Source organism: Lathyrus oleraceus, chromosome 3 (genome assembly GCF_024323335.1).
Source record: "Lathyrus oleraceus cultivar Zhongwan6 chromosome 3, CAAS_Psat_ZW6_1.0, whole genome shotgun sequence".
In the NCBI taxonomy this organism is placed as follows: Eukaryota; Viridiplantae; Streptophyta; class Magnoliopsida; order Fabales; family Fabaceae; genus Lathyrus; species Lathyrus oleraceus.
The window spans coordinates 262,753,071-262,825,159 of record NC_066581.1 but is presented as its reverse complement, the minus strand read 5'-3'; the positions used below and the strand labels follow the sequence as shown (position 1 = coordinate 262,825,159).

The 72,089-nt window shown below is 36.2% G+C and overlaps 3 protein-coding genes, 1 long non-coding RNA gene and 1 pseudogene across 4 annotated transcripts; all 5 read left to right on the top strand.

Annotated features, from left to right (window-relative positions):
- The first annotated feature begins 24,607 nt into the window (after window positions 1-24,607).
- Window positions 24,608-25,818, top strand: LOC127126818 (serine/threonine-protein kinase STY13). Its single transcript, XM_051055814.1, has 3 exons — window positions 24,608-24,859; window positions 25,403-25,535; window positions 25,672-25,818. Exons 1-3 carry the CDS (start codon window positions 24,729-24,731, stop codon window positions 25,765-25,767), a joined length of 360 nt encoding a protein of 119 aa, XP_050911771.1. The 5' UTR covers window positions 24,608-24,728; the 3' UTR covers window positions 25,768-25,818.
- Window positions 25,819-26,165: 347 nt separating this feature from the next.
- LOC127130749 (zinc finger BED domain-containing protein RICESLEEPER 2-like) lies at window positions 26,166-27,671 on the top strand. Its single transcript, XM_051059715.1, has 2 exons — window positions 26,166-26,784; window positions 26,881-27,671. Exons 1-2 carry the CDS (start codon window positions 26,166-26,168, stop codon window positions 27,669-27,671), a joined length of 1,410 nt encoding a protein of 469 aa, XP_050915672.1.
- Window positions 27,672-28,356: 685 nt separating this feature from the next.
- Window positions 28,357-29,066, top strand: LOC127129148 (uncharacterized). The gene is made up of 4 exons (XR_007806196.1): window positions 28,357-28,415; window positions 28,497-28,610; window positions 28,813-28,880; window positions 28,973-29,066. It is a non-coding gene; the product is annotated as an uncharacterized LOC127129148 (long non-coding RNA).
- Window positions 29,067-29,137: 71 nt separating this feature from the next.
- On the top strand, window positions 29,138-30,116 carry LOC127130748 (receptor-like cytoplasmic kinase 1; annotated as a pseudogene).
- A 1,144-nt stretch (window positions 30,117-31,260) lies between these two features.
- Window positions 31,261-37,470, top strand: LOC127126817 (uncharacterized). Its single transcript, XM_051055813.1, has 7 exons — window positions 31,261-31,719; window positions 32,267-32,392; window positions 33,869-34,069; window positions 35,157-35,253; window positions 36,402-36,505; window positions 36,654-36,705; window positions 36,995-37,470. The coding sequence occupies exons 1-7, from the start codon at window positions 31,496-31,498 to the stop codon at window positions 37,217-37,219; spliced, it is 1,029 nt and encodes a 342-aa protein (XP_050911770.1). The 5' UTR covers window positions 31,261-31,495; the 3' UTR covers window positions 37,220-37,470.
- The last annotated feature ends 34,619 nt before the right edge of the window (window positions 37,471-72,089 follow it).

Genomic DNA, 72,089 nt, shown 5'->3' with positions numbered 1-72,089 from the left:
CTACTGTCTCTATCCACTTGGACACATAATCTTTATTAACATGTATAGATTTCCAACGGGTTGGGGAAATGTTCACATGAAGTCAATGGATCATACATCAAATAATTAAATTTCTAAAATATTAGTGAGTTACATTTCTTACCTCATCGGAATATTCCATATTCTTTGACATCTATCACAAGTTTTAACCAATTTATTAACATATTTGAATAAGGAAAGCCATAAATAACCTTATTGCAGAACCTTGGCAGCAGTTTTGGTTCCTCCAAAATGTCCTCTATAGGGTGCATTTTGGCACGTTGATAAGATCTGGCGCGCCTCTTGATAGTCCACACATCTTCTTAGAAGTTGATCGACACACTTCTTGTATTTGACTAGTTCAACACAGTAGTAATTGTTTAAGTTATGAAATGATTGTTTCCTTTGTTGAGAGTTAAATTCTAGAGGGGTATATCCACTTACCAAATAGTTCACATTATCTGCATACTAGGGTGTTATGACATAAGTCATAAGAAGTCATCATTCATCAGGGAGTTCTTCTCTGATTCCTTCTCTATCATGCCTATGGACTTCATCACGAAGTCTTGATAAATGGTTAGCCACCAAGTTTACTCTCTTATTATCTCTAATTTCCAGGATAAATTCTAAAAGTAGCAGTACCCATATTATCAATCATGTCTTTGCATCCTTCTTGAAAATGAGGTACTTGATTGCTGCATGGTTTGTATACACTATCACCTTAGTGCCTACCAAGTAGGATCAGATATGATCAAAAGCAAATACAACAACCAACAACTCCATAAATAGATTTAGATAGGTCTTGAATTGATTCCAACAAATAAAATTGAATCCCCACCAGTTATGAATCAATTCAACCCTTGTTTGGTCTGCTTTAAACCTTCAGGGTCCTTCCCGATTCAATTCATACACTGCATGAATCGGTTCAAAGTTTGCATGATTCAATTCAGTCAAACAACAACCTAGAAAAATAACATTTTCATGGCAAAAGGCAATCTCCAACCTTCCAAAATCATCCCTAACTTTAACCACAATCCAAATACAATAGAATACCAATTGACATGTCTAAACACATCAATTTCTCAACATTTTAATCCATCAAATCTTAAACTCTAGCATATTTACATCATCAAGAGTTCAAGAGAAATACCCTACGACATGCAACATTATAATCATGGTTATTAGGCATAATCATACCATAAGGGAGAGTAAGACCACCTTATGAAATTGGGGATGATGGTGAATAACTTGCTTCCTCTCATTACATGCAGTCCCAAATTTATGCTCCCCATGCTTTTCTTTAATACTTAAGGCCAAATATCACATTCCAATTGATGAGTTGATCATGAAATGAAGTTAGAAATTATGGTTAAAAGAATGTGGCTTGGAGAAGAGGATGATTATAAACTAAAAGTGCTTACCTTCTTAAGCTAGAGGGTGAAATGAGATGGAACTCCGGTGCCACTTTTGCAAGAGTTAGTCTTGAGAATGGAAGAAGATGATGAATTTGAGAGCTTTCTCCTTACGTCAACTCTCCCTTCTAATTGATGTTTCGTTTGCTCTAACGGAAGAAGAATTATGAAATCTATTCTAAGAAAGAAAATATATATTAGAATTACTAATACATGAAAAGATCGTTATGCCATTCATTTGGTTTAGAACATTTCTACAATTGCCTTTAATTTTAAAACCTTGGCTTATCAACTTATTCACTTCTGAGTCCAATTGCATCTCAACTTGACTTAAAACACAACGGGACATCCTTAAGAATGACTAAAATTTCCTTTATGGTAAAATGACTATTTTACCTTTATCCTCAAAATTTCATTAATTATGAATAATTGGTCTCTTAACCAACGACTTAGGTTGGGATATCACACCAAAAGAGGTATGCATTAAATGAAAATATGGATTCTTATTTTGAAACGCTAGTTATTCAAAGGGGAAAATCACGAATTACATTTGGATTTGTATAGAATTTTGTAATGGAAGTTTTAAAAGGATATATATGATGAAGATGAAGAAGTCTCTTATTCTTGGGTGGAGCCTTCAACCTCAATCTTAAGAAGAAAAAGACTGGAAAATGATAGCAATTAAGCTTGGTTAAGAAGATAAAAAAGAGACTTCAACCAACTATCAACTTGGTCCTTTTGCTCATGTCTTTGCATACAAATATGGAAATTCCAAGATACTAAAGTGGAATAGGTCCACAATTGGGAGAGGCTAGCAATTGAACATGGCTCTCGGTACCAAAATTGAGGCAATTAAGTACTTAAATCTTTAGAACAACCATTAAAAACGTTTTTTTTTCAGTGCTTTAATGGACTAATTTTCTTTTGAAACTTGCTTATTAGTTTGGAGGATTTATTATAGGGTTAATACCTCTTTCCCCTTGCCATTTGATTCATTTAAAAAAAACTGTAAAAAAGTTTGGATTCCCCCTTAAACCTTTCAAGATTCCTCTATTTTCCTCCCTCGTTAAACCCATTCAGCTTAAAAGCTGATGTGTCATTGACATGTATGGCCTTTTTCATTTTAAATCATTTCCACGTGTGTAAATCAATATGCATACTTACCAAACTACCCCCAATTCATCTTCTAACCTAGCACGTGAAATTGAGAAAGGGAAATCAGAATCCCTAAATGTGTTCTCCTGTATTCTTCTCATCTTCTACTTCATTCTTCTTCGTTTTCAAAGTCAACCATCATCTTTATTCATCTTATCTCCTTCATTCTTCTTCGTAATGAAAAACTTCAAGAATTATCCATTTTCTCTTGCCGGCGGTGGAGGTTACTCTTTGACACTGAATATCCGACAGAGTATAAGAATCGAATGCAATAACAACAACAATAGTAATAAGAATGGGAGTTAATTTGGTTATGAAAATATTTGTGATACAATTGATTATTCTAATGGTGTGTGTGAACATGATCCAATTAGGTTTATGAAACCAATGTTAAGGGAGAATTTTTGTTTGTAACCACCAGGGGATACTCCGACTCGGATATCGATTTTTGATTCGATTCTTGTGGGTTGTATACTTGTGTCCTTCAAGGATTTATCTACAGAATTACAATATTCGTGGCATTTGCCGAAGAATGAATTTGAGGGTTTTTCTGTTACTATACCTAAGGAGGATGTTGTGTTTAAGGGAGATAGGATTCTTAATGTGTTGTAGAGAATAACTAGAGCTAAAGCTAGGAGAATGAGGGAGAGAGTGTTGGATTTGATTCCTAGGACTGTGTATAGGAAGCATAATAGTTCTCCTGGTCTGAGAACTAATAAGGATGCATTTGGTTTAACCATTGATGGTACATTGGATAGGATTCAAACGAGGCTTCAAGAACTTTATTTGACTGTGTAATATATATATATATATATATATATATATATATATATATATATATATATATATATATATATATATATATATATATATATTCCTTTTCTTACTTTAGGCTCATGTGTTAGGTTAGAAGATTAATTTGGGGTAATTTGGTAAGTATCTTTACTGACGTGGAAATGTTTTAAAATTAAAATTGTATACATGTCAATGACACATTAACTTTTTAGCTGAGTGAGTTTAATGAGGGGAGAGTAGAGAGGAATCTTGAAAGGTTAGGGGGGAGAGGAATCTAAACTTTCTTTTACATGGGGTTTTTGGAAAATGGTTAAAATGGAAGGGGAAAAGAGGTGTTAATCCTTTATTGTATAATGATAAATGAATAAGATACATATCTAACTAATGACATTAATCTTTATGCATGGACTGTTTTAATTTAGATCACATGTATCGTGTAAGATGAGCTAATTAGTTAACCCATTATCAATATTATGATTCAAATTATAATGACCAGAATATATCATAAACAAAAAGATTATAAATTACAATGACAAAACATGTACAACAACAACTTAGGAGTGACCTATAGTGATTTTTAATCAACTTTGAATCAAATGGAAGGATTTAATGTTAACATGTATACAAATGAAAAGAGTAATGGACTAATGGTGAGGAAAAGACTTATGGTTGTTTTTTTATGGTTCTTCACATTCTAAGCATGATATGATTTGGACACATAACCATGTTGTTAATAAGGTGATTTGTTCACTTTTGCTTAAATTGTTTTTTCCTAAGAGTTTGTATGGATGAAATATTTTAATGAGGGATACTAATTTTTTTTTTGACGGAATTTAAAATGACTTAACCAAAAAATATGGATAATTGTTAAAATGATGTAAATTTATGAAGTATTTCACTCAAGTTAAATTTAAGAAAATTTAAATGACACCAAAAAATGAAGAATTTGAAATTGTTTCGTCACTTTTTCAGAATGTTTGTACTTAATTTTTCAAATTTTATAAGATGGTCTTCATATTTTATAAAAATTCAAATTCACGCCTAAAATTTTCAAAAGAAATTGGAAATAAGTCCCTAATAATATGACTCTTTGATCTTGGCGAAAGCTTCCTCACACTCGGCTGTCCATTTGAACTTTTCCTTTTTCTTCAGGGCAAAGAAGAAAAGGAAAGATTTGTCGCCCGCGTAAGGATGACAGTGGGAAAGGACGATTAGGCATCTAGTGAGCTGTTGCACTTCCTTCACATTAACGGGGCTTCTCATATTGATGATTGTCTGACACTTGTTTGGATTTGCTTCAACCCCCTCCTCGCCAGCATGAATCCATAAATTTCCCCGTTTGTACTCCAAAAGAGCATTTGGCGGGGTTTATGTGCATGTTATATTTTCTCACCGATTACATGATATCCTTTAGGTCGTTGGTGTGCTTATGCCCATCTGCTGGCTTGATAATCATTTCGTCGACATATACCTCGAGGTTCCGTTTGATATGATGGGCGATCACAATGTCAATGAGTCACTGGTAGGTGGCGTCAATGCTTTTGAGGCCGAAAGGCATGACGTTGTAGTAGTAGTTTCTCTAGTTTGACATGAAGGCTATTTTGGGGGCATCTAATAGATCTATCTTGATTCAGTTGTATTCTAAGTAGGCATCCATGAAACTCATCACTTGGTAGCCTGAAGACCTATCAATTAGGCGGTTGATATATGGCAATAAGTATGGGTCCTTGAGATATGCAACATTTAGATCTGTGAAGTCTACGCACATGCGTCACTTGTGGTTGGCCTTTCTCACTAGGAATGCGTTGGCCGTTCAGGTGGAGTACTTCGTCTCAGTGATGAATCTAGTGTTGCATAGTTTTTCCACCTCTTCATTAATGCCAACCCTCTTTTCTTTGTCCATCTTCCATTTTCTTTGTACCACTGGTCTGGATGATGGGTGGATGGCAAGGCGATGACTTATGACTTTGGTGCCTATACCTGGCATGTCTGAGGGGGCCGAAGCGAACAAGTTAACATTTCTTCTGAGTTGGTCGACTGGCTCTCGCTCCTCCCATGCGGATAATAAAGTGCTCATCTTTGTGACTTGGTGTGTATGAGGTCCTATTTGGACGTTCTTCAAGTCTTCTATGGGAGTGAGCAATTCCTCCTCTGTGCCCAATCTGGGGTCCCAACCTTCAAAGTTAGTATTTGTAACTTATGAGGGATGAGCACCAACCAATGCGAGCTCTTCTCTAGCCGCCTCCAGGCTGCTCAGATAACATTCACGAGTTGCTTGTTGATATCCCCGAATGGTGCCCACTCTTCCATCTAGAAGCAGATATGTCAAGGTTAGTATATTAGATGAATATGATTGCTCATAGGGCGTTGATGGTTGGGCGCTCCAAGATGATATTATAGGAAAACACGATGTCTACGATGAGGTAGATAAAGTTGATGACTATGGATTTAGTTCCCTCTCCACATGTGGTTTATAAGGTCACGTAACACATTATTTGTATCCGCTCCCCTGATAAACCTGTCAGGGAGCATGTAAAACCGTGCACATCGTCTGTGACACCTAATTCCCAACTCAATATTTAATAAAATAATTTAACATATAGGATATTACACGTACTTCACCAAAACATAATCTTCAACAAACATAACTACTATTAGTGCAGCAGAATAAAAAGATAAAGTTCGACATGAAAGTCTCAACACCAAAAGATAGTGAACTAATTCAAAAAATCTCAAATGAGAACATAACATCAACATGACAGTTTGTCCTCAATGTTACATATAAGAGTGACCCCTCTAAAAAACCCGGAAAAAAACTAATAAAGTAACTAAAGAGACCAACATCGTCCTCTAGCTCAAAAGCAGTTACTCATCTACTTAAGTATATGTACTCCAGAGGAGCACATGCACCACAACAAAACAAACAAGGGCGAGAATACGTTCTATAAATGTTAATAGTTCATAAAATTGATAAAGGATAAGTATACACATCATGTCAACATATTCATATGATTCACCCTCATCACCTATTGCCAACTTGTTCATAACCCGAGTACAATCGTCACCAAACACAATCAGATACATCACCAATTATAATTATATTCATCACCAATTACAAATGCAGATGTTTATGCAATATACTCTTCACCTCATCATAATATGCATGTGGTACTAATCCTACTCACCAATTGTTGGGGTGTACATGGGTTGGATCAACCTACAAAACCCGGTCAAACTCATCCAAAAAAATCCAAAAAAGTGGGTTGGGTCTGGTATTTGGGTGGATATGGATTTAAAAGTTAAAAAATCCATTAAAGAATTATGTTTCGGATAAAACCGGACTCAAATCCAAAAAACCCATTGTCCCACTAATTAAATATTTATTATTACAATTTAAATAATTTTGACGTATATTAATTTAGTTATTGAAAATTTAGTCTCTTAACATATACTATTTTAGTTAGCCATGATTTTAACTAATTTTGAATGTTTCACTTTTTAGTTATTTTGATGCTAATACAATTTTCTGTCATACAACTTTAGTTTGTTGCTAGTATTTTATGATAACTTTTATTAGTTGGTAACATCATTTATTATTTTATGATGCTAAAAGATACTAAAAATAAGTTATCAATTTTTTTTAAGAAGATAAAAATGTTCAGTGATTTTTAAGAAAAGAATATGATGACTCATTATTCAGTAATTTAATATTAATAAAACAGAAAAATAATTTGCGCAACCCACTATGCAACCCAATCCAACCTGAAAATTAGTGGGTTTACCCAAACTTACCCATTGGTGTAAGGGATGATTATTTTACCTCACCCAAACCGGAGTGTCCTATATGGATTGGGTATTGGGTTTGGTCAAACCCAACTCAAACCGGCCCATGTACACCCCTAACCAATTGGATGTCAGAGTTATATTACTAAACAATCCCATCACCAATATTTGGACAATCAAAGTTATATTATTGATTAAGCCTCATCACCAATTCATCATCAATCCCTAACTCTGATATACATGACGCATGGAAATGCCACACAAAGAAATATTTAACTCATCAGTAATAATTCTTATCTTAACAACATGCTTCACCATTATACAACATAATAAAATAATTCACTAGTATATAAGAAACACCATATAAACTCACCAATAAGCATGCAACACCATATATTATCTCATCAATAATTAATAACATGCAAATAATACATCACCAATGGCTAATGCATCACAGTACATCGAATCGACTCACCACAAGAAGACATTACATTTAGGTTTTTATGGATATATTTAACCTTTCAATCCCTTACACATTCAAATCGCGCCTCAAACAGAGTCATGAAACTCAAGTTATGAGGAAAATAATATTTTGAACAAAATCTATCTTCATGATTCGAATCAAGTGTAATTTTTTATTCGAATCAAATCAGGCAGAGGCCACCAAGAGGCTATGATTCAAATCAAAATTCATAGTGCAACCCCATGATTCGAGTCAAATCAGTCTGCAACATTTTTATGCTAAATTTTCACAAGAATTCCACTTATAAGCTCAAGTTCTCCAACCTAGACCTATTCCAGTTCAATTTTGAACATGAATCATCACATCAACTCATCTGTATACAATATACCACTCATAAGACAATAATTAACATCATCATTAATCGTTAATTCGACATTATCTCATCAATTCATCATGTTTCTTCATCAACATATAACCTAAGCATATGAATTACATCATCTCTAATTTTATCATGACATTCAATCATACAAATTTCGCATTCAAAAACAATTGTTGACAAGTTACAACATTGAATCAACAATAACAACCTAAGGGTTTTGCATAAACCTCTTCAAGGTACAAAATTTTTAACAATGAAGGAAGAGGATTATGATCCCTCACAGGGCCGACCCCATAGGTGTGCAAGGTGTGCCACCGCACAGGGCCTCAAAAATTTGGGGCCCTTAAATATTAAAAATACATTAAATATTTATTATATATGTTATTTATTAAATATATGTAAGATGTTTATGTATTAGCCTGATGGTAGTGCAATAATATTTTTTGAATGGTCATGACCTGAGTTCGATTCTACCATAATCTTGTTCAAGACTAAAATATTATATTTTTATAATCATTTTTTATTATATCTTTTAATATTATTTACAATTTTAAAAAAATTATTATTTTTTTAATATTTTTTATTAGAGTTCAACATGAAAGATTAGATCAGGGCCTCAAAATGTTTTGGGTCGGCCCTGATCCCTCATATCCCTTATAATTACATACACACATTAGAGAATAATCCCTCTTACCTGAATTTTGCAGAAAATTGATGTTCTTGGATGAATCCTAGTGCTGCTTCTTTCACTCTCTAAACTCTTTTTTTTTTCTTTTTCAGTTTTGACGTTCTCTATTCTCACATATAACCTTTTCCTCTCCTTCTTTTTCTATTAAAAATAACCTCATTTTTCTATTCTTTCAATATTTCTATTTTCCTCCATTCTCTTTATGTTTTCCTTCACCCTGTCCCACCAAATTCCTCACTATCTCACTTCTTACCCCAAATCCCCTTATTTCCTTATATCTCTATTTAATTCAATTCTCTCTATTTTATTTTAATTAAGAAAATATTGAATAATAGTATAAATTCCATTCCATCTCCTAAAATCCCATCAAAATACTCAAAACACACAAATAGATCATATAATCATATAATGACTCGATAAAATAGCTAAAATAAATTAATTAAATAAACTAGGGCGTTACATCATCCAGATTCAATTGTAACTTCTGGAAGACGTCCCAAAACAAAACATCGGCTGAGTTACCCGAGCCTATCAAGACGCGCCCGATATCCCAGTTACCATGTTAGACGGCGATGCTAGGTTGCATGCAGGTGGTTATATTATCTATGTTAGGACTGCTGGGAGCAAAGTTCCATCCGAGCAATATCAGGTGGTATTGAGTGAATATTACTTGATCCCTTATTCCTTTGAAGGATAAGATATTTATAGGGATTCCTGATTCCTAGGGCTTTCTTGGAAAATATCGCTGCCCATCCAGTTAAAAGGTGGACTGTTGAATTCCTATTTCTAAGGGATACATGAGTCAATAGCTATCTTGAATTTTCCGTTATCCAAGACACTTTATATCTCACGTTTCTTCTTCCCAAGGGTGAGGGAGACATAAGGGCGATGCGGTACCTCCCTTCGGGCGAGTTTGCATCGTCACCCCTTTCTTAGGACGATCTGACGTTGTCACCCTAGGCCAGATATTTGCAAATATAACACTACAACACCATACCTATAAATAAATGAAAAATAAGACAATTTCAAACACACATTCACAGGTTCCAGATTTTACTCTCCAAACGTGTCTCAATAATACTCTTTAGATGATATTCATGATGAAGAAAAAAACCCAGAGTTATTCAATGATCATAAATGATAAACATGTACATAGCCTGTAATTTTAAACGATTATGATGTTTATGATGTCGAAATACAACTGATTTGTTGTTTGCAAACAAAATTAATGAATAAGAATCATAAAATTTTCAAGAGGGTTTAAGGAAAAATGTTATATGATTATGAGTGAAAGAGTTTAAGAAACAATTATGCAGAAATCACGACTATTCGAATTTCAGTCTCTGGATCAATTTAAAAGGTGAGTTTGAATATTGATATCCATATGAGGTACCCGAAGAACAATATCCAGCACACCTTTTCGTACATTATATGCATTTTTAGTGTATTGTCTACTGTAGTTTGCGGTGCGTTAGGATTTTAATCTTCACACACAGCAAGAGAGACATTTAACTACTTATTGTGTTTTCTTTTTATTACAAGTCTTTTTATTTATAACTTTTTTTTAAAATTATAAGTCGTTTTATAATATCATTCATAAGTAATATTAATTTTTTCATTACATCCTTAACTATTTATTTATCTTTTTTATTTCAATTGTTAAATTTAATTTTTTTAATATTGTTAATGAAATACAATTTTATAAATTCTTTTATAATTTTCTTTTTTTATACAATAATAATTATATTTTTTATCCAATATTGCATATGAAAATGTCAAAATAGCTTATAATAAAAAATAAATGTTGTTTTTTTTTCTTTTTTTTTTATTATGATTTGTTCTTCATTATTGATTTTTGATTTGTGAGTTTTATAAATAAAAAAGTAATTTTTGGAGGAAAAAAATCTCATAAAAACATCAACATAAAATAAAACATATTTTTATTTTTATTTATGATACCAATATCTCTTTATTATTATAACTTCACTTTGCAGGACCAATCCAATCAACTAAAAAATGGACTCAAGTTGTAAAAAATAAGTGCAGTTTTAATAATTAAAAATGACACATCAAAAATATAATTATATTTAAATCAAAAATAAATTTAATTATAATTATTTTAACTTTTGATTAATCAAATGTATTAAAATTTTAATATAATATTTTTTAATTTATTAATGTTGATGAAAAAATTTAAAATTTAGAATCTCCCAAAATTTATGTTCTTGTGCCGTAGAACCATAATCGTAATACATTTTGATGTAATTTTCACTTAATAGTATCATAATAATACTATATATAAAAATAATATAATATTTTTTTATTATATTTAAAATAATGTATTTTTATACTATATTTATAATAGATATTATGAGGTTTTTTTTAGTTTATTTATAAAAATAATAAAGAAACAATCTGTTTAGAGCCAGGTAGTCTGAAATTCACGTATGGCCGGGCTAGATTTTTTAAATAAAAATAACCAGTTTTTTCAAATTAAATCCTAAAATAATCACATTTTTTAACTGATGCGTCAGTTGAACTGACACATCAAATTAAGCTAGAGACGAGGTGCCCCGAGCTTTGGCACATGCATGCAAATGCAGTGTATGTAGGCGTCATGCTTCTTGGTGCATGCATGTGTGGTGCCACATGCATTGGCGCATGCATACACTACATAGTGTATGCGCCAATGCATGTGGCGCATGCACCTTTAATATTTTTTTAAATGTTAAACTTATAATTAATTAAAAAAAATATTGAAAATAAAAATTATATTGATATTATAATGAAAAATTACATGGAATTGACAAGAAACTAAATGATCCGCTCGATTGAAATGCCCCTTGTTCCACATCCAGATGCGTTAGTCTGTCTTCGAGGTCTCCCACGATTTTCCTGAGGTGTTTGGGGTCTTTGAGTGCTGACATGATCCAATGGTGGCTGGTGTGAAGGTCTGGTGGAATGTCCAATAATATTTGATAGATGTGTCATCATTTGTTCCCAATAGCTGAGGGATTCTCGCCAACAACGTTTTCGTAATTGAGTTTGGTGTCCATGTTGTCGTAGTTGGGTCATTGTGGTTGGGTGAATTATGGACGATATAGTTGCCCAAATTGGGACATTGAAGTTTGGAAACAAATCAATGGTTCCTGGGATGTACTATAGTCAAACAATGGTTGGGTGTTATGGCAATGAGATGTTTGGGTGGTCATTGGTGGGGGGCTCGATGGCATGAATTGTATGAATCATCTAGGCTATAGACTATTGTGGTGGTTGCGTATGGTTGTTGGTGGGTAGAGTTTGATTCTTGGTTTTGAGGTTGAATGTGTGGGATGAATGAGTTGTGAGGTTGGGTGTTTGGTTGTTGGGTGTATATGGTAGGGTGATGGTGTGAGGTTGGTCGTTGGGTTTGGGTGGGTTGGCATTATTGTTGGACGGGGATTTGTTGTTAGGCGTATGATAACGAAACTAGTTGGAGTTGATCAATCAAATACCTTGGCTCAGACACAAATTACGGCGTCGTAACTGACCTAAATCATGCCATATACTGTTGAGTTGGTCTAGCACCCTATATGACTGGTTCGTTTAAGATGTGTTATCGTCGATTCCTCCAATGACGACACATCTCTTTTGCAAAGTCCCTCTAGTCAGAATAATCCCATTGGACATCGACTATTTGTTGATGCCAATCTCCCAAACACGTAGGAGGTTCTAGAATTTGTTGTTTCATGCCGAACTGCAGTTTTACCCGGTCACTCTGGTGCATCTCCATAGTAGTGAATATGATAATTGGTGTTTTTGTTGTCCAAACTGCAGCATCGTCATGGTTAACCTGATGATCAAGATCCACATATGGTCTCTAGATAAATTGTACAATAATATGACATGATTAGATGATATATAATTTGATAATTATTTTAAAATTAAAATAGAGTTATGTAGGAGTATTACATCGTTTGGTCCAATGTGGTCCAATAGATTGCGATAGACTACTACATCGTGTTTTAAACACCTATTGTAGTTCATCCCTCTAACTGACCACCTAGATCAAAAACATTTGAAAAATATTATTTACATTTAGTTGTAATATAAAGTCTAATAAATTAGATGGTAAAGTTTTAAACTTACTTTGTTGCAAAGGGGGATATGAATGACTTCTCGTTTACCGGGGCGAGTGACGACATTCTTGACCAATCCCATGCTTGTAGCAAATATGCGCATAAATAAAACGTACAAGTATTTTTTTTTTTGACAATTTTACACAACACACTATATAGATGTGCCAAAATAGTTGAACCCCAACTATATGTGCTTACCTTATTTATGTTTCGTAACAACGATAAATACATAAAATTTACCGTATTACCAGTACTTTTGGGAAATAAAAAATTACTTAATAAAATCATAAAATAGCACCGAATTTTAATTATTTTTTCATACTCGGTAGATTCTTCGGTCAATGTTATACTCGCATAATATTATTTGAGATATTTTAAGTTAATACCTTGACCCCTAGCTTGACCAGAAGTCTCTCTCGTAGCTTTGTCGTCACACAAAGGGGCACCCAACAATTCATTACAAATAGAGTTATCCTGGTTAACTCTACCGTTTACGGTCTTACCATTGATACTTAGACCCAACAACATGTAGACGTCCTCAAGTGTGACAATACACTCACCGAAAGGAAGGTGAAATATGTGACTCTTTGTTGAGGAGATTACTAATACCACATCCTCGAATATATGATTCGACCAAAGGATCATGTATTACATATTCATGTACACGATATTAAAATTGTTTTGGGTCCTAATAAAATATAAGTAAGAAATAAAGTAAGAAGAAGTAATAAACAATAAAAACATAAGTAAGAAATATGTACGAAATAAGTAAGAAGTAATAACATACAAATGTCGTGATATTGTAGATTGTTCCTCGATGTTCATCACCCATAGTCAATAGAGACATAATGCTGCAGAGGTTGAGTGTTGTAAAGGTGGAGTGTTACAGAGGTTGAGTGTGGTTAGTGTTGCAGAGGTTGATTGTTAGCGTTACAGATGTTAAGTGTTGTGAGTAGCTTCCCTATTTGTAGATGAAATAATGTTGCAACATGTGATATGGCGCATGCATGCGAGGATAGGTGTAGGCGCCTAAGACTAAGGCACATGCTTTGTTTAAGACATGCTTGGTCATATGCGCAAAGACTATTCGGTTTTTGTTTTCGCGACACAGAAGTAACTCGATTTACAATAAATCGATGATCAAAATTTTTACATTTGAAACAAATAATAGAAAAAAAATTGCAGTGTATTAAGGTGGGCCAAATCATCTATAAAAATATGGTGTGGTTTTCTGACAACCAAGTAAAGTTTTATCAGTTGAAGATTCGAGATAATGATGATGTTCATCATATGTTTGTTGGTCATGAACAATCTGGGTACAACGATATAGAGTTATATATACTACCACTACAACAACAAGTGTCTCAGATCATTGATCAGTCACAAGTGTTTTGTGAAACTGATGACGACGAACAAGCTGAAGTCAATGTTGTTGATTAGGAAGAAGAAGAAGCTGAGTTATTGGTTGATTCAATGGTGAACGATGAAGAAGAAAGTGGTCCATTACCAGCTAGTCATGTATATTGTCCACCTTAACACATGACAAACTTGAATTTGGGTGCCGACGAACCTTCATCAGATATATTTTACAATCCTTACGTGCAAATTCAAGGATCATTGAAAGAAGGAGACACATTTCACACAAAAGAATATTGTGTAAAAGTTATTAAAAAGTATCACATGGAACTATCAACTGATTATAGAGTTGATCGAACTAATGCAATGAGGTACAAGATTTATTGTCAAAATGAGCGTTGTCTTTTCCGGTTGTCAGCGTCTTACCGGAAGAGGAGTGATTCTTGGAAGATTGGATCCATGGGTCCAGTTCACACATGCATGCTCACGAACCCAATGCAAGACCATCACAAACTTAGCTTTCAGTTAATATGCGATGAAATTTTGTTTGTCATTAGCGACAATCCATTGTTAAAGGTGAGTACAATAATCTCGCATATTGTAACACAATACAACTATACTCCATCATACAGGAAGGCTTGGATAGCTAGGAAAAAGGCGGTTGAAAAAGTGTATGGCAATTGGGAGGAGTCTTACAAAAAACTTCCAAAATACTTGGTGGCTCTTAAACAGTATGCTCCAGGGACTATTGTCAAGTTGGAAATGTTGAAGGCGTATACCCCAGACATGACTTATGCTATTGGAAATGGAATATTCCACCGTCTATTCTGGGCGTATCAACCATGCATCAAAGGCTTTGCTTTCTATAAACCTATTATGCAAATTGATGGTACATGGTTGTACGGGAAATATAAAGTAACACTACTGATGATAGTGGCACAAGATGACAACAACAACATTTTCAGTTGCCTTTTCCCTAGGTGAAGGGGAGACTGCTGAGAGATAGAGTTTTTCCCTAAAAAATCTCCGATTGAACGTTACTCCTCAACCTAACTTATGTTTGATCTTTGACTGACACCCTTTAATAGTGAGTGCCTACAAAAACACTGATAATGGCTGGCAGGATCCTCCGTCGATGCATGTCTATTGCATTAGAGATATCGCTCAAAATTTTATGCCGGAGATCAAAGACAAAACATTGCAGAAGAAGGTTGTCAACGCAGGTTATGCATTAACATAACCGTTTTTCAAACATTACCGTGAAGACATCAGATTGTCAAATCCAGATGCAGTACGGTGGATCAACAGTATTCCATGGAGAAGTGGACTAGGCCATACGACAACGGTCAATATTGAGGCCACATGACAAAAAATCTTGTGGAATCAATGAACTCTGTCTTCAAAGGCATCATAAACCTACCTATAACTGCTTTAGTGCAAGCAACATATTTCATTCTAGGGACGTTGTTTGAGACCAGACGTTCCAAATGGAGTTCAGTGTTGCAATCTGGGCAGTTGTTCAATGATGCTTTAATGAAATTCATTAGACACGAAGCTGCCAAAGCTAACACACACGTGGTCACAGTGTTTGACCGTACTAAAGGTTGGTACATTGTTGCTGAGTCCATGGATTATAATGAAGTCATGCCGATGGGATAATATAGAGTGGAACTAAATAGAGGTTGGTGCGACTACGGAAAGTTCCAAGCCTTTCGTATGCCCTGCTCCCATGTCATTGCGGCATGTTCAAAGGTTTGAAGGGATCCATCATACTTACTACCTGACGTTTACAAAGTCATAAGCCTATACAATATTTACAAAATTAGCTTTTCAGTTGTTGCAAAAGAGGATTATTAGCCTGAATATCAAGGGGACATTCTCTAGCACAATGAAGTTATGCGAAGAAAGAAAAAGGGTCGTCCAAACAGCACCCGTATTCGAACCGAAATGGATGCGGCGAACAAAATCGTTTGATTATGTAGTTCATGTTGCCAGCCCGAGCACAATCGTACTAACTGTTCCAGTGTTGGAACAAGCACAACAAGATAATTTTACATGTACCTCTTTTGCTTTATATTAAAAACAATATTTATTTCATATGATAAGTTTGTGAGGAAATACCATCACAAACAAATACAACACATTTAACACACAAGCAACACATAAACAACAACACAACAGGCTACAACAAATAAAATATCATTACTATAACTAAGCGATTACAACTATTAAAACAATTTTGAACATATTATACATCATCTCGTGAACGTCTCTGTCAGTCTTAATATCCACCCATTCACACACTTCTCCGTTTTGGTTGAACGTGAACTCAAGCCATTGAATTCTTCTAATCCTTTCACCATCTACAATTTCTCCATCTAACCAATGGTTCAACGTCCGATCAAGACGTTCAAACGAATCTATATTCCAAAGTCAAATCTTTATCGGAGGTGCGACTGCTGAAAAGATTAAATCAACATTTCTCTTGTGAATGTATTCAGGCATGAATAAAGAAAACAAAATTGAAGGAGATTGAGGAAATTGAAGAAAAATGGAAGGAGGATAAGAAGTTGTGTGAAAAAATATGGGAGATGTGCATGGTGGCATTTATAGAAGAAGCAAAGTATGCATACGCCAATGCATGTGGCACACACACACAGATGCACAGATGCATGCACTAATGCATGTGGCGCATACATGCATGCACTAATGCATGTGGCGCATACATGCATTGGTTTTGCATGCATGCATGCGCCAAGGCTCTGGACGCCTCATTTGATGTTTAGTTGGATGCGCCAGTTCAACTGACGCATAAGAAGGGAAAAGTGATTATTTTGATATTTTTTTTTTAAAAATTGATTATTTTGGAATTTAATTTGAAAAAAATGATTATTTAAAAAAAACGCCAGACTAGGAGTAAATTTTGAATCCATTTTACAACAGAACTTTTTTGACCCGATTATGTAAAACTTGAGGCCCGTTAGAGTCTATCTATTTAGATCCGATAAATCGTTTTGACAACTATAGTGTTATTGATATTGATTTGTATATCATTATTTTTGTTAATTAATATATAAAATTGAGATTAGTTGATATGCATGATTAATATAATTTTTTTTACACAATCAGTACATAATAACCATTCATATGTAATACTTTAAATATGATTAAAGTAAAAGTCAAATACTTATAAAAATTGACGTTTATAATTAACAATGTAAAACAATTTTACACTGGTATATACCAATTAAATTAAAAAAAAAATATAATTAAATTTATAACTATTTTTTTATTCAGTTAAAATGTTGGACTAAACAAACCATAACCGATAAGTCTTATCGATTGTCTCCAATTTAAGATTTAAAACATTTTCCAAAATTTAATTAATCCATTTTTTTTAATTATAAAACAAGGTTGCAACTAAACCAAAAAGAATCAAATAAAATGTTTAATACCATTTAACCCTCCTGTCATATATGTGAATTATGATTTATCCATGTAATTTTTTATTTTATAAAATTAATCTTGTCATAGAAAAATCTGTTTTAGATATTATAATTTTTTGTTGTTGTAAAACTAAACTTATATTATGTTGTTTTAGACTCTATTATTGTAAAATTAACCTTGCCATATGAAAATGCCTAGTTAGCGCGCCGAAATATTTTTTTTTTGTATTTTTATTTTTTTAATGACAGTTGTGGTGATGTGGATTTTCCTTATTTATAATTATTTTAAAATCCATTTCATATGTTATTTTAATTTTCACTATATTAAAGACGCAATAATTAAAATAATAACAAATTAAAATTATTGCAAAATCAATATTAAAAAACCTAGGTACTGATGGAAAATTAAGATACAATAATAGATCTATACGCAACAGATATAAAGTTCTTCAGACTTGTAGGAACCTTGAGGGTCAACAACAAATATAAGACGACAAATCGAACAAATAAAGACTCAAAAGAACACCGATATTTGTAACGTGGAAAACCTCTCAATATGAGAGTAAAAACCACGAATCATCCATACCAAAGAAATGACTCCACTATAATCAATTAAGGGTACAAGAGAGCCTTAAAGTGATTCACAAATTAGTGTTAACAACCGCAAATCACAAAACAAACTAACTTACAAATAAGAATAAAAAAGCTAAAAAATTTCCCAAATTTATAGCTTCAGTGAGAAGAATATAACTCTCATCTCAGACGTTACTTTGAAGTTATGAATGGTCAAAAGTTAGATATATATGTTACGAACTCGCCCTCCAAATTTGAGCTCGATCTGACGGTTAACGAATCAAGGATCGTCGATTTAGTGACACTAGTTACATAAAAACGGGAATGAATTTCTCTCTTCTTTTCTCTCTTTTGAAATCTTATTTTCTCTCTATCTACCTTAACCCTAATTTACTCCCCTCCATTTAAATAAATGAGATAAATGAGCTAATCATATTTAAGCCTTTATCCACATAGGAAGGAAGCTCAAACCCAACGAATCTCCCTCTCACAACTATCTGGAGGAAATTGCCAAACCAATAATATCATAACAAGCTTCAATTTTCTCTCTTGGTAATGCTTTAGTCATCATATCAGAATCATTATCATCTGTATGAACTTTAGCTAACTCCAACAACTTAGCATCCAAAATATCACATATCCAATGATACCTCACATCAATGTGTTTTGACCTATTATGAAAAGTCAGATTCTTACCAAGATGAATAACGCTTTGACTATCAACAAATAACACATATTTGTCTTGAACAAAATCAAGCTTCGACAATATTTTTTTTAACAATAGTAACACTTTGCATGATTTGGTAATTGCAATAAACTCAGCCTATGTAGTACACAGTACTACAGACTTTTGCAATCTGGATTGCCAAGCCACATCTCCCCATGAAAATTTAATCATATAGCCCGAAGTGGACTTTCCAGAATCAATGTCTTCAGCCATATCAGAGTCAGAGTACCCCACTAGAGTATGATTATCTTCTCCAAAACAAAGCCTCACAAAAGTAGTACCAGGAAGATACCTTAAAATCCATTTTAAAATATTACAATACTCTCTATCTGAATTTGACAAAAATCTACTGACTGTACCAACAACATATGTTATATCTGGTCTTCTACACACCATTACATACATCAAACTACCCACAACAGACGCATAAGGAACACATTTCATGTCAAATGCTTTATCTTCACTTGAAGGACTTTTATTAGAACTCAACTTGAAATGAGTAGCGAAAGGAGTGCTTATCGCCTTAGAACTCTCCATTTTGAATCTTTGCATCACTCTTTCGATATAATGTTCTTGTGACATCCAAAGTTTCTTCTCTTTTCTGTCACACATGATTCTAATGCCAAGAATCTGTTTAGCTGCTCCCATGTCTTTCATGGCAAATGAATCCCCCAATTGCTTCTTTAACCTGTTAATGTTAGAAATACTTTTCCCTACAAAAAGCATATCATCAACATATAATAACAGGATAACTAAGTTATTGTTAGAATTTTTTCTAACAAAGACACAATGATCTGAAGCAGTCTTCTAGTATCCTCGATCACACATAACAAACTCAAACTTTTTGTACCACTGCCTTTGAGCTTGCTTCAACCCATAGAAACTCTTTCTCAATCTACACACATGATCTTCTTTACCTTTAACTTGAAAACCATTGGGTTGTTTCATGTAGATCTCTTCCTCCAAATCACCATGAAGGAAAGTCGTTTTCACATCCATTTGCTCAACCTCTAAATCAAGAGTAGTAGCCAAACTCAACACGATTCTAATTGATGACATCTTTACAACAAGTGAGAAAGTATCATTAAAATCAATTCCCTTTCATTGACGAAAACCTTTCACTACTAATCTGACTTTATATCTTAGAGACTTAGAGTTGCTCTCATGTTTAACTCTATAAATCCATTTGTTTTCGAAATCCTTTTTCCCTTTAGGAAGCTTCACTAAATCATAAGTGTGATTATCATGCAATGATTTCATCTTATCATGCATTGCATCGATCCACTATTGATTTTCATCACTTTCCATGGCCCTTTGAAAACACCCGGGTTCACCCTCATCAGTCAAGGTCACATACTCATCAGAATTATACCTTATAGAAAGTTGTCTCTGCCTGTTAGACCGCCTAAGTTGAACTTGAGATGATTCTAGAGCTTCACCAAGATTATCATCCTGTGACATATCGCTCTCCCCTTCACCATCATTAGTTGGAATATTTACCTCATCTCCAAGTTGTTAATCATGAACATAATCATATGGCTCACCATTGTGATCATCACCACTAATAGCATCCAGATTATGACTAGGTAACCAAAATGGATCATCATTAGACATACTGATATCTTTCTTGGGTGTAGCCTTATCTACCTTATCAATGTCTTAAATAGTTTTGTCTACCATAAACACCACATCACGACTTCGAATAAGCTTCTTCCCTACAGGATCATATAACATGTAACCAAACTCACCTTGCCTATAGCCGATGAAGATACATTATTTTGACTTTGCATCCAACTTGGATCTTTCATCCTTTGGAATATGCACAAAAGCCTTACAACCAAAGACTCTCAAATGATCATACTTGACATTCTTTCCATACCAAATTTTGTTTGGAACTTCACTATTCAAAGCAACAATAAGAGTGAGATTAAGAACATGCTTTGTCGTGTAAAGTGTCTCGCCCTAATAATGATTAGGCAACTTAGCTTCAGAGAAAATACACCTTATCATATCAATTAATGTTCAATTTATCCTCTATGCTAAACCATTCAATTTATGAGTTTTAGGAGGAGTCTTTCAAGTGAAATACCATACTTCTTGCAATAGGAACCAAATGGTCCACAATACTCTCCACCACTGTCTGAACAAATACATTTCAGCTTGTCGCCTGTCTGCCTCTCAACCAAAGCATGGAATTCTTTGAACTTTTCCAACACTTGGTCTTTTGTCTTCAAGGCTTAAACCCATAGTTTCCTGGATCAATCATTAATAAAGGTAACAAAATAAATTGCACTAATAAAGGATTTTACCTTTAATGGACCACAAACATCAGAATGTACCAATTGAAGCAACTTTGACTTCTTTGAGGGAGGTTGTCTCTTGAAAGATACTCTAGTCTGTTTACCAGCAATGAAATGAGAACACTTCTCAAAATTTACATTCTTTAACCCAAGAAGAACATCCTTTTTAGCCAAAACATTAAGCCCATTTTCACTAATATGACTAAGTCTTCGGTGCCACAAAGATGCTTCCATGTCGATAGCATTCACACTATCTCTAGCAACCAAAGCTTTTGTCCAATACAATTTAGAAAGTTTTTCCCCTCTAGCCACAACTAAATTACCTTTGTTGAGTTTCCACTTTCCATAATCAAAGTGATTATCATAACCACAACCATCTAGCATATGCAAAGAGATCAAATTAAAGCAGACATCTGAAGCATGTTTGACACCTATAAGAAACAATTGCATTCCCATGTTGGTTTTCAACCAAACATCACCAACACCAATTACCTTAGATACACCGTCACTACCCATCTTCAACACTCAAAAATCTTCAGAAGTATAAGATGTGAAGAAACCCTTCCTTGGTGTAACATGTAATGTAGCACCACAATCAAATATTCACATGCTCTCGTCTGATACAAGATTAACATACTCATGATCACAGAGAATAACAAGACCATCAATAGTAACAATAGTAACATAATCATGATCATGATGTTCATGGTCTCTTTGTTTATACTTACCCTTCTTGCATTTGTTATCTCTTTTCCACTGATATCAATACTTCTGTACGTGCCCTGTTTTTGACAATAATGACACTCTAGATTCTTGTATCGTGACCTGGACTTACTTCTGCTATTCTCTCTACCACCCTTCGCTTCCTTTTTATGACTTTTCCCCTATTTTCAGTGACAAGTACATCGAGATGAGATGAAGAACCATGTGCCCTCATTCTCATCTCCTTATTAAGAATATCACCCTTAGTCGTTTCCAAAGAAACAACACCTCTTAGAGCAGAACTTTCGATAGAAACCCAAAACATCTCCCAAGACTCTAATAAAGATAGCAATATAAATAATCCCAAACGTTCATCATCTAATTTGACACTCATTCCTAACATCTGATCAAGGAGCCCTTTAAATTCACTAAAGTGATCTAAAATAGAAGTCCACTCCTTATACTTCAAACTTATGAAGCTATTTAACAATAATAGTTTATTATTCTCTGATTTAGAGGCATACACGGACTATATCTTCTCCCACAAAGTTTTTGCATGTGTCTCATTAGCAATATGATTATAAAAATTATCCTTTACATATTGTCGAATAAAACGAGATACCTGTTGATGTTCAAACTCCCACTCTTCATCAGACACATAATCCAGCTTTGCGAAACTAAAAATCGGTAAATGCAGTTTTTTCCATAAATAGTAAGTGTTTCATCTTACCCTTCCATAAATGGTAATTAGAACCATTCAACAATATCATCTTCATCTTTGTATTTGACTCCATCATTCAGATAAGTAAAATAGCCTTAACTAGACTTTGATACCACTTTGATGGGAAATTAAGATACAATAACAAACCAATACGTAACAAATATAAAATTTCTCAGACTTGTAGGAACCTTGAGGATTAACAACAAATATAAGACGACAAATCGAACAAATAAATACACAAAAGAACACCGATATTTTTAACATGAAAAATATCTCAATATGAGAGTAAAAACCACGAGTCGTCCATAGCAAAGAAATAAATCCACTATAATTAATTAAGGGTACAAGAGAGTCTTAAAGTGATTCACAAGCTAGTGCCAACAACCGCACATCACAAAGCAAACTAGCTTACAAATAAGAATCAAAAAGCTAAAATTTCCCCCAAATATACAACTTCAGTGAGAAGAAGATAACTCTCACCTCAGAAGTTATTTTGTAATTCTGAACGGTCAAAAGTTAGATATATGTGTTATGAACCTGTCCTCCGAATTTGAGCTCGACCCGACGGTTAATAAATTGTGGATTGTTGATTCAGTGAGACTGATTGTAAAAAAAATGAGAATGAGTTTCTCTCCGCTTTTCTCTCTCTTTGAATCCTTATTTTCTTTATATCTCTTTCAACCCTGAATTGATTATTTCCACTTAAATAAATGAGACAAATAGACTAAGCATGACAACGGGGCATGTCGGAGATGGTTTTTACATCCCCAAACTTAAACTCGAATCCCAAAATAATCCCCGTTCCCCGCCCCAATCTCCATCGGGGATGAAGAATTAAAATCCAAACCCGTCCCAAACTGGTTCAGATATCCCGATCCCACAACTATCTATTTAGTAAAATTAATTTTTTAATAAAAATATTTATTTTTCTAAAATCAAATTACATTACAAATAATAAAATATCAAAAAGTTTCATGCATATATTTCAAATATGTAAAATAATATATGCAAATCAAAATATTAAAATATTAATCATATATTTAACATTTTAAATTATTAAAACTAAAATAGTAAAATATATAATAAAGGAAACGGGTCGGATTCAGGGTGGGTACTAGTGTCGCCATTATCCGACCCGTCCCCATATTTTATAATCGGAAAAAATCCAAACCCAATCAAAATAGATTTTTCCCATCAAATTCGGGACGGAGTCGAATGGATACCCACAAATATGAATTATGTTGTCATGCCTAAAATAGACTAATCATATTTATGTTTTTCTCTACGGAGAAAAGGAACCAAATCTCAACAAATATTTGGATGAAAGGACGCAACCTTCACCACTAGGGGTGGACAAGAACCGTTCACCCGACCAAATCCGCCGGTAACCGAAAAAGAAAACCGAAATGGGCGGGTTCAAACGGTCTACCGGGTCAGTGATTAAAATATAGCAGTTTCAATTGGGTTTATATGGGCGGGTCGGGTTCAAAATTCTGAACCGCGGATACCCTAACCCGCCCAATTGAGATACCCTCCTAGGGTATTCCAGCAGCCAAAGTTCATTCTGTTCTCTCACTCACACCCAATACCAGTAAGCATTTTTTGTTCTCTCACTCACAGCCGCACCTCCATGAAAATATTCTAGCTTCAATTCTCAACATCGTTCCACCACCATCATTCACCACCCACCACCTTCAACTCTCACCACTCACCGCCCAATTTTCAATCCACGCGCCGCTTTCGGTTTCCGCTGCTTCCACACCTCAGCTCATCTTCCAATGCTTCGTGGCTCGCCGCTCTTTTCCGCCAACACACTCACCGCTAATTTCGTTCCGGTATGTATTCAATCACCGTTCACCAACCTAGGTTTTTATATACGGTGGAGTATGAGGTTTTTCGGATGATGCTCGGAAACGCACCGTAACGTACCTATGAATTTCATGTGGTTGATTGATTTTTGGAGTTTTAAACGTAACTATTATTCAATTTGTTGAAGGTTTTTTTGAAAAGGGTATGGTTGGTTTTTTCTTTTTTTGGTGAGTGTTGTTGAGTGCTAGGTGTTTGATATATTGTCTGAGAGAGAAATTGAAAAATGGGATCTGGTAATGAAGTTCATTCTGTTGGTGAGTTTAGTTTAGATGCTAAGTGGATTATAGATCCTAAACAATTGTTTGTTGGTCCTAAGATTGGAGAAGGTGCTCATGCTAAAGTTTATGAAGGAAAGTAAGTCAAACTTGTGGTTTTAGTTTTTTCTTTTTTTAGTCAATTTTGGGTTTTGAGTTCTTTTTATCATGTAGATTGTTGTTATTTGAAAAAGAATGAGTTTTGGTGCAAAGTTTGTTTTGATTTGATTTCCAAGTCTAAATTTATATGCTTTCCTTTTTTTCTAAATTTATATCCAATTTAGTATTCATGGTTTGTACTTAGAGCATGTGTGGATTGACTTATTTAAGCTTTTTTTTTTACATAAGCACTTGTGAGACTTTTTGGAGAGTTTATGAAAATAGCTTCTAACATGTCCATAAGCTGAAATTTTAGCTTATTTTCATAATAAGTTATTTTTGGCTTATTTGCATAAGCTCTTTAGTATAGCTTTTAAAAGAAACTTACAACTTATATGAAAACCGTTTTACTTATTTTATGTTTAGTTATAGAAATGGCTACACACAAGCACTTAGGTGACTTAATCTGTTTGGAGAAATGCACATTATGCATCTGTCGGATAGGATTGTTTGCTGAGTTATTTGTTGGATTTGCTGATTGCAGATATAAAAATCAAAATATTGCAGTTAAAATTATCAACAAGGGAGAAACACCAGAAGAGATTTCAAGGAGAGAGGCTCGGTTTGGTAGAGAGGTTGCAATGCTATCGAAAGTTCAACACAAAAATTTAGTCAGGGTATTTTTTCACCCTTGGAAATCTAAGTAGATTTTTTCCTTTAATTAGAATTGACAAGAGACTAATGTTAATAACAGTTACTCTAATCATGCTGTTAGCGATTAATGGAAAAAAATGTCTCATTGTTTGATGCCAGTTTATCGGGGCCTGCAAAGAACCTGTGATGGTTATAGTAACTGAACTTCTATTAGGTGGAACATTACGTAAGTATCTCTTGAGTAAGTATCTCTGAATTGTTCTTTATTCTCTGCAGGTTGGTGTTGTTTCTGATTATGACTTGTCTAAAGCAGAAAACAAGTAAGAGCTTGCACCATTTATTGCTTTTTTTCATACTTTAAGTGCTTTTCTTAGGACCTTTCAAATTGTTTTTACAAATTATCTTGTTGAACTTATAATTAAAAGTAAATTATGTTGGTTAATAAGCTGAAGTAAGTTATCCAAACATTCTTAAGTCATTGTAGAAATTCAGTGCATTTCATTTTCAACTCAAATAGCTATCATCTATTTTCATGTTATTTTATCTGTTAATGACTTTTTTCAAATAGCCAATTTTTACTTGATTTCTATTTTAAATTTTGCAACCTGCTTTTCCTTCAATTATGTTGATTATGGCTCCGTCATTTTTCAGTGATGGGTCAGCCTAATCAAACTATACCTACTCAATCTGTCATGAATGAAGTTGGTTCAACAGCAACAACTGAAGTTGTTGGAGCAGAATTAGTTAATACCCAACCTACAAAGAAGAGGAAAGCTAGTGCAAGTGGTTCTAGGCAATCATCTGCTTGTTGGGAGCACTTTATTAGATTACCAGATGACTTAGTTGATACACCAACTGCAGCTTGTAAACACTGCGACAAAAAATACCTATGTGACCCTAGGACTCATGGCACCACCAACATGAACCATCACATTCTAAAATGTGCAAAGAAGCCTAGAACCATTGATCCCACCCAAACTATTCTGACATACCCCTCTGCAGAAGGATCTAGTTTGGGTCATGTTAGCTCCAAATTTGACAAGCAAGCTTGTAGAAAAGCTTTGTCAATTTTTGTGGTTCTAGATGAACAACCATTTAGTGCAGTTGAGGGGGAAGGTTTTAAGTACTATTCTAAAGTAATGCAGCCCCAGTTTACTCTCTCATCTAGGCGTACAGTAGCTAGAGACTGTTTTCAGCTACACTTGGATGAGAAACAAAAACTAAAAGCCTTCTTTAAGTCTGACTGCAATAGAGTAGCACTTACTACTGATTGTTGGACTTCTATCCAAAATTAAAACTACTTAACCCTTACGGCACACTTTGTGGATAACGAATGGAACTATCAAAAGAGAATTATAAGCTTCACAGTTATTCCAAACCACAAGGGTGATACGGTAGGTAGGAAGATTGAAGAGGTGTTAAGGGATTGGGGAATTAGGAATGTGTCTACCATAACTGTTGATAATGCAACTTCAAATGATGTAGCTGTAGCATATTTGCATAGAAAAATATCAACTATGAATGGGATGATGGGGGATGGAAAATGTTTTCATATGAGGTGCGCTGCTCACATATTGAATTTGGTGGTAAATGAGGGTTTGAAAGATAAGCATTTGTCTATTACTAATGTTAGGGATGCTGTTAGATTTGTCAAGTCCTCACCTCATAGGGCAGCCAAGTTTAAAGAGTGCATTGAATTTGCTGGAATAACTTGTAAAAAACTAGTATGTCTCGATGTTTCAACTCGTTGGAACGCGACATATTTGATGCTTGAGGCTGCAGAGAAGTTTCAAGCTGCTTTTGATAAGCATGAGTATGAAGAGTCGAGCTATAGGGAGTTCTTTGGAAAAGGTAGTCCTCCTAGTAGTGATGATTGGGACATTGTTAGAGCTTTCATCTCTTTTTTAAAGTTATTCTATGAAGCAACTAATGTTTTTTCCACCTCTCAAAGTGTGAGTTTGCATAGTGTTTTTCACCAAGTGTCTGCGATGTATTGTGAGCTGAAGCAAGCTACTATGAACTTGAATGGTGTTTTTGCAAGTGTGGGTGGGGACATGATGGAAAAGTATAATAGATATTGGGGGTGTGCTACTAAGATGAACAAGTTGATTTATTTTGGAATCATTTTGGATCCAAGATACAAGTTGAGTTATATTTAGTGGACTTTTAAGGATATGTATGGAGTCGGATCTGTGTTTGCTACCGGGTTGATCAAATCTATAAAAGAGAGCTTACAAAAATTGTATGATTGGTATAAGCAAGCTTATGACCAAAATCATAATAGACAACCTCTTGGTAATGGTGAAAACAATGTTTCCAATGATGAAACAACAGCTGGTCGTCCTTCACTAATGGCTAGAGCCGATGCTTTTGAGCAACATTTAGAGGAATAAGACTCGATTGATCAACAAAATGAGCTTGAGGGTTTTTACTCTAGTAAGTGTGTCAAAAGGGATCCTAAATTTGACCTTCTTGTGTGGTGGAAACACAATTCAACACAATATCCTATTTTATCTACAATAGCTAAAGATATTTTTGCCACACCAGTGTCTACGGTTGCATCAGAAAGTGCCTTTAGTACGGGAGGGAGAGTCTTAGAAACTTATAGGAGCTCCCTAAACCCTGAAATGGCAGAGGCATTAATTTGCACCCAGAATTGGTTAAAGCCGTCTTTTACCTATTTCAAAGACTTGAACCTCATGGAAGATTTTGAGCTTTCCGAAGATATTATAGCAGGTAAAATTATTTTTAAAAATGTTATATCTTTATTTCATAATTGTTATATATTTCTAAAAAAATGTTTATTTCATTATTTTAGAATTTGAAGAAATTTCTTCTACAATAAGAAGAGGATCTTTACCGTCTCAGCCACAACCTTCTGGTTGTGCTTGAAAAATATGGAGGTATATTTACTTTATTAATTTGATTTATTTATTACTTTATTCCTTTTTAAAGCTTAATATTTTTCTTGTTTAATTTTTCAGTTCAACTATGTTTTTTGAAGTCATATGTGACTTATATTTTGTGACTACTCAATGGTCAAATAATATATATTTTGTCCTGTGGATTTTGGAGATATTCAAGCTAGCCAAATTTTGGTATGCATCAAACAATATATTATTGTATTAATTATCTATGTGGTTTTTTAGTTGGATTTACTACTAATTAATTATGAATTGAAGTTGGTAATGTCATGGTCGGTTGTCCATTAGTTATATGAAGTATTGCTAATTGTGTCAATAGAACATTTTGAGGCCATGCAGGAACAATTTAGAGCTAAGACATTTTTGATATATGTAGAACCTGTGTTTAGCAAAACAGGAGAAACAATTGGAGTAAACTATATGGGAATGGAAATAACAGATCAGGTAAAAAATTGTTGTTTTGGTTTTTGAAAGTACTTAATTAAGATCTTATTCTTCTTGTGAAGAGAATATTCATAATATTGAAAAAAATGCAGGTGAGAAAAAGAGAAAGAATGGCTAAGCTAAGGGAAGAAATTGCAGTTCAGAAAGCTAAGGAAACATAACTTAATAAAACCATTCACATTACAGGTTCGCTTAGTCATTCACGCCAAAACTTTTTTTTTTGTTCTTAATGCTGTTGAAGGGTGCTTAATTCTCTTTTGGTTGCTGCACATTTGTTTACTCATACTGCTGTCATTCTGGATGACGTTGCAAAGATTGCTGATTTCGATCTGTCGAATCAAGCCCCTGATGCAGCAACGCGTCTTCATTCTACCTGTGTTCTTGGAACCTTTGGTTATCATGCTCCAGAGTAAGTTATTTCTGAATGCCTAACTAATTTGTTTGTTTTTCTCAATGAGTATTAATTTGACTCCAAGTTGGTTTTTAAGGACTAACAATGACTTGATTTTTTTGTATGACAGATATGCAATGATCGGAAACCTCTCTTCAAAGAGTGATGTTTACAGTTTTGGAGTCATACTGTTGGAACTCTTAACCGGGCGTAAACCTGTTGATCATACACTGCCCCGAGGACAACAAAGCCTTGTGACATGGGTATGCTATCATTTTCTCTCTCTTTCTGTTAATGCCATAATGTCACCGTAAAAATCTTTACACTGTCGAATAATCATAATCATAAGATTATAAAAAACGTCTGACGTTAGTCATAGAAAGTTCTAAAATTAGACATATGATTTGTCGTGGTATATTGATATTGTAACGCTTTTTACACCGATCGACAGTGATTGGATTTTACACAATGTGATTGTTTGTTGATTGGATTTTATCAGGCAGCACCGAGGCTTAGTGAAGATAAGGTGAAGTAGTGTGTTGATGTTAGACTAAAGGGAGAGTACCCTTCCAAAGCAGTTGCCAAGGTAATTAAGTTTGTTATATTTTCAAGATGTAGATGAAATGTTGCTATTTAATGTAATTAACTTCATATTATGTAGTTTTCATTAATATGTTTCACTTGTTGTATTTTTGTAAAAGATGGCTGCTATTGCTGCACTCTGTGTTCAATATGAAGCCGAGTTTCGACCAAATATGAGCATCATCGTCAAAGCTTTACAGCCTCTAATGAATAATACATGTTCTGGCTTATCTTTTTGGGGTATTTCTCCATTACCAATTTAGTGGAAATTTCTCTAGGTTATGGCTGAAAATCTATCAGAAGAAGAGATTAAAGGTCTCAAGGCAATGTTTGCAAACATGGACACTGATGGTAGTGGCACCATCACCTATGAAGAATTGAAGACAGGTTTGGCTTGAATTGGATCAAGACTGTCCGAGACTGAAGTGAAGCAACTTATGGAAGCTGTAAGTCGTTACAAATCCGTTACAAAAGCATAACTAGTTGAACGCATGACTATTATCTTAAACTCAACAAGAATTGTCTTACTTGTGAGTGGAAATATGTTGCTTTCTAATGGAGAAGACCAGACTCAGCTGCTGCCTTCAGAAACTGAAACTCAAGTTTCAAACTCTGATTCAGTTGAAGGGTTATTACCGGTTTCAAAAGTTTACAATGAGACATCTGAATGAACCAACCATGTGCAGATGTAATATAGACAATCAACTGTTTGATATACTTTCAAAAGTTCTCTTGTTTCTCATGTATTTTGAGTTTTTGTATATGATACAGTGGTTGTAATTTATTAATTTCTTTTTAAGGTCTGTGTGGAAGTAGCATAACAGTTGTTATTTTGGATTGAAGTTTTTGATACTTTGAATTGATTTTGAATCTAAATTATAGTAATTTGTAGCTCAAAATATTATCAAAATGTATTATTGGGCTCAAAATAATATCAACCAAATAAAACCGATTAAACCGATTGCATAACCCGCAACCCGTCATAACCCAACCCGTCCAAACCGATTACAAAAATGGGCGAAAATAGGCTTATATGGCTTAACCGCGGCTTGGGATGGGTGAGGCTTTTGGGCCCGAAACCGCCCAACCCGGCCCGTTGTCCAGCCCTACCACTATACAATTAAGACTTTATTAAATGTTTGACAAATCAAATCATATTATAAAATTTTAAAAATAATATATATATATATATATATATATATATATATATATATATATATATATATATATATATGTATAAAGTTCGGTTAAAATGTTGGACTAAGTAAACCATAACCGGTAAGTCTTATCGATTTTATCTCCAATTTAAGTTTTAAAACATTATCCGAAATTTAATTAATCCAAATTTTTTCTTTATTATAAAACAAGGTTGCAACTAAACCAAGCCAAATAAAATAAAATATGGATGTAATATTATTTAAAAAAGGGGTGCAATTAGTAAACCCCTACGTTACGTGAGAAATTAACTCTCTCACACAACCCTCGCTTCGCTGCCTTCAAGCAGCAGTAGTGATCAGCACGAAGAAACAGCCCTCACAAGTCACAACACATTGAAAACCACCGTAACCAACCATATACTAACCACCCTCTGCTTCTTCAGTTATTACTCATCCGTTATTTTTTCCCCTTATCTCTCTCTTTGATGGCCGGAATCCGTTTGCAACCGGAGGACTCCGACGTCTCGCAGCAAGCGCGAGCTGTTGCCCTCTCCGCCGTCGATCTGGTCTCCGACGACGACCGCTCCATCGCCGCTGACTCATGGTCCATCAAGAGCGAGTATGGAAGCACTCTCGACGATGATCAGCGCCATGCTGATGCCGCCGAAGCTCTCTCCAACGCCAACCTCCGTGCAACCTCAGACTATAGGTTCTATTCCTCCTCACCTCTCTTCATCTCTCTGTCTTTTAACTTTGAACGAGTAAAGGTAAATAAAACGAGATTGTATCAAATGAATTGAAATTTGCGTTTCGTCAATTGCTAATTTGTGAAGCATGACTGAGTCAATTTCCGATTCGTTGATTGATTGCATTTCTCGCTATTTTTTTTATGTTGTTGTTGTTTTTAATCTTATGAGATCGCGAATTCCTAAATATGCTTAGGCTGAGAGTGCAAACCGTTAACATTACTATGATTAGGTTTTTGGATTTTAGTTTTAGGAGAAGCAAGGTGTAGTACATAGTTAAGATCTGGTTTATTTGGTTGCTCGCATTTCCAAAATTTACTGAGGTTAAGGTGGTTTATATTTGAAGTTGACTGGTAATGTATGGATCTGAGTTGTAGACGTGTGAATTTTGGAATTTAGAATTTGCTTTGGGGATTGACAATCGGGAACTTGTATTTCTATGCTGGAACTTGTGAAATGAGTTGAATGAATGAATCTGAATCATTATACTTAAAATTTTTGTGTGTGCAGTTCTGACAAAGATGAACCTGACTCTGAAGCAGTTTCATCAATGCTGGGATTTCAGAGTTACTGGGATGCTGCATATACAGATGAGCTTACAAATTTTCGTGAACATGGTCATGCTGGTGAAGTTTGGTAAATTTATTTTCGTGAACACATGCGTGATTTATATGGTTTTTTGTGCAGAGATTTTCTTTGATTTTAAGTTATCAAATGTTTTACTGATATTAATCTAATTCTATATCATCTATTTGTATTTGTAGTCAGTTTTTTTCCTTCGAAAAACATGTTTTCAGCAATTTGGGCTTAGAATATTCAAATCAAAACATTTCTGCTTTTAATCTTCAGTTATTAGGTGAATTTACGGACTAGAAACAATACTTGATGGTGGGTAATGATTAGTTTTGTAGGCATTTCTTGGAGAGTATTATTAATTCATATTATTATTTTGATATGATTTGATTATTTAAACATAAACAAATGGTCGGATTAGACTTCTAAAAATAAGAAACTATTCGAGCTTCTATTTGATGAACTTTTCAGAATCAGGATTTCTTCATTGCTTATTTTGCTTTCCTAGCTTGTTGTACTCGTTATTCAGTTTCCCATCGAAGGTACTCCCCCTTAATTAAATGATTACTATACACTTTTCTACCTTTCAACATGAAGTAATGTTGGAAGAATAAAAAGGATTATGCAAAGCTTTAGAATGTACGCTGGCTTCCTTGCTTTTCCTAGATCAGAAACTTAGTTTGATCAGTGTGGTACCATTTAAACATTCCTATTATTATCTATGGAGTTGATACTCAGTTTGAGGCCGTGTTATTAATAGCGGATTGCCATGACAGAAATTCGATATGAGAAATATCAGATCTCCAGAAAATAGCAGATAGCATAGCAGATGCCACAGCGCGTTGAAACATAAATAAATTTAGTAATTGACATGAAACTCAAAATTTCAATATTTCAAACAACTAATAAAGCATAAAGCATAGTTGCATACACTGTGCGGATTACCTTCTTTTTATTTTGAGCCAGTGAATTATGTCTTTACCTAAGTACTGGTAGTGAAGTCTCATTGCTTTAGGTATTATGTATAATGCCAGTAATCGACTCACCACTTCATATATGGTAATTTTTTAATGTTTTTTTAAAGTTTGGCCACTGCTAAAACATACAACTCCGCTATTCATTATGTACCGGTATAACCGATATATGAAAACGCGCCTCTATACTGCAAATAGCGGAGACGACATATCGTATCAGCTATACCGGTTTTTTAACAACACTGGTTTGAGGAGAATGCAAACTTCAGGTTGACATTAAGATTTCAGGGTTTTAAAACGCCGCATTGCTTTATATAATGTTTAGACCTCTTCAATTCCTTTTAGAAGTCAGTCCATGTATTGGATCTTTTATGGAAAAGTGAGGTAAATATATTGTGACGCGGTAAGAATAATTTTCTGTATAAGAGATGTCAAATGAACATTTTATATTGATGATGATGAACCTTGACGATTTGTGAAATTGTTGGAAATGGTACATTCTTAATATTTTCATTGAAAATTGTTCAGCTGTTACATTTTGTGCTGTTAATTTTCATCTTTGTAGGTTCGGCGATGATGTGATGGAGGTAGTTGCATCTTGGACAAAGACATTGTGCATTGACATTTCTCAAGGTCGCATTCCAAATCATGTTGACGATGTTAAGGAGGAAACTGGTGAGCTAGGTGATAAACTTTTGTCTAGTTGGAATGTACTTGACATTGGGACTGGCAATGGTTTGCTTCTCCAAGAATTAGCTAAACAAGGGTATGGTTTCACTTTTTATCCATGTTAATTGTTTGTAATATACTGTGTAAATATTAAAAAATTATACTTAACTATAATCCATTGTTTCACTTATCCAATTTCTGTCCAACATTATCTCCCACTCCCTGTCTCTCACAACAACTACAAAAAATGTGTCAATTCTCATTCAATTTGCACCAAACCTATATATGTGCATACTTCAAATAAAATTGAAGGATAACTTCAGTGTGGAAAAAGTGATAAATGATTTATATCAAATAACTTTTAAAATATATGGAAGTTTTAATTAATTAAGGGAATTAGCATATTAGCTCATGGTTGTGCATACCAGTAATAAATGATTTATATCAAACAACTTATAAAATATATATTAATTACTTAAGGGAATTAGCATAAGCTCATGGTTGTGCATACCAGTGAAGCTATGAGCCTACAAAGTTGGGAATTTTCTACTTAAAAAGAGTTCAGGCATGTTTATTTTTTAATAAAAAAATAAATCATTAAAAATGGAAATGTTGGAACATGTAATTTTCTGGCTAACAATTAGACTTAATGCCCTTCCATTTCCCCCCTCAATTTATACCGTTAAATTTACTGGAGCACCTACAACTTGCAGGTGCCAGATTGCTTATACATCAAATTATGCTCTACTGACAAGTTATTAAAGCTCAGATTATCGGGGCATTTTCCATAGAAGACATTGAATGGAAAATATATAAACTTGGGCATAAAAACGTAGTTTCGGAAAAAGAGGAAATCATGTTTGGCGGCTTCTCCCTGGTTGCTTACATCCAAAATTTCCCCAGAATTTTACTCAAATTAATTTCCAATTTCAAAATTTTTACTGATACCTATTTCTCTTGCTCGCATGGCGTTAGTATAGAAAAATAAAGAAATGAAGACACAAAGAACTACTGAAAGAAAGGCTGCATATATATAACTTTATTGTTTTTCTAGGAATGGAACTGCCCTTTGTTCAGTCTTTAAATCTTGCATATTTTGAATATTGATTGTGGAGAGATATTTGCATTTATTTTTTTATAGTATTACAAACACCTTATTGAGCAAACTTTTGGTATCTTCTCAGGTTCTCTGATTTAACTGGAACTGATTATAGTGAACGGGGCATCAACCTTGCCCAAAGCCTTGCTAACCGTGATGGGTTTCCCAACATCAAATTTTTGGTATGTTCAACTTTCAGAGTCTGTGCACACGTGTATGCTCTTGCCTGTGTTAAATACATAATTTTGTCTCTTTTCTTCTCATGTAGCTTAAAGGCAGGAGGTTGCCCGTATCTAAGCTCGAGTAGCAGCATGTTAGACATGATGTTGTAAATGTGCTTTGCTTTGTTAAAATGTTTTATCCACCTTTTTTTTTTTTGCGGCGAGACTCGAATTAATGCTAGATCACCTCACGTTTTTGGTTATATTTGATTAAAGCAGAACTCTCGAATCTTCAACAAGTTTTTGGTTATATTTGATTAAAGCAGAACTCTCGAATCTTCAACAAGTTTTCTTATGTATGTCAATTAACTTGGGATAAGATCAAGCAATTGACATATATTTAGTACAAAAGTCATGGCCTTTTGTATGGGAATCTTTTTTACATTAATCTCATTTTCCATTTATGTTTTATGTTTTGCTCTTTTGTTTAGGAGGATTAGTTCTTGATCTTTTTAATTCTCTCTTTTTCTCAATAAGCTGTTTCTTCTTTGAGTGAGTGTAGTAGATTTACGCTTTTTTCTCACTTTCATATTCATTCATGCTGAACAACCCTGTGTAAATAAGAAAACGAATCTGAGTTTATGAACTAAAGTTTGTGTTTGCAGTAATCATATGACCAACCTCGATGCCCCTTTAGGAATATTCTTATCAATCTTTATTGAGTATAGTAACTTCTGGTTGCAAGTAACATAATTATCTCACCTGCATCATGGGATTTTCAGCATTGTCAGGCATGATGCAACCTGATACATCTCAGGCTACCTGTCCTAGGCTCAAAATGGGCATTGCCTCAAATGTGATGTGAATGAATCATGTGATTTTCATAACACTTTCTGAACTTCTATTTTACATTGGAGTTTATTATATGAATTGCTTGGAAATTGCAATAAAAGAGAAATGAATTCATATTGTGTTTGACATCGTTTTAACTCTTAAATGGAAGCCTTTTTTTTCTTTATCACCTTTTCCCCCTGTTTCGTAGTATATGACTACTTGCATTCATTATTAGCCTTTAACTTGTTAGGCATGCCCTATTTTGTATGCAATACATATCTATCCTTACGTTATTGCAACATCTAACAGAGATACATTGATTTAACTGTTTAAAGGTTGATGATGTCCTTGAAACTAAGTTGGAACAAGTGTTTCAACTTGTCATGGATAAAGGGACACTTGATGCTATTGGATTGCATCCTGATGGTCCTGTCAAGAGGTAAGAGAAAGTACTATCTTATCCATGGTTCTGTCATAATTCTATCGGATGATGTTATTTGGTTTTGTAAACCCATGTTACACATTTCTTTCCCACTCGCTACTTTGTTCTCCATATAATCTTCTGCTGGTTGCTTTCTTATTTTCAGAATGATGTATTGGGATTCTGTTTCAAGTCTGGTTGCTTCTGGTGGAATACTTGTAAGTACTTTTGAACTTGTTCTTGTCCAAGGTTAATATTAGATTTAGTCATTAAAAACAATGTTGGATTGCCCATGCTTTAATTATCTACCAAATAGTTGGCACTCGTGTCATGAATTTTGCATATTACAAAGTGGGAGTCCTTTGTTCTTTGCAGTAGAAGTTGTGGTTATTTTATTTTATGCCGTTAATTGATTATTGATGCTTATGCACTTGCCATCTTTCTCCCGTGCCGTGTTCATGACACTTGCTATCCTTTCTGACTTTCCTTTGTATTATGTAATGTAAGGTGATCACATCTTGCAACAGTACGAAGGATGAGTTAGTACAAGAAGTGGAAAGTTTCAACCAAAGAAAAAATGCTATCGCCCTGGAACTTGAGGTAGCCAAGGATGATGAATCATGCAGAGAACCTCTATTTCGATATGTTAATCATGTCCGTACATATCCAACATTCATGTTTGGTGGATCTGTAGGCTCCCGCGTTGCCACAGTGGCATTCCTTCGGAAGTGAAGCCTGCCCTTTTACCCTCATGATTTTAGGTGTCTTTGGTGAATGGTTTGATGATTTGTGTAGTTAGACACATGTGTTGAGCTTCTGGTGATATGTTAGTGTCGAATAGTAAATATTTTTCTTATTTATGTGGCAGTGAATTTTCCTCCCCTTTTGTTTGGGTGAATAGTTGTAATGATCAATTTCCTTAACAAATGGAGTCAAGGGAAAAGGACAGTTAGTTCAGTGAGGCAAAATATTATTTCACTCGAGTTTTTTTGTGTGGCAGTAATTACAAATTTACAATGTGCTTATCTTTTTAAACAAATTGGAGTTCTCCGAGTTGGTTGATGTACTAGATGAAATGCATCTCACCTTAAATCAGATAGCTTAAGTGACGGGTTAGCACTGCCAACTATAGATCAACTGGGTTGAGTTGGCTGATAGATAGTGTACTAACCACTAGGATTTAAAAATAAAGTGAACATTATAAAAATTTAATTTTCTTGTTGATATCCAAATTATGATGTGTGTATTCGCTAAAAGTATAATAGATGACAATTCCTAGTTGTGTAGAGTTGTTTGAGAGTTTTAGGATTGTTATGTACACTGGTGTTTTATAAGTCAATTAAATGTGCTTTTCAATCTTAGGGTTGAGGTATTAATAAGAGTCTCTTGGATTTGGATCTTAGATTCCAAGTAATAGCACCACTATCTTTTAGGAGTGTGGGAAATGAGTGATTATTCTCAAATTTAATCGGAGAATACGTCCCTTATCTTTGACAACCGCCTATAATGTTAATGGGTGTGGACATTTCGCTCCACATGTTTTCGCAACTGGGTGAGTAACCTAGTTAAAGGGAGATAGTTTAAGATGACAAATGCTCGTTAGTATAAATCAGCGCATATTGGAATCAAAGGGCGACAAGTAGCCATGCTTTGGGTGATGGGTGTATAACACTTGTTCTTGGTGAATATTGCACTGTCTCATGAGTATTCCTTGTTAAGGACAAATTGATTTAGTATTTAGTATTATACCCATTTGCGAAGTTTCAAGTGAAGTTCCTTAGACGAGACTTTAAGTTGAGTCTCTTAAGTGAAACTTTAAGTTGAAGCCCTCAAGAGAGATTTTAAGTCGAGTCCCTAAAAAAAGACTTTAAGTTGAGTCTCTCCTAAGAGATTTTAAGTTAAGTCTCTCATGAGAGACTTTAAGTTGAGTCCCTCAGGGGACACTTTAAGTTGAGTCCCTCATGTGAGACTTTAAGTTGATCCTCTCTGGAGAGACTTTAAGTTAAGTCTCTCAGGTGAGACTTTAAGTTGATTTCCTTAGGTACAAATTTTAGTTGAGCTTCCGGACGAGACTTTAAGTTAAGTTTCTAAGGAGAGACTTTAATTTAATTCCCTTTGAAGAGACTTTAAGTGAGTCTTCTAGGAGAGAGTTTAAGTTGAATCTTTCAGGAGAAACTCTAATTTGAGTCCCTCAGGCGAGATTTTAAAAGTCCCTCATCCGAGACTTTAAGCTGAGTCACTAAGGCGAGACTTTAAGTTAAGTATTCCAGATGATACTGTAAGTTAATTCACTCAGGCGAGACTTTAAGTTGAGTTCTTCTAGAGAGACTTTAAGCTGAGTCGCTAGAAGAGAATTTAAGTTGAGTCCCTTAGGAGAGAGTTTAAGTTGAATCCCTAAGGAGTGACTTTAAATTGATTCTCTATGGCGAAAATTTAAATTGAGTTTCTTAGGCGAGACAGTTAGTTGAGTCCCCCTGGCGGGACTTTAAGTTGAGTCCTCCAGATAAGACTTTGAGTTGAGTCTCTCAAGCAAGAATTTAAGCCGAGTCCTTCTGGAGAGACTTTAAATTGAGTCTCTTAAGCGAGACTTGAAGTTGACTTCCTCATGCGATACTTTAAGCTGAATCGCTCAGGTGAGACTTTAGGTTGAACACCTCGGGAGAAAATTTATGTTGAGTCCCTTAGGTGAGATTTTAAATTGATTTATTCAAGCAAAACTTTAAGTTGAGTTTCCCAGTCGAGACTTTAAGTCGAGTTTCTAATGCAAGATTTTAAATTGAATCCCTCTAGGGATACTTTAAGTTAAGTCCCCTAGGCGAGAGCTCAAGTGAAATTCCTCAGGAAATACTTTAAGTTAGTCCCTCTAGTGATACTTTAAGTTGCGTCTTTCAGATGCTACTTTGAGTTAAGTCCATAAGGCGATACTTTAACTTGAGTCCTTCTGGAGAGACCTTAAGCTGAGTCTCCTAGAAGAGATTTTAAGTTGAGTCTCTCTGGTGAGACTTTAAGTTGAGTCCTTAAGGTGTGACTTTAAGTTGAGTCCCCCTAGCGAGACTTTAAGTTGAGGTTCTCACGCAAGACTTTTATTAGATTCCACCAGGAGAAACTTTAAGTTGATTCCTCCATACGCGACTTTAAGTTGAGCCTCTCAAGCAAGAATTTAAGTCGAGTCCCCCTAGTGAGACTTTAAATTGAGTCTGTCAAGTGAGACATTAAGTTTAGTCTTGCAGGTGTTAGTTGTAGATTTACGTGTCAGGTTTTTGTTATCGTATCCACAGGGATTGTAAGATATCACCGCCGTTCGATGGTTGTATTAATTCTAACTCAATGTAACAATAAGGTTTTGGTTGGTTGTCACGTTATCTTGCATAAAAAGGTAATAAATTGCGGTAAAAGTTATGGTTTGAATAAATGAGAAATATTGCCAAAGTTAGGGTTCGATGATCACTTTGCATGTATTTGTTCGGTCAACAATCTTATAAACTCCTTTAGATGATAAATTATTTCACAAGGTCCTCCCAATGTGTTTCTCTCGAACACACATTGTGAGTTTTCCCATTTTGATCCATTGTTTCTCTCGAACACAATCTATCAAAATGACAACTTTTTGGTTCAACCTTATGGTGAACAAAATCATTCATTACTATCTCTAGCTAACAAACAAGATTGGATGAAAACCTAGGTCAAGAGTTGGTAAACATCTCTCGATCATAAACCAACACAAAGAGTTTTAAATAGAAACAAAGTTTTCATCATATATTCACCATTAAAGAGTTTACACATGAAGATCCTTACATTTACACACAAAGCTAGTAATCACCTACATCTAACCTTGACAAATGGAGGACTTAGCTACTCATTTTCATGGTAGCTTGGTCGGCAAGTTTCGGAAGAAGGTTGATCAACATCCAAGTCGGATAATCGATATTGGATGGGAATCCACCTTCTTTTTGTAGAAGATGGTTACAAGATGAAGAGAAATGAAAACTAGGGCATAAAAGCTCCCAAGAACAATGCTGTAAAAATATCTAACAAAAGTACAAAAGTGGAAAAATGAGGTAAAAACTAGGTATGGTGCTCAAAAGTGGCACCTGCTACTTATAGAGTAGTACTGGGCTGTCATGCTCGCTAGGCGAGCAGAAAGGCTCGCCTAACGAGGGTCTAATTGTGGCACACAAGGCACCTGTGCCCAGAGAAACAGGGTCTGTTGAACTGTCATGTTCGCCTAGCGAACAAACCTTCGCCTAGCGAAGGACATGCTCCAACCTTCGCCCCAGCGAGGTTGAGAGGTTTTGCTACTGGAATGCTCGTTGGGGACTCGCTAGAGCTTCGCCTAGCGAGTGAGTGCTGGCTGCGCTTTCCACCAAAACTGAACGAACTCGCTACCACCTTCGCTATCAGCTCGCCTGGCGAATTTATTGACATTTTACTGGAGCTTTTCGCTGGGCGCTCGCCTAGCGAGCAGGCTTCGCCACAGCATTCGCCTAGCGAGCATGATGATGAATGCTTGTTTTTCTTTGGTTCCTTTGCCAACTTTCTTGTGTCTTAAATTTCAATTATTTCATGCCTTCTTCCTGCACAATAACACACAAATCAAAGGCACCAAGCTTGTTTATCAATGTAATGCATTTCATCTAAAACAAAGGTGATTTAGACAATTTTAACAAGGAAATAGAGTGAAAGATGCCCACATATGATAGCTCAAATAAGCACTTTTGGGCATCTAACAACTCTCCCCAACTAGATTCTTGCTTGTCCTCAAGCAAAGTATGCCTCTTGAAGGACAAGAGGATTTGCTTTAAGAAAAAGGTTTCTCCGAAGTTGGATAAACGGCTCAAACACAAGCGAAATCCGCATATACAAGTTTCCAACGGTTCGAATAAAATAATACACAAGAACTAAAACTTAAATAGCAATGCAAAATATTTATCTACCTACAACAATACTATTCTGAATGAATCATCCTATCTCTCCTCTTCGAATAAGGAATGAAGATTTTACGCGTTTGCAACCGCGGGAATAATCTCACTCTCTAACAAACAATGAAGAAATCAAATAGATTCATACAATGTCTAACAATTATAAATGATACTGTGGAAGCATAAAGATCACTAAGGGCTTTTCGGTTGAAGCTTGGTTAGGTTAACAAACAAGGGTCATTTCTAAGGCCATTGAAACGAAAGTGCCGATGCAAAAGAGACATTCACAGTATTATTCACACATGTCGACTTTGTTTCATTTGTTTCTTATTTGAAACCTTTACAACACATATTCCACAACTCAATTTTTATTTTTCACAATTTTTCTTCCAAGCAAGCATTCATTTTCAATCTTTCTATTTTTGTTCTTTTCTTTCACATCAAATATACAAAACAGATGTTTCTTTTCTATATTTTCTATACATATATTTTTTTATGCTTGCTCGGTTTTTCTTTTCTTTTTCAAGAGTTGTGGTACTTACCGATTCTTTTTCGTTCTCCCCAACTTATTTCTTACACACCCTAAGTGAATGCTCTTAACTTTTTACGGCAAAAGAACAATAATCAAGATTTTCCGGGTTGTAAAAAAAGATTTTTGAGATCTCGCTTTATTTCAAGCAGAGATTCAACTGTTTAAGCTCAAAGGGGTTAACAAATACTCTCTCTGCTCACAGGTAAGTTGTTTTTGGATGTAGTTGTGCTCGAAAGAAAACAAGTGCCTTGATCATTTCTAATTGCTTCCTCAATTTCACAATAATAAAAGACAAAGCATGAATCACATGAATCAACAAAATTTATTAGAATCCAGCATTTAAGTGTACGATGGAGGTTTCCTCACAATTTGTGGTTTTAAGTTCTAGATGAAACATTCATTTTATTATGTTGCAAAAAGACAATATTCAATTTACCAAAAAGAGTAAAGTTCCTAATGCATTCTAAAATTCTAGCCGGAGGTAACTATGTACCTTAGCTTCATTCACTTGTTTATTCTTATCATTGCCATCCAAGCTCGGATGCACCTTCATTGGGTACTTCTTGAGGAGCAACCAATCTAGAAGGTTTGCCACTTAATCACCCAAAAATTTATTAAACAAACAAAATTAAAAACAGAAATAAATAACATTAACTGAAAATATAAATTTGTTCATGGGGGACAAAACACCCCAATAGTACAACACCAAAGTTAAGATACAAAATCCGAAAATACAAATAAAAATAACATAAAAACTGAAAAGTACAAAAACTTAACCCTCTAAGGGCTCAGGACTCCTCCTCGCTACCGGCATCAGAACCGGTAGCCTCATCATCAACATCATCATCATCATCATCAGCATCAGCGCCCACCCCCTCACCATAGACAGGCCTGTCCACAGGCCAGTTGGCGTTAAGCAGAAACTGCTCACGCGCCAACAATGCCTGAGCACCGGTGGGGTCATTTCCTTGCAGTTCCAACCTCTGCATACAGTTGTGCATATCTGTCATGGCTCTCTGGGATGCCGCCATCCACTCAAAACTGTAATCGCACACAGCTCGGAGGTAGGGATCAAGTCCAGGAGTAGAAGTACTAGGACCATCAGAAGCCCTGGTACTCCCCGGCAACGGCGCCATTTTGTTAGTTGTAAATTTACGTGTCGGGTTTTTGTTATCGTATCCACAGGGATTGTAAGATATCACCGCCGTTCGATGGTTGTATTAATTCTAGCTCAATGTAACAATAAGGTTTTGGTTGGTTGTCACGTTATCTTGCATAAAAAGGTAATAAATTGCGGTAAAAGTTATGGTTTGAATAAATGAGAAATATTGCCAAAGTTAGGGTTCGATGATCACTTTGCATGTATTTGTTCGGTCAACAATCTTATAAACTCCTTTAGATGATAAATTATTTCACAAGGTCCTCCCAATGTGTTTCTCTCGAACACACATTGTGAGTTTTCCCATTTTGATCCATTGTTTCTCTCGAACACAATCTATCAAAATGACAACTTTTTGGTTCAACCTTATGGTGAACAAAATCATTCATTACTATCTCTAGCTAACAAACAAGATTGGATGAAAACCTAGGTCAAGAGTTGGTAAACATCTCTCGATCATAAACCAACACAAAGAGTTTTAAATAGAAACAAAATTTTCATCATATATTCACCATTAAAGAGTTTACACATGAATATCCTTACATTTACACACAAAGCTAGTAATCACCTACATCTAACCTTGACAAATGGAGGACTTAGCTACTCATTTTCATGGTAGCTTGGTCGGCAAGTTTCAGAAGAAGGTTGATCAACATCCAAGTCGGATAATCGATATTGGATGGGAATCCACCTTCTTTTTGTAGAAGATGGTTACAAGATGAAGAGAAATGAAAACTAGGGCATAAAAGCTCCCAAGAACAATGCTGTAAAAATATCTAACAAAAGTACAAAAGTGGAAAAATGAGGTAAAAACTAGGTATGGTGCTCAAAAGTGGCACCTGCTACTTATAGAGTAGTACTGGGCTGTCATGCTCGCTAGGCGAGCAGAAAGGCTCGCCTAGCGAGGGTCTAATTGTGGCACACAAGGCACCTGTGCCCAGAGAAACAGGGTCTGTTGAACTGTCATGTTCGCCTAGCGAACAAACCTTCGCCTAGCGAAGGACACGCTCCAACCTTCGCCCCAGCGAGGTTGAGAGGTTTTGCTACTGGAATGCTCGCTGGGGACTCGCTAGAGCTTCGCCTAGCGAGTGAGTGCTGGCTGCGCTTTCCACCAAAACTGAACGAACTCGCTACCACCTTCGCTATCAGCTCGCCTGGCGAATTTATTGACATTTTACTGGAGCTTTTCGCTGGGCGCTCGCCTAGCGGGCAGGCTTCGCCACAACATTCGCCTAGCGAGCATGATGATGAATGCTTGTTTTTCTTTGGTTCCTTTGCCAACTTTCTTGTGTCTTAAATTTCAATTATTTCATGCCTTCTTCCTGCACAATAACACACAAATCAAAGGCACCAAGCTTGTTTATCAATGTGATGCATTTCATCTAAAACAAAGGTGATTTAGACAATTTTAGCAAGGAAATAGAGTGAAAGATGCCCACATATGATAGCTCAAATAAGCACTTTTGGGCATCTAACAACTCTCCCCAACTAGATTCTTGCTTGTCCTCAAGCAAAGTATGCCTCTTGAAGGACAAGAGGATTTGCTTTAAGAAAAAGGTTTCTCCGAAGTTGGATAAACGGCTCAAACACAAGCGAAATCCGCATATACAAGTCTCCAACGGTTCGAATAAAATAATACACAAGAACTAAAACTTAAATAGCAATGCAAAATATTTATCTATCTACAACAATACTATTCTGAATGAATCATCCTATCTCTCCTCTTCGAATAAGGAATGAAGATTTTACGCGTTTGCAACCGCGGGAATAATCTCACTCTCTAACAAACAATGAAGAAATCAAATAGATTCATACAATGTCTAACAATTATAAATGATACTGTGGAAGCATAAAGATCACTAAGGGCTTTTCGGTTGAAGCTTGGTTAGGTTAACAAACAAGGGTCATTTCTAAGGCCATTGAAACGAAAGTGCCGATGCAAAAGAGACATTCACAGTATTATTCACACATCTTGACTTTGTTTCATTTGTTTCTTATTTGAAACCTTCACAACACATATTCCACAACTCAATTTTTATTTTTCACTATTTTTCTTCCAAGCAAGCATTCATTTTCATTCTTTTCTTTCACATCAAATATACAAAACAGATGTTTCTTTTCTATATTTTCTATACATATATATATATATATATATATATATATATATATATATATATATATATATATATATATATATATATATATATATATATATATATATATATATATATATATATTTTTATGCTTGCTCGGTTTTTCTTTTCTTTTTCAAGAGTTGTGGTACTTACCGATTCTTTTTCGTTCTCCCCAACTTATTTCTTCCTCACCCTAAGTGAATGCTCTTAACTTTTTACTGCAAAAGAACAATAATCAAGATTTTCCGGGTTGTAAAAAAAAGATTTTTGAGATCTCGCTTTATTTCAAGCCGAGATTCAACTGTTTAAGCTCAAAGGGGTTAACAAATACTCTCTCTGCTCACAGGTAAGTTGTTTTTGGATGTAGTTGTGCTCAAAAGAAAACAAGTGCCTTGATCATTTCTAATTGCTTCCACAATTTCACAATATTAAAAGACAAAGCATGAATCACATGAATCAACAAAATTTATTAGAATCCAGCATTTAAGTGTACAATGGAGGTTTCCTCATAATTTGTGGTTTTAAGTTCTAGATGAAACATTCATTCTATTATGTTGCAAAAAGACAATATTCAATTTACCAAAAAGAGTAAAGTTCCTAATGCATTCTAAAATTCTAGCCGGAGGTAACTATGTACCTTAGCTTCATTCACTTGTTTATTCTTATCATTGCCATCCAAGCTCGGATGCACCTTCATTGGGTACTTCTTGAGGAGCAACCAATCTAGAAGGTTTGCCACTTAATCACCCAAAAATTTATTAAACAAACAAAATTAAAAACAGAAATAAATAACATTAACTGAAAATATAAATTTGTTCATGGGGGACAAAACACCCCAATAGTACAACACCAAAGTTACGATACAAAATCCGAAAATACAAATAAAAATAACATAAAAACTGAAAAGTACAAAAACTTAACCCTCTAAGGGCTCAGGACTCCTCCTCGCTACCGGCATCAGAACCGGTAGCCTCATCATCATCATCATCATCATCATCATCATCTTCATCAGCAGCAGCGCCCACCCCCTCACTATACACTGGCGTGTCCACAGGCCAGTTGGCGTTAAGCAAAAACTGCTCACGCGTCATCAAAGCATGAGCACCACTTCCTTGCAGCTGTAACCGCTGCATAGAGTCGTGCATATCTAACATGGCTCTTTGGGATGCTGCCATCCATTCCAAACTGTAATTGCACACAGCTTGGACGTATGGATCTAGTCTAGGAGTAGAAGTACCAGGACCATCAGAAGCCCGGGTACTTCCTGAAGCAGCACTGCCTCTAGCATTCTTCGCTCTACAATATTTGGCCACATACCGGTCATCGATAGGTGACGGGATCCTTACCTGACCCCGAGACGGAAGTCTCACCCTTGCCTGAATGCATAAACTCATGATCAAGCACGGGAAAGCTAGGGGACAATTAACACGAGCCCCCGACTTTAGCCCGCTCTCGATCACGGACTTCAGCTCATTTGCGATGATCGTCGCCACATCGATCTGGACGTTGGTGAGGATAGAATGGACCAAATGTGCCACTGGGATCGGCACTGTAGAGGTGTGGGATTTAGGCTGGATGTTGGTTAAAACCAAAAGCAGTATCAGTTGAGCCATGGGAGTCATGTCCTCCCTGTGATACCTCATTGGAACCCCAGATGGGTTCAACTCAACAGATTTCCCTGGTAAAAGCAGGGCGGCAGAAATTGCTTCAACATCACGGTGAAGCCGTAGGTCAGTGTGGTATTGGTCCCTCTCTTCAGCTCCCAGCTGGAGCGGTTCCCCAAGGACTCGGTTGATGGCATCCCGATCAAATGCTATTTGACGCCCGGCCACTTTAGATACCCAAGTAAAGGGCTCGTCGTCATCGGGCAGTGCGTTAGCAAAAAATTCCCGCACTGTAGCTATGTCGTAATGCTCTAAGGGATTAATCAACCGATCCCATTTCTTCGCGTCAATCAACCCGGCAAAATTTCTGTTAGTGCCCTGTGGGTTGATCAGGAATCGCTTCTCTGGAAGAATTTTCCGCTTCTCCAGAGAAATGTATCTGGCGGCCTGCTTCGGGCCGACAAACTTATCTTGGTCAAACTGGATAGGCACGGTCCGGGAAGTAGTCGCTCCCTTTCTTTTCTTAGGCGCTCCAGACCTTGACTCCATCTGCAAAATATGAGAGGAAACAACACACACCAAACAAACAGATTAGACATCAAAGCAATATTCAAAAGACTGACATGCTCGCTGCTGCTTCGCCTAGCGAAGTGGCAGCGAACGCTCGCCCCAGGTTCGCCTAGCGAGTGCTAGCGAACCTTACGGGTTTTGGGGTTTTTCAGCATGTTTAGAGATTCTCCCCCAAAACCCATACTCAAATGGTTCCAACATCAGAACCTAATGATTTAACAAGTAAATAATCGTTCTATGCTATTGGGGATTACATATTTGCATTCAAAACCTAAAATCCCCAATTCTAAAACCTAAAATCCGAATTTGCAAAACCTAAATTACCACATGCAAACCTAATGTTTCCCATACTCCACTCATCCTAATTGCAATTTAAATTGGAAATTTAGAGTTCAAACAAAAAGAAAAATGTAGTAGGGCAAACCTTAGTTACACGGATTTGGAAATGTGAAGTGAGTAGGATTTGCAATCGACCGAGTAGGAAGAGAGTGTTAGTGAGAGAGATGCAAATGAGAGAGTGTGGAGAGCTCTGTAAAAAATGTTCTCAGCAGGGTTGCAAGACAACACAGTTGTGTTAGGGTAAAAATGAGTCCCCTGCTGAGTTTTTAAATAAGTGCTGTCATGCAGCGCTCGCTGCTGCTTCGCCTAGCGAGCAGCTAGCGAATCAGCTCGCTACTGCCTCGCCTAGCGAACAGCAAGCGAGCATGACAACAATTGCCTTTTCAGAGGCAGCAATTCATGTTCATACAGCATGGTTTAAGCACAAAGAAACCCAACACAACACAACACAAAAAACAGTAAATACTTACAATGTTGGGGTGCCTCCCAACTAGCGCTTGTTTAACGTCGGCTAAGCTCGACGGTGCGATGCTCACAGAGGAGCATCAAGCGGCAAAGCACAGCTCTCGCGATCCACATGACCGCCGAGATAAACTTTCAATCGTTGGCCATTCACGGTCCAACTATCTTTCTTGTCTATGTCTTCAATAACAATAGCCCCGTACTCCTTCACATCTTTCACCCGAAATGACCCGGACCATTTTGATTTCAACTTCCCGGGAAACAATTTCAACCGGGAGTTAAACAATAAGACCAATTGTCCGGGCACAAATTCTTTGCTACGGAGCTTCTTGTCGTGATACTTTTTTGCCTTTTCCTTGTACAACCAACTTGAGTGGTATGCGGCATTGCGCATCTCCTCCAACTCAAGTAGTTGCACTTTCCTTTTGTCACCGGCCAACTCATTCTCAAAATTTAAAAATTTTAGGGCCCACAAGGCCTTGTGCTCCAATTCAACCGGCAAGTGGCAAGTTTTACCAAATACCAATTGAAAGGGAGTTAGGCCAATTGGAGCCTTAAAGGCCGTACGGTAGGCCCATAATGCTTCGTCCAATTTTTGGGACCACTCCTTTTTTGAATTAGACACGGTTTTTTCGAGGATTCTCTTAATCTCACGATTAGAGACCTCAGCCTGCCCATTAGCTTGTGGGTGATACGGAGTCGTCACCCTATGCGATACACCGTAATGTTTTAAAATAGTTTCCAAAGGTGCATTACAAAAGTGTGACCCTCCGTCACTTATCAACACTCGGGGGGTTCCGAAACGGGAAAATATGTTTTTCTTTAAAAATTTTATCACCGTTTTCGCATCCGCCCGAGGTGAGGCAATCGCCTCAACCCACTTAGAGACATAATCGACAGCAACAAGCATGTACTCGTTCCCATAAGAGGGTGGGAAAGGTCCTACAAAATCTATGCCCCAACAATCAAATACTTCCACTTCTTGGATATTTTGGAGAGGCATCTCATCTCTCTTACCTATCCCACCGCTTCTTTGGCAACTGTCACAACTTTGCGCATGGGTATGTGCGTCTTTGAAAATAGTGGGCCAATAAAATCCCGATTGAAGAATTTTAGTGGCCGTTCTAACCCCATTATAATGTCCGCCGTAAGGCGAGTTGTGACAATGCCAAAGGATGCTCTGGGCTTCATCGCCAGTCACGCATCTCCTTAATAGGTTATCACTACCCAACTTAAACAAGTATGGGTCATCCCAGACATAATACTTCGCATCCGAAAGGAACTTCCTTTTTTGGTTCGAAGTTAGGTCGGAAGGCACAAAACCACTAGCCTTATGGTTTGCAAAGTCTGCAAACCACGGCCTAACTTGAACTTTAAACAGTTTTTCATCAGGAAATTCTTCCCGGATTTCTTTTTCAGACGCGGTAACCTCCACATTCACTAAGCGGGATAAATGATCCGCTACCAAGTTTTCCGACCCTTTCTTGTCTTTTATTTCCACATCAAATTCTTGTAACAAGAGGATCCAACGGATGAGCCTTTGCTTCGAATCCGGTTTGGTTAGCAGATATTTAATCGCCGCGTGGTCGGTATACACAACGACTTTAAACCCTATAAGATAAGACCTAAACTTTTCTAGCGCATACACTATTGCAAGTACTTCTTTTTCCGTTGTGGCATAATTTATTTGAGCCTCGTTAAGAACCTTACTCGCATAATGTATCGCATGAAAAGTTTTGTCTTTTCTTTGGCCAAGTACCACTCCAACAGCATAGTCACTAGCATCACACATTAGTTCAAAATTTTCATTCCAATCGGGAGCGACTATTATTGGAGCGGTAACCAATTTTTCTTTTAAAGCCTCAAAAGCTTGCAAACAATCTTCGGTGAAGAGAAATACCTGGTCCTTGGCGAGCAAATTGCTCAAAGGCTTAGCCACCTTTGAGAAGTCCTTGATAAAGCGCCGGTAGAACCCCGCGTGCCCCAAAAAGCTTCGGATGCCCTTCACATTCACCGGAGGGGGTAATTTTTCAATCACTTCAACCTTAGCTCTATCCACTTCAAGCCCCCTTCTAGAGACTTTGTGGCCTAGCACGATCCCCTCGGTCACCATGAAGTGACACTTCTCCCAATTAAGCACCAAATTGGTCTTCACACATCTCTCCAACACCGTCTTCAAGTTCGCCAAGCATTGACTAAAAGACCCACCAAATACCAAGAAGTCATCCATGAAGACTTCCATTGTTTTCTCTATCAGATCGGAAACAATGGCTTGCACACATCGTTGGAAAGTCGCCGGTGCATTGCACAGCCCAAAGGGCATTTTTCGGTATGCGAACACTCCAAACGGACACGTGAAGGCCGTCTTCTCATGATCAGCCGGGTCAACCGCAATTTGATTGTACCCGGAGTAGCCGTCCAAAAAACAATAGTATTGTTGGCCCGATAGTCTTTCGAGCATTTGATCCATAAATGGGAGTGGAAAATGGTCCTTTCGAGTCGTGGTATTCAACCGCCTATAATCAATACACATTCTCCACCCCGTTGCGACTTTAGTGGGGATCAATTCATCCTTGTCATTCCGGATTACGGTAATCCCCCCTTTCTTCGGAACAACGTGCACGAGACTAACCCATGGACTATCCGAGATCGGGTAAATCATTCCCGCATCCAATAGCTTTACAACCTCCTTTCGAACAACCTCCTTCATGGTAGGATTTAAGCGGCGTTGTGGTTGAGCTACCGGCTTGAAATCCTCTTCCATCAAAATCTTGTGCATACAATAGGATGGACTAATTCCTTTTAGATCGGAAAGAGTCCAACCCATGGCTTCTTGATTTGTTTTTAGCACAATGATTAGACGGGCTTCTTCTTCATTTGTCAAAAGGTTGCTTATGATGACCGGCTTTGCCTCGGTCTCATCTAGGAATACATACTTCAAAGTAGAGGGAAGCACTTTCAATTCAATTGGCGCTTTTTCGTCAATAACCTCCTTCTTCAAGTTTTCCTCCTCTACTTCCCATGGTTGTAGGTCGTCTAAACTATCAAGTTCCTTTAAGCATTCCTCAAGAGCTAGCTCTTCTTCAACAGTGAAAACCTCCAATGAGTCGTCAAGAGCTAACTCCATAGGAGATATCTCATGAATATGCTTTGAAACCTCCATAATAGCGTCTTCGATCACATCGATGTGAAAGCTATCATTTCTATCTTTAGAATGCTTCATTGCCTCGAATAGATCGAATGTCACTTCCTCATTTTGAACTCTCACCTTCATTAAACCGTCATCAACATCTATCATCATTCGCGCGGTCTTCATGAACGGTCGGCCCAAGATGAGCGGAGCATCATCATCTTCCTCCATATCAATAACTATAAAATCGACCGGGAAAAAGAATTTGTCGACCTTCACCAAAACATCTTGGGCTACGCCATGAGGATGGGCCGTCGACTTATCCGCCAATTGCAACGTCATTCGGATGGACTTAATCTCAATGTTGCCAAGTCTCTTGATAATTGACAAAGGTATAAGATTAATGCTTGACCCCAAGTCAATAAGGCCTTTCCCGACATAAACGTCACCAATTTTAACTGGCAATGTAACTCTTCCCGGATCAACCTCTTTCTTAGGAAGCGTCCTTTGAATAATGGCACTACAGCTCGCATCAAGGACGATGGTCTCCGGTTCTGTATACCTCCGCTTTTTTGTTAGTATGTCCTTCATGAACTTGGCATACTTGGGCATTTGCTCCAAGGCTTCGGCAAACGGAATGTTGATTTGTAATTGTTTAAAAATATCCATGAACCGGGCGTAATACCGTTCATTCTCCCTTTTGGACGGAGCATGAGGATAAGGAAGGTTTTGGATTGGAGTAGCGCTCACTACCTCCTTTCCCTTTGCAACTCTAGCACTCTTCCATCTAGGCTTTTTCACTACCTCCCCTATTACCTCATCACTTGTATTTTTCTCAATCTCCATACCTTTTTTCTTTTCAACTTCACCATTATTTTTATTCTTTTCAACTTCTTCACCCTCACTCCACTCTCCTACTTCACCATCAACATTTTCCTCCAATATTTCCTCCTCAATTTCTTTCTCTTTCTCTCTTTGTTCACTCTCAACTCCTTTTTTATTCTCACTACCCAACTCCCTCCCACTTCTCGTCATGATCGCCTTACAATGTGCATTAGGATTTATTTGCGTGTTTGCCGAAAAGGAAGGACCAGTTTGTTGTTCCGCGAGTTGCTTGGCAAGTTGCCCAACTTGAGTCTCGAGATTTTTTATGGCCGCGTCATTGCTCTTTTGGTTAGCCATTGACATTTGCATGAATTGCGTCAATGTCTCTTCCAATTTAGAAGTTACGACCGGCGATTGTTGAGGTTGAGGTTGATAAGGATTTTGGGGAGGGTTTTGACGGCTAGAAGAACCACCTCCATAACCTTGGTTATGATAATAGTTGCTTCTAGGTTGGAACCCTTGGTTCCCTTGGTAATGTTGTTGTTGATTTTGAGGGTGCGGTTGATAAGGTTGTTGTTGTTGTTGTGGTCTCGGTTGATAGTCCCGTTGATTGGCCATGTAGTTTACTTCGTCAAAACCGGGAGGTGGACAAAATCCGGTGTCATGTTCACCTTTACAAAGTTCACAACATTGCTATTTGTTTAGCTTTTGACGGTTCTCTTAACTCTTTGATTTGTTGCGTTAAGAGTTCCACTTGTTGTGAGATGAGCTTGTTTTGGGCAAGGATGGCATCGTTCGTCCCTAGCTCAAGCACTCCCGCCTTCTTCAAAGAATTTCCTCGACTTTGACTCTGAAGATCATTTAAAGCCATTCGATTTATGATGTTTGTGGCTTCTTCGGCACTTTTTGACAATAAAGAGCCACCCGAGGTAGCATCCAACAACGTTTTGCAGTTTGGTTGAAGTCCATTTTTGAAGATATGGATTTGAGTCATTTCATCAAATCCATGCCCTTTACATTTCCGAAGCATGGACTTGAATCTTTCCCACGCTTCATTTAATGATTCACTGGTTCCTTGTGAAAACACCGAGATGGCCGTCTTGGATTCCATGAATCGGTTATGGGAGAAAAATCTTTCGATGAATTTTCTTCTAACACGTTCCAGTCTGTCATTACGGCTGGTGTTTGATCTAGGTACCAATCCTTTGCTTTCCCGAGCAAAGCGTGGGGGAATAATCGTCTGAACAACGGAAGCTCCTGAGCCTGATCCACTCCGGCAGCCAATGCTATCTCATAAAATTTTGTGAGAAAAGCAAATGGGTCTTCATGGTCCATTCCGGTGAATGGACTTCCATATAATAAATTTAGAGTTCCCGTTTTCATCTCAGCTTGCCTTCCTGTGTGGTTGGCAAACTGAGCGGTGTTCCTTGGACTATTGATGCATGGAGTAGAAATAGGTGGTGGTGGTTGTGGCTCCATGTTTGGTATGAATGGTGGTGGATTTATGGTTGACGAACTTTCTCCTTGCTCTTGGCGTTGTCTAGCCTGTTGCCTCCTACGTCTCGTTTTGCTATTGAGCCTCCTTGCGGTTCTCTCGATCTCAGGATCAAAAAGAAGTTCGTCCACAGGGATTTGCCCTCGCATAAAACGTAAGCTGCACACTAAACCAAACAAATTACAAGCACAAGTCAAAAATTAACAAGCTAAAACTTAAACAACCATTGCGATGCTCGCAATATCAATTTACAATCCCCGGCAACGACGCCATTTTGTTAGTTGTAGATTTACGTGTCGGGTTTTTGTTATCGTATCCACAGGGATTGTAAGATATCATCGCCGTTCGATGGTTGTATTAATTCTAACTCAATGTAACAATAAGGTTTTAGTTGGTTGTCACGTTATCTTGCATAAAAAGGTAATAAATTGCGGTAAAAGTTATGGTTTGAATAAATGAGAAATATTGCCAAAGTTAGGGTTCGATGATCACTTTGCATGTATTTGTTCGGTCAACAATCTTATAAACTCCTTTAGATGATAAATTATTTCACAAGGTCCTCCCAATGTGTTTCTCTCGAACACACATTGTGAGTTTTCCCATTTTGATCCATTGTTTCTCTCGAACACAATCTATCAAAATGACAACTTTTTGGTTCAACCTTATGGTGAACAAAATCATTCATTACTATCTCTAGCTAACAAACAAGATTGGATGAAAACCTAGGTCAAGAGTTGGTAAACATCTCTCGATCATAAACCAACACAAAGAGTTTTAAATAGAAACAAAGTTTTCATCATATATTCACCATTAAAGAGTTTACACATGAATATCCTTACATTTACACACAAAGCTAGTAATCACCTACATCTAACCTTGACAAATGGAGGACTTAGCTACTCATTTTCATGGTAGCTTGGTCGGCAAGTTTCGGAAGAAGGTTGATCAACATCCAAGTCGGATAATCGATATTGGATGGGAATCCACCTTCTTTTTGTAGAAGATGGTTACAAGATGAAGAGAAATGAAAACTAGGGCATAAAAGCTCCCAAGAACAATGCTGTAAAAATATCTAACAAAAGTACAAAAGTGGAAAAATGAGGTAAAAACTAGGTATGGTGCTCAAAAGTGGCACCTGCTACTTATAGAGTAGTACTGGGCTGTCATGCTCGCTAGGCGAGCAGAAAGGCTCGCCTAGCGAGGGTCTAATTGTGGCACACAAGGCACCTGTGCCCAGAGAAACAGGGTCTGTTGAACTGTCATGTTCGCCTAGCGAACAAACCTTCGCCTAGCGAAGGACACGCTCCAACCTTCGCCCCAGCGAGGTTGAGAGGTTTTTCTACTGGAATGCTCGCTGGGGACTCGCTAGAGCTTCGCCTAGCGAGTGAGTGCTGGCTGCGCTTTCCACCAAAACTGAACGAACTCGCTACCACCTTCGCTATCAGCTCGCCTGACGAATTTATTGACATTTTACTGGAGCTTTTCGCTGGGCGCTCGCCTAGCGAGCAGGCTTCGCCACAGCATTCGCCTAGCGAGCATGATGATGAATGCTTGTTTTTCTTTGGTTCCTTTGCCAACTTTCTTGTGTCTTAAATTTCAATTATTTCATGCCTTCTTCCTGCACAATAACACACAAATCAAAGGCACCAAGCTTGTTTATCAATGTAATGCATTTCATCTAAAACAAAGGTGATTTAGACAATTTTAGCAAGGAAATAGAGTGAAAGATGCCCACATATGATAGCTCAAATAAGCACTTTTGGGCATCTAACAGCAGGCAGGACTTTAAGTTGAGTCCCTCAGGCGAGACTTTAAGGTGAGTCCCTTAGGCGGGACTTTAAGTTTTGTACTCAGGCGGAAATTTAAGTAAAGTCCTCCAGGAAAGACTTTAATTCGAGTTTGTAAGGCGAGACTTTAAATTGAGTCTCACTGTAGAGAATTTAAGTTAAGTATCCTAGGCGAAAGTTTAAGTGGAGTCCCTCAGACGAGACTTTAAGTTGAGTCCCTCAGGTGAGACTTTAGGTTGGGTACCTCAGGTGAAACTTTAATTTGAGTATCTCAGGAGACTTTAAGTTGATTTATTCAAGCGAAACTTTAAGTTGAGTCTTCCATGGGAAACTTTAAATTGAGTCCCTCTATGGAGAGTTAAAGTTGACTCCCTTTGGCGAGAGTTTAAGTGGAGTGCCTAAGGAAATACTTTAAGTAGAGTCCCTCAAGCGAGACTTTACGTTGAGTATTCCAGATGCCACTTTAAGTTAAGTCCCTAAGGTGAGACATTAAGTTGAGTCCTCTTGGAGATACCTTAAGCTAAGTCTCCCAGAACAGACATTAAGTTGAGTCCCTAAGGTGTAACTTTAAGTTGAGTCCCTCTGGCGAGACTCTAAGTTAAAGTCCTCACCCGGGACTTTAAGTATATTCCACCAGACAAAACTTTAAATTGAGCCTTCTGTTGGAATAAGATTTGTTCACGCCCTTAAAATATTTTGATGATAACAAAGTATTTAACGAACAATAGGGTTTATTAATGATTATTCTAGTGTGCAGAAGCAAAAGACATTAACCTTGATATACATCAAGTTAATCACTTAGAAGAATCATTAAAGAGAAGCAAGACTATTATGAATATGAAGAATCAGAACCAAAACCTCCATACTCTGAAGAGTCAACTCAAGTCTTTCAAATGACCAACCTTATTCAAAGATCAACAAGGTTCTGAAGGCTGAAGCAATTTGAAGCAATCGGACTCTGTCATAAGGAATAACTCTTCAACTTCTTAACAAGCGTCATCAGTAGTTCTGAAGATTCCACTTTAAAGGATTATTGACTATATTAAGTCAACAACTCTGAAAGTATTCATCCATATTAGTCGTGATCAAGACTCTGGTATAAGGCAAATTCAGAACTTGTGAACCCAAGACTCTAAAGACTCATTCCAACTAGGTTCTGAATACATACTTTAACTTCTGATCATGCTTTAACTAATTCTATAAAATTCCTCTGATTTAGGAAGTTAAATATAAAGATAACAATGACTCAGATCAAGATTCAACAAACGTCTACAAGAAGTCTTCGATCATAAGTTATCTAAAGAAGATTACATGACAACGGTATACTACTTTATGTCAAATTTAAGATAAAGTAATGTAGTCAAGATCTGATCTCTTCAACTGCTCTGAACTATACTCTGCTCCTCTCAACGTCTTTATGATAGCTAAGTTTAAAGTACACTTCACGTGCTCTAGCTAAAGATCTTCAACGACTACTTGTACCATTGGTAGTTTCAATCTTCAACATATATATTATCAATATCTATATAAGAAGAAGATTGAAAACATTCAAAGTCTCTCTCTGATCAAGAATGAATGGGGTTGAAGAATAAGTGATTGTGTTCACAAAGAAGTGATACCAGTTCACTATATTTATTGAAAGAGAGAGATTATGTTTATACAGAAAACACAGATAAAAGAAACACACACTAAATGTAAAATATAACCACAAGAGTTAAATGTTGAGAGTAGAGTGAAAATAATTAAGAAGATCATCAAAACAGAAATGCACAACAAAGAAGGAAATATGTGCTTGAAGAGATTCAATCTTCCACACTTAGGAGAAATCAACTTATATTATGCTCAATAATGCGTAACCTTTATGTATCTGCTTAACTAAGAAGCACACACATAAATACAAGGTTAATACCATACTCTTTTGTTAAGAGAATCTGAAGATTCTAGCCATTGTGCTCAGAGTAAGTCTCGTTATGTTAAATTGAGCAAATAAGTCTCTTGTTGGGTGCTTGAGCCAAGAAATCTCTTTCTGGATAGATTGAACATTGAAGTCTCATGCTTGCGGGCAGAGCAGGAAGTCTTGAAAAAGTTGTTTAAGAATTGAACTATCATGCTTACTGTAGGACCCCAATTTTGACCCTAAGATCCCCCTTGCTATCTCATCATATGCATTAGCATTGAGATCATACCTTGACATCCTCCTTACCCCTCTCTCATTGGGTTTGTTTTGGGAGAGATTACCAAGCACCATGTGATTGTATCATGCTTGTATTTTATCATTTTACTAACCAAAATATCAAAAATATGTCTTTGCATTTGCCTAACTCTTTTGTAGGTAATGTATGATCACCATTGATCCATCATGTTCACATCAAGGGTTTGCAACCCTCATTGCTAAGAGCACAACTAAGGAGTGATCCACAATTCCCCTAAGCATCATATATGAGTCCCAATGATCTCTACATGTTATTTTGATCAAGTATTCTTCAAGAGTTTGAAGTTGGTTTGCCTTGGAAACCCCAGTTCATCTAGGTATCTTAAGTAACTTCTTCAACAAGCTTCCTCACCAATTGATCAAAGTTTTAAAGGGACACTTCAAATTTCATCATTTTATACATATGTGATTTCTCATGAGCCTAAAAAGTCATAGAATTGCAAGCTAGCAAGTTGGTTGATGGTGGTTGGCCAGATGAATTCATCTGATCAAAATTGGGTCTCCCTAGACCCTATCTCCTACAATTTGAATCATATGAAAATGATCCCAAGATAAAATTTACTCTAAATGACATTACAAACAACTTTCATGTTGAGGTCTAGAGCTAATTTTGCTTGGAAAGTCATTTTCTATGTTGAAATATTATAGGTCATTTTGTCTAAACCCTAATTTGAAAGTCAACTTCCCAAGGACATAACTTGCTCAATTTTTGTGAGATGAAAGATTTCCAAGTTAAACAATCAAATTCAAGATGTCTGCTTTAACTTTTATGTTTGGAGTGAAAGCTAAATCAACTTTTATGAGCATGTGATATGAGGATACATTATAGGTCATTTTGGACCAATACCATTGAACAAGTGATTTTCCTCAACTTCAAAAATGCACAACTCACTCATTCTAAATCTAAATGATGTCAAATTGGTGACAATTTTGAAGGTCTTTGAAAGAGTTACAACTTGGTGAAGACAATTTTCTCATCTGGAGCTCACATAAAAAGTTAAGCTAGGTGGAATAATTGAATATGAGACTTGATACTTAGAAATTTTTTCAACATATTGAAATTTCCAAACTTCCACCTCAAAATTCACCACGATACAAGTTCCAAATGGAAAATTGTTCAACATAAGAATTGTTCCTCTTGATTTAAGCTTTCGAAAGAGTCCTAATTCATTCATTTTGGGCTAAGTTTGATGGGTCTGCACATGGTGTAAACAGGCCTATATCAGTTGGCAAGATTCAAGCTTCAAGTGATCAAATAACTTTGCCTTGCCACTCAAGCTTCATGCAGACCTCATTTCAGTTGATTATGGACTTAATTGGATTGCTTCATGGGCCTGTACATGCCCATGCAAGCATGAGCATTGCATTGCCAAATTTGGACAAATTTTCAAGTGTGCAAATAACACTTCATTTTGCTATAAATAGAGACCCTCTATGCTCATTTCAGAGGACCCTTGCGCACCAGCTTTGCCTCCACACTTCAAACCCTCACATTTGAAAGGAAAACCTGAGAATTTTCATTTTGAAAATTGAGTTTGAATCTCACTGTTTGGAGATTCAAAAACTCCAGGATCCAAAGCTTTGCATTATTCTTAAGCCACTTCCACAAGCTCCATAAGCAAGATCAAGCACGAATTGAAGCAAGAGAGATCCATTTCTGCATAACATTGAAGGTAATTTTCTAGATTTTTCTTCTCTTCGATTCTCTCTTAATACTCATCAATTCTCTTGGATCCTTGGTTGTCTGAAGTCCTACCAATATAGGCAAGAAAATTGAGTTGCTTTGAGGTCAAATCGAAGCAACTCAATTGACACACCTCAAAATTCAACTCCACATATCTCTCTATATATTTTGAGTTAGTTAAAATCAAGATGATATTCGTGATCTACGTCATTTTCTCTTTCAGATCATGTCCCCCTTTTTCATTTATGATGTGGTGATGAATGGACCAGTCCGGCCAAGGTCGCCTGAGAAGACGACCGACGCTTTGCTCCGGCAATGATGTGGCACGATCCAGAACCATTAGATGTATTCAAATTGTTTTAATCACGAGCATACACGTTGATTACGAAGCGTGTGTATGTTTGAATCAGGCGCATCATGAACGCGCGCGCTCAACCACTTGATCTGCCACCTCAATTAATGAGGCAAATCAAGTGGTCCACATTTTTTTGATTTTTTGATTTTAATTCTTATTCCTTCGATTTTCATTAATTCATATTAATTTTAATATTGATCCAAAAAATATGAGAGTTTCACCAAATTTTTTAAAATAAAATTCTCTTTCATTTTTTGAATTAAAATTATTTTTTGGATCATTATTAATATTTTTCATGATTTAATTGATTTTGTGAATATTTTTAATTATTTAACCTATGATAAATCTCATGGCCATTTCTTTGGTGTTTTGATGATGTTTTAGGAAATTGACCAATCATATTTAATTTAATGTATTATTTTTAGTAGTTTTAATTGAAGAAATGGAAAATAAATCGTGCAGAGCCATTTTGATTGACTTTGTGAGTTTGACTTGTGTTGTTAGGCCTTGGTCAAGGTTGATTTGACTTTGCTAGGTTAAGACCATTGGATTTAGGGGATTGATGGAATGTGCATTCCATCTCCCAAAATGAATGAATGATCTTAATTTGGTAAAAGTCCTCCTTTGTCCAATTTGAGTTTGATCCATTTCCCCTCCCTCTTCATCTCATTCCCCTTCTTTCTGCATTCATGTCATGGACCTATGATATCTTTATATCCTAAGGCTAGTTGATTGCAAAATCAACATAAGTATGGATGAGATTAGATCCCCAACTTTTGTATATTCTTTTTGTGTGTGGTATGTTTCATGAGCATAGTTCATTATACTATGACTCTCACATGCATTAACACCAAAATTCTATTGCCTGACCTCAAATAGTTATGACTTCTACATAAGTCCAATTACGATTGCTTAACATAGCGCTAAATTTTGACACAAAAGGCATAGCATTCTAGTTAGTGAGATTGTAAGTCTCCCCTCTTTCATGGTATTGTGTGGAAACTTGGCATTTTTTCCTTCCTTTGGAAGATGTCTTGGTTCAAGGATCCATGCTTGTGATAAGTGGGTTGAGTGTTCTCCAAAGAATGACTTAAAACAAAAACAAAAGCAAAAGCAATACTAACTTCTAACTCATTAACAACTAACATTTAATTCCAAGTCATTTACTTTTGATGCACTTTATTTTTAAGCCTTATTCATTTGTCATTATTCATACCATTCTAATTGTTTATGTTAATATCATTTTCACTTTGTCCACTTGGACCATATTTTGTTTGTGTATATTGTGTTTGTTTGTGTGGTCTTTGACCATAAATGTACATAATAAGAACAAAACCCTAAAAAATATCTTGTGTGGACTGTTGGTTTGATCTGAGACAATTGGACTTAGAATTTAGGCAACACTCCCTATGCAAAGGACTTGGCCAATGCCAACTTTCATGTAACCATGTGCATGTAGCTTGAATCTTCATCTGATACATCATTGAAGATCCATTCGAGTTCATCTGCAACATGATTATTATGAAGTTGTTATTTTTAACCTGTGACTTATGCATTATGAAATTCATCTGCCAAATGGGCAAATTTGAAGAAGATCATGGAATTGCTAAGCTTGGATGTGGCTATCTTTATTTGATGCCTTGCTCTTCAAGTTGATATTTTGTGCATTGTTTGTTGCTTGATTCTAATGTCCAAGGGAATTTGGGTTTCTATATGACATTCTTGTCTATTGGATTGCAACCCACTGGTAAGATCTTTTCAAGTCTAAACTTTTAAATTTTTGCAAACTATTCTTTGCTTGTGTTTGTAGATTTTCAAACTTTGACCATTTTTGCAAACTAGAAACTTTGGCCTTATGCCATTGCATTTTCAAATATCTTTTTTTAATCAAACTTGTAAATATACTTAACTATACTTGACTTAAAATTTTCAAAAGCCAAAAATAACTAACTCATTCAAACCATTTTTAGGCCTCTGTGCCTTTAAAACTTAAATTTTTGTTAAAATGCAATGCATCCACTTTGAATTTTATACCACGAACTACGAGGTTTTGATCTCTCATTTTTATGTTGTTACGTAGGTAGAAGTCCGAAGGTCTTGTCAAACATAAAAATATAATTAATGAACTCTTTTCTCACTCCCACACTCTATTTATTGCAAACATCATTTTATATCAAAACACATGTACACACAAAAAAGGGCTCCCTAGGAGTACCTAGGACACTTTGGGTGCTAACACCTTCCCTATGTGTAACCACCCCCTTACCTGTAATCTCTGGCATTTTATTAGTTTTGATTTGAAAACTTCTTATCTTTAGGTTTCTTTCGTACTTTTCCCTTTTCCCTTGGAAACAATAAAAGCGCGGTGGCCATTCTTGTTATTTGATGTCTAGCTTATCCATAGCTTGGTGACCATTTGGCTCACCAACCAATTGAAGATTACCAGTCAGTGCAGTTTGATTTTCTTGACGAAGAAATCTTATACTTGGAAATGAAAGATTGTGATGAACCATTGCTTGAAGAAGGGCCAGAACCTGGTTCCTGTTGGGGCATGGTATTTGATGAAGCTGTAAATCAGTATGGTAATGGCATTGGGGCGGTAATCATTACTTCTCAAGGCACACATTTTCCATTTACAGCTAGATTGACTTTCAAGTGTACAAACAATACGGAAGAATATGAAGTTTGTATTATGGGGCTTGAAGAGGCCATTGATATCAGAATCAAGCATTTAGATGTCTTTGGGGATTCAACTTTGATTGTGAATCAAATCAAAGGTGAATGGGAGACGAATCAACCCGGTTTGATACCATATAGAGATTATGCGAGGAGTATTTAAACTTTCTTTGCAAAGGTTGAGTTTCATCATATCCCTCGAGATGAAAACCGGATGGTAGATGCTCTTGTAACGTTGGCGTCAATGATTGTAGTAAAGTATTGGAATGGAGTTCCCAACTTAACTGTGATGCTGTGATACGGTGAACTGACTTTGTGTTTTTGCTTTGAAAAGCTATGTTGCGGATGACAAGAGTCGCCACCGACTTTTCTTTTATCCAATAAGGAAAGGCGGAAAAGAACAGGAAAGACCTTGATTAGATTTTGAGTTCGGGAGGTACATTATACAAAGGGAAGGTATTAGCACCCTTTGTATCCATGGTTATCCATGGGCTCTTAATTGCTTAACTCACTTATGTTTTCCTTGTTTGAGAAAGTGTTTGAGAAATGTGGTGTGTTTAGAAAATATTTTGAAATGAGAGTTTAACTTTGTAATGATTCTTGTACGAATGTATACAAAGTTTTTATCTCGTTTGATTTTGAAAGATGTTTAGAAAAATATAACTCGACGATGATTCTGGTGCGAATGTATACCAAGTGGTGATTTTCTAAAAGATGTTTTGAAAAGTGTGAGGTGTGAAAAGTATTTTAAGCTGTGAGCAAGCATTTAAGAGTTATACCTAACCAAGGTCTTTATAGGTATTTCCTATCCTTAGGAGGGTAAAACTGTCCTTACTATTGAGAAGTAAGTAGTCTTATCCTTTGGATGTAAAGGGACATCGTGGGGTCCTCGATTGGCCATTGAAGGCAACATTTGTAAGGATCCCTTAGCATTCGAAGGGACGATCATCATTTAATCGTAGGCTATAACGAAGGGTCATCGAGGGACAAAGTCATATATTCAAAGGCAACGTTCGAGGGACAAAGTCATATATTCGAAGGCAACGTTCGAGGGACTATGATTTATCTTGTAGGGACATTGACCTTTTGATCGAAGGGACTATGACTTATCTGTTTAGGGATGACGATGATTTAATCGAAAGGGTCTTTGCTAAGGGTATCCCCATATTCGCGGGACATGACCGTAATATCGTAAGGCAACAAAGAGAGGGTTACCCTAGAGGTGCAAGTGTGGGAATGATATATTATCTTGAATTAATTTATCTAAGTTCGATTATTTATCTTTCCATGCAATCCTATTAGCATACATCTAGACAGTTATATTCACAGTATGGAAAAATTAAAGTGCGGAAAATAAGACTACGCTATTACATGGCTTCGGGATGGGGGGTACATAATTTAAAAGGGGATATAAAATATCTAAATCTTAATTAACGAGTCCAAAATTAAAAGGGCATACAAAATAATAAAACCTAATTAAACTAAAAAGAAAGAAATAAAAAAAAATCCTAATTAAATCTATTACATAGAAAGTTCATGACAAATGAAATAAATAAACTAAGTTTAAGAATGAATTAAGAATATTTTTAGTCTATAATAATAGAAACTTTTTTTTTATGAATTTATGGAAAAACTTAGACTAAATTGATAGAAATTTTAAAAGAAAAGAGGAAAAAAAATATAATTAGATTTTTATTATTCAAAATAGCCCATTTTAATTAATTAAGTGATATATGAAAATTTAATTAATAAACTAGATTAAATTATATCCTAGTTTAAATAACTAATATAATATATTAATTAGAAAATTAAAATAGTGGTGAATTAATTATAGTGGAAAGGGAGTAAACATAGTAAAACACTGAAAAGCTAAAAAATAAGTCCTGGGGGCTCACACCCAGGACCTCTACGTTGCAGTGAGAGGAGAGCTACCAACGAGCCATGTTGGTCCATTCGTTATTTATTCGCGTTCATTAAAATATATATTAATTCTACATGGATTTTTCCATTTTGACACAACACCACCATGCATGTTACAACTTTCTCTCTTACGGCAAACTACTTTATTTTTTCTCACGCTGTTTCTTTATGTGAATACAACAAACCTGTAACTTCATCTTATATCAAACCACACACATAAAATAAGATCATATGTAATCATCATGCAATAGTAAAAATAGCCATGCACAAATCAAGAAGCTTATATTATTTTACTCATGTATTAGTTCTCTTTACTGCAAGTGATAATGATAAAACAAACCTTACACATACATGTTAAAGACAACCAAGGATTTATATTATCACCATTATATCATCATCATCATTATTATGTAATAACAGCATGTGAAATAAACATAATAATGCTAGAAACAACACTCATATAATAATAATTAAATGGTAGATATAATTCTTTAATCATGCAAACAGAATTTCTCCAACATGCTATGACATATCAAGAACAGATGCATACTTGAATAAAACAATATCAACATCCACCAAACCATGAATACATCATCTCAATATATATATTAAACCAATATTATTCATGCATGAATTAAGGAGTATTGCAAGGTAATCATGCTGGATGCAAATTCCATAATGAACACTTACTGGGGATTTGATTCTTCTAGCTTGCTCACTGTATGTGTGTTGTTCTTATTCAGGCTATGAGTGCTTTATGGTTGCTTCTCTTTTCCCTGCCCGTGAATCTTCTTGCTTCTGCCTTGCCTTGTGTATCTTCTTCTCCTGTATCTCTCCTCTTTTTCGTCTTCCCCCTTTTGCTGCAGTCATATGAAGTATTTATAATGGTGTGGATTAGGGTTTAACCTTGCTAAATATTTGGATCCCTTCCTATACTTTAGGATCTCACCCTATAATTTAGGAGAGTTAGCTCTAACATTTTGCATGGACTGGTATTTCAAAAGTTCAAATTCCATGTGAGGCATGGAATACTTATTCAAACTTCACTTTTCTAAATTATAATAAAATGCAATTTAATAATAAAACAAAAATAAAATTAATTTAAAGCTTTAATTGCACAATTAAAATTTAAATTTTTGTTATTAAATTAGAGCCAAAATTATTTTTTATAAAACAAAACCATCATATGATAAATAATACTATGATTATTTACATATTTTTGGTTTGGATTTGGTCTTAAATATCTATTATTATAAATAAATATTTATTAAATACAAATATTATTATAAATAATGAATAATTTAAATGACTTTTAACAAATAAAAATTAATTTAATTTTAGTTACATAATTGAATTAAAATTTAAACCTATTTCTATTTTTACTTTCATCATTTAAAAAAAATCAAAATTATTCTTACTTATATCAACCAAAATTATTTTATAATTTATGGGCTTTTTTTAAAAAAATGTTACTCTTATAAATAAATTTTATTAAGTAAAAAACGTGAATTACTAAAGAAATACTATTTATAAATCATTATTATTTTTTATATCTGTATCACATAATAAATAAACTAAAATTTATAATTTATATGAGAATGTATGCTAATGAATGAATGCAAATGTGAAATGAATGCCATGCATGAATCAATTTATCATAAAAATTAACAGGCAAATTTTGGGGTATGACAGCTGCCCCTGTTCAATATTCTTAAACCGAGAGAATTAGAATGGTATGTACACCATTCATGATCTGGAGGTGGAAGATTATTGAACACTTAGAATGCCCCAAAAATTTGCACTTGTTGATTAAAAGATAGTCTTGATGGAGATGGGCTTAAAGATGCCATCCAGAAAGTTTGATGATGAGAGCTTCAGAGTGCGTCGTACATTAGACCATATCTGAAGACATGGGTGTCACACTGGGTCGTACGCTAGACCGTATAATGAGTCATCCATTAGGTGATATTAGGGTGAGCTAAACCTGATGAGATAAGGATTAGAATGGGTCATACGCTAGACCGTATCTGAGTAGCAGAGTGAGCCGTCCGTTAGGTTGTATCTGGAGAAATAAAGATCAGAATGGATCGTACGCTAGATCGTATCTGAGTAGTAGAATGAGCCGTCCGTTAGGCTGTATCTGGCGATAAAAAGTAGTCGTACGCTAGACTACATTTCAGAATGTATCGTACGCTAGGTAGTATCTGATGAGAAGAGCCAGACTGGGTCGTACACTAGACCGTATCTGAGTTGCAGAATGAGCCGTCCATTAGGCTGTATCTGAGGATAAAAGATCAGAATGGATCATACGCTAGATCGTATCTGAGTTGCAGAATGAGCCGTCCATTAGGCTGTATCTGAGGATAAAAGATCAGAATGGATCATACGCTAGATCGTATCTGAGTTGCAGAATGAGCCGTCCATTAGGCTGTATCTGAGGATAAAAGATCAGAATGGATCATACGCTAGATCGTATCTGAGTTGCAGAATGAGCCGTCCATTAGGTTGTATCTGAGGATAAAAGATCAGAATGGATCATACGCTAGATCGTATCTGAGTTGCAGAATGAGCCGTCCATTAGGCTGTATCTGAGGATAAAAGATCAGAATGGATCATACGCTAGATCGTATCTGAGTAGCAGAATGAGCCGTCCATTAGGCTGTATTTGATGATAAAAGGGGTAGTCATACGCTAGACTACATTTCAGAATGTACCGTATGTTAGGTAGTATCTGAGGGGATGAATATCCAAATGGGTCGTACGCTAGACCGTATTGGAACAGTTGAAGGAACCATACGTTAGGCTGAATCAGAATGAGCCGTACGTTAGGCTATATCTGATAATATTTGTATATGTTGTATTTGCAATAAATGTTTGGGATGGGCTTAAAGATGCCATCATTAGGAGGATATCAGAATGCTTGTCAGAATGAATATTCATATGGATTATATCTGAAAGATGTATCTGAATTTTGAATGTAATCGATAAAGATATCCGTCTGAATGAATCTTTATTTTGACTGTATCAGGAGGATAATTAACCTGAAAAAAAAAGAGTTAGCCTCATGCCATGTCATGATGCATGAGATGTTTTATGCGCTTGAAAATAAATACGAACATTGCATGCATGTATATGTTGTGAAATGATGCATGAATGAATGATGCGTCTGAAAATTTTTGCCATGGGAAAATAAATCCCGATATTCTGGTTGGAGATATTTGTATTGATGACCCTTTCTTAGCTGGGGATATTTGATTTCTGTCTGATGGTAGAAATATTCAACAGAACCTGACTGGGGATAAAAGAGATGACCAGTCTGTCTAGTAGTGCCAATTTCTTCTGGGAATAACTGGTTTTGCTGGGGAATAGGATTTGCAACCAGATTTGTTAGAACGCATGGTTAAACCTTATCCTTGATCCTAAAGTCTTTTAGTAATTGCTATTTCTATTTTATGCATGTATTTTCGGTAAACATCAATCATATTCAAATGCATATATTAATTCGAATTAAATCAATGGACGTTTATGCAAACAAAACGGAGAAAGTAAAACAAAAGTATCTTTTTGGAAATAAAATTGTATTGATTTTGAAAGAGGGCCTATAAACAAGCAATTTTAATACAAGGAGACAGAAATCCTAGTAAGAGGAAATTGTCAAGAAAGCAAAGAAAAAACAGCTATGAAAAAAAAGTCCTATTGATTTTAATTCTACTACTGCTATTATGTCTTCAAGCATCTCATCTCTTGCTGTCGGATAGAAGTGATTGGCTTGTTCAGTCTCTTTGACTTTGGTGAAGCTGACCGAGAACGGGACATAGTCATACGCTTTAATCCCTAATTTTTGCCTGGACCGCCTTTTCAGGTTTTCAGTCCACCAGGATACCCTTTTTTGCCCAAGCCGCCTTTTCAGGTTTTCGACTGGGTGTATATTTTTATATGTTTATCCCTAATTTTTGCCCGAACCTTTTTGGTTCGCCGGGATGCCCTTACTTTTGCTTAGATATGTCGACCTAGCGGGTCTCTTTTATGCGTAGTATTTTTTAACTATGTCCGTGTTCACGGGATGCGGGAAATCTTCGCCATCCATTGTAGAAAGCATCATTGCTCCACCAAAGAATACCTTCTTAACTACAAATGACCCTTCGTATGTGGGAGTCCATTTGCCTCTAGGATCACCTTGTGGTAGAATGATACGCTTTATCACCAAGTCGCCAATTTGATACACCTGTCTCTTGACTTTTTTATTAAATGCCTGGGTCATGCGCTTCTGATATATCTGCCCATGATAAACAGCCGCAAGTCTCTTTTCATTAATCAAATTTATCTGATCGAGTCGAGTCTGAATCCGTTCATCTTCATCTAAGCCTGCATCCTTCATAATTCTTAGAGAGTGAATCTGAACTTCCACTGGTAAAACGGTTTCCATTCCGTAGACTAAAGAGAAAGGAGTTGCCCCTGTCGAAGTGCGTACTGAAGTGCGATAACCATGAAGAGCAAATGGTAATATCTCATGCCATTCTTTGTATGTTACTGTCATCTTTTGTATAATCTTCTTAATATTCTTATTAGCAGCTTCTACGGCGCCATTCATCTTTGGCTGGTACGGAGAAGAGTTATGGTGTTTTATTTTGAACTGCGTGCAGAGTTCAGTAATCATGTTGTTGTTCAAATTAGTACCATTATCAGTGATAACTCTTTCAGGGATGCCATACCGACAAATAAGACTATTCTTGATGAACCGTGCCACCACATTCTTGGTGACAGAAGCAAATGAGGCTGCCTCTACCCACTTCGTAAAGTAATCAATAGCAACAAGAATGAAACGATGTCCATTAGAAGCAGTAGGTTTAATCTCTCCAATCATATCAATGCCCCACATTGCAAAGGGCCAAGGGGCTGTCAACACGTTCAATGGAGCAGGAGGTACATGTACTTTGTCCGCATAGATCGGGCACTTGTGACAAGTTCTGGAGTGATGGTGGCAATCAGCTTCCATGGTAGACCAATAATACCCTGATCTCAGAATCTTCTTGGCCATCGTATGTCCACTAGAATGAGTCCCAAAAATACCGTCATGCATGTCTTCCATAATCTTTTCTGCTTCCTTTTTATCCATACAGCGAAGCAAAGTCGAATCATGATTACGTTTGTATAATACTCCATTACTAAAAAAGAATTTAGCGGAGAACTTCCTCAGAAATTTTCTGTCATTGATGGATGCCCCTTCAGGGTATTCCTGAGTTTCTAAATATCTTTTTACTTCGTGGAACCAAGGTTTCTCTTCTACTTCATCAGCATTAAGTTCATAACAATATGCTGGTTCATCTAATCGTTCAATGGTGATCATGGGAGCTTCATTGTCCCATCTGACTCTGAACATAGATGACATGGTAGCCAATGCGTCTGCCAACTGATTCTCTTCTCGTGGAATATGTTCGAATGTAATCTCTTCAAAGTATGGGATTAATGTCAACACCGCTCTCGATAAGGGATGAGATTCGGATGTTTAGTGTCCCATTCTCCTTTGATCTGACTGATTACTAAGGCTGAGTCTCCGTACACACTCAAAAACTTGATTCTCAGGTCTATAGCAGCTCTGAGTCCCAAAATACATGCTTCATACTCAGCCATATTGTTGGTACAATCAAAACATAGTCTAGCAGTGAAAGGCGTATGGCAACCCTTGGGAGAAATAATTACAACACCAACACCATTGCCCAATGCATTAGAAGATCCATCAAAAACCATAGTCCATCGGGATCCCAGTTCGGGTCCTTCATCCGGTCCAGGTTCTTCATAATCAGTAACAAGCATAACATCCTCATCAGGGAACTCAAAATTCATAGATTGGTAATCATCAACTGCTTGATGAGCCAAATGATCAGCTAACACGCTTCCTTTGATTGCTTTCTAGGTAGTATACTGGATATCATACTCTGTTAAAATCATCTGCCATCTTGCTATTCTTCCGGAGAGAGCAGGTTTCTCAAATATATATTTGATAGGATCCATCTTAGAAATCAATAAAGTGGTATGATTCAACATATACTGTCTTAGTCGGCGAGCAGCCCAAGCCAAAGCACAACAAGTTTTCTCAAGCAGTGAGTATCTTGTTTCACAGTCGGTAAACTTTTTGCTAAGGTAGTATATTGCATGCTCTTTTCGACCAGACTCGTCATGTTGCCCCAGCACACACCCCATTGAATTTTCTAACACGGTCAAATACATGATTAGAGGTCTTCCTTCAACTGGTGGCATCAGAATTGGAGGTTCTTGGAGATACTTCTTGATTTTGTCAAAAGCTTCTTGACATTCATCATTCCATATTATCTCTTGATTTTTCCTCAGTAATTTGAAGATGGGTTTGCAAGTAGCAGTCAAATGGGAGATAAATCGGGCAATGTAATTCAAGCGTCCCAAGAAACCTCTGACTTCTTTATCTGTACGGGGAACTGGCATTTCTTGAATAGCTCTCACCTTAGCCGGGTCAACCTCAATTCCTTTACCACTGACAATAAAGCCCAAGAGTTTACCGGATCTTACTCCAAAGGTGCATTTGTTCGGGTTCAATCTCAACTTGTATTTCTTCAACCTCTCAAACAGTTTGTATAAATGATCGAGATGTTCTTCTTCAGTATGAGATCTGGCTATCATGTCATCCACATATACCTCTATTTCATGATGGATCATATCATGGAACAAAACCACCATAGCACGCTGGTATGTTGCCCCTGCATTCTTTAAACCGAATGGCATTACTTTGTAACAGAAAGTGCCCCATTGCGTCACAAACGTAGTTTTCTCCATGTCTTCAGGTGCCATCTTAATCTGGTTATAACCTGAGAATCCATCCATGAATGAGAATACCTTGTGTTGAGCGGTGTTATCTACCAGAACATCAATGTGCGGAAGTGGAAAGTCATCTTTGGGACTTGCTTTATTCAAATCTCTGTAATCTACACACATTCGCACCTTACCATCCTTCTTTGGCACTGGTACCACATTAGCAACCCATTGAGGATAAGAAGTAACAGCTAGAAAACCTGCATTAAATTGTTTCATAACCTCGACTTTGATTTTCTCAGACATTTCAGGACGCATGCGACGAACCTTTTGCTTAACAGGATGACAATCTTCCTTCATCGGCAAACGATGTACTACTATATCAGTATCCAGTCCTGGCATGTCTTCATAAGACCAAGCAAAAATCTCTACATAGTCATGTAACATCTGAATCAATCTTTCTTTGACACTGTTTTCCAAGCCTGCTCCTATTTTGACTTCTTTCTTGTCTACTTCAGTACCCAGATTTACAATTTCAATTGATTCCTCATGCGGCTGTATAGTCTTTTCTTCTTGCAGTAACAGTCTGGCAAGCTCTCCAGGCACTTCGCAATCTTCCTCACTTCCATCCTCGGCTTGGTAGATCGGATTTTTAAAGCCATAATTAACAGTAGCAGAATTATTATCAACAGGATCCAGAGTGGATATGGATCTGCAATTTGTTACGTGAGTGTGTGTAAGAAAACATAGCTTATTTGAAAGATGACAGGAAAGATAAAGAGCGCAATATTTGAATGCAAAAAGTCCATTGATTTATTGAATGTGAATATGCTTATGAAAATGACAAAACCCTTAACAAATTAGCTATTGTGCCCCGGGCATAGACACAATGCTTTAAGAAGTTCAATTGTTCATAATAAAAATTACAAAATTTGAAACACTAAAATAAGCAATAACAATTACTCCTGACTAAAGGAAATCGGGATAGTGTCTTCAGCCTTCCAATTATTGAGTC

Bases quoted from the DNA above. Each gene is read 5' to 3' on its own strand.
- LOC127126818 (XM_051055814.1), top strand. From the start codon at position 24,729: ATGGGATCTGGTAATGAAGTTCATTCTGTTGGTGAGTTTAGTTTAGAT. The intron at 24,860-25,402 runs GTAAGTCAAACT...TGCTGATTGCAG, and splicing joins GCTAAAGTTTATGAAGGAAA to ATATAAAAATCAAAATATTG. The intron at 25,536-25,671 runs GTATTTTTTCAC...GTTTGATGCCAG, and splicing joins AACACAAAAATTTAGTCAGG to TTTATCGGGGCCTGCAAAGA.
- LOC127130749 (XM_051059715.1), top strand. From the start codon at position 26,166: ATGGGTCAGCCTAATCAAACTATACCTACTCAATCTGTCATGAATGAA. The intron at 26,785-26,880 runs GTTGGACTTCTA...TAAGCTTCACAG, and splicing joins AGTAGCACTTACTACTGATT to TTATTCCAAACCACAAGGGT.
- LOC127126817 (XM_051055813.1), top strand. From the start codon at position 31,496: ATGGCCGGAATCCGTTTGCAACCGGAGGACTCCGACGTCTCGCAGCAA. The intron at 36,506-36,653 runs GTAAGAGAAAGT...TCTTATTTTCAG, and splicing joins CCTGATGGTCCTGTCAAGAG to AATGATGTATTGGGATTCTG. The intron at 36,706-36,994 runs GTAAGTACTTTT...ATGTAATGTAAG, and splicing joins TTGCTTCTGGTGGAATACTT to GTGATCACATCTTGCAACAG.